The 60,948-nt window shown below is 49.8% G+C and overlaps 4 protein-coding genes across 9 annotated transcripts; 1 reads left to right on the top strand and 3 right to left on the bottom strand.

The window, feature by feature from the left end:
• Positions 1 to 238: 238 nt before the first annotated feature.
• Positions 239 to 5,419, bottom strand: IFI35 (interferon induced protein 35). 3 transcript variants are annotated; one of them, XM_059726815.1, is made up of 10 exons: positions 5,342 to 5,419; positions 4,723 to 4,754; positions 4,298 to 4,390; positions 3,958 to 4,116; positions 3,502 to 3,618; positions 2,803 to 2,956; positions 2,302 to 2,408; positions 1,761 to 1,950; positions 1,334 to 1,440; positions 239 to 609 (listed from the first exon to the last, which is right to left on the bottom strand). In XM_059726815.1, the coding sequence occupies exons 2-10, from the start codon at positions 4,738 to 4,740 to the stop codon at positions 418 to 420; spliced, it is 1,137 nt and encodes a 378-aa protein (XP_059582798.1). In that variant the 5' UTR covers positions 4,741 to 4,754; positions 5,342 to 5,419; the 3' UTR covers positions 239 to 417. The 3 variants fall into 3 exon arrangements, with proteins under 3 accessions (XP_059582798.1, XP_006266424.3, XP_059582799.1); XM_006266362.4 differs by having other exon boundaries at positions 5,347 to 5,419; XM_059726816.1 differs by having other exon boundaries at positions 5,337 to 5,407.
• Positions 5,420 to 7,357: 1,938 nt separating this feature from the next.
• RPL27 (ribosomal protein L27) lies at positions 7,358 to 10,708 on the bottom strand. Its single transcript, XM_006266361.3, has 5 exons — positions 10,603 to 10,708; positions 10,263 to 10,345; positions 9,434 to 9,603; positions 8,603 to 8,713; positions 7,358 to 7,446 (listed from the first exon to the last, which is right to left on the bottom strand). Exons 2-5 carry the CDS (start codon positions 10,341 to 10,343, stop codon positions 7,398 to 7,400), a joined length of 411 nt encoding a protein of 136 aa, XP_006266423.1. The 5' UTR covers positions 10,344 to 10,345; positions 10,603 to 10,708; the 3' UTR covers positions 7,358 to 7,397.
• Positions 10,709 to 12,000: 1,292 nt separating this feature from the next.
• Positions 12,001 to 27,453, bottom strand: RUNDC1 (RUN domain containing 1). The gene is made up of 5 exons (XM_019500237.2): positions 27,002 to 27,453; positions 23,708 to 23,866; positions 22,367 to 22,565; positions 21,935 to 22,048; positions 12,001 to 21,049 (listed from the first exon to the last, which is right to left on the bottom strand). Exons 1-5 carry the CDS (start codon positions 27,359 to 27,361, stop codon positions 20,184 to 20,186), a joined length of 1,698 nt encoding a protein of 565 aa, XP_019355782.2. The 5' UTR covers positions 27,362 to 27,453; the 3' UTR covers positions 12,001 to 20,183.
• Positions 27,454 to 43,256: 15,803 nt separating this feature from the next.
• On the top strand, positions 43,257 to 60,052 carry PTGES3L (prostaglandin E synthase 3 like). 4 transcript variants are annotated; one of them, XM_059726814.1, is made up of 17 exons: positions 43,257 to 43,349; positions 45,597 to 45,710; positions 45,870 to 45,936; positions 47,010 to 47,108; positions 47,891 to 47,980; positions 50,558 to 50,614; positions 52,578 to 52,697; positions 52,790 to 52,949; positions 54,043 to 54,100; positions 54,368 to 54,524; positions 54,655 to 54,771; positions 56,656 to 56,786; positions 57,231 to 57,297; positions 57,504 to 57,595; positions 58,593 to 58,647; positions 59,528 to 59,622; positions 59,822 to 60,052. In XM_059726814.1, exons 1-17 carry the CDS (start codon positions 43,342 to 43,344, stop codon positions 59,955 to 59,957), a joined length of 1,623 nt encoding a protein of 540 aa, XP_059582797.1. In that variant the 5' UTR covers positions 43,257 to 43,341; the 3' UTR covers positions 59,958 to 60,052. The 4 variants fall into 4 exon arrangements, 3 of the variants coding, with proteins under 3 accessions (XP_059582797.1, XP_014464718.1, XP_014464717.1); XM_014609231.3 differs by lacking the exons at positions 43,257 to 43,349; positions 45,597 to 45,710; positions 45,870 to 45,936; ... (1 more) ...; positions 47,891 to 47,980; positions 50,558 to 50,614 and adding exons at positions 51,635 to 51,740; positions 52,015 to 52,500; XR_009461949.1 differs by lacking the exons at positions 52,578 to 52,697; positions 52,790 to 52,949; positions 54,043 to 54,100; ... (6 more) ...; positions 59,528 to 59,622; positions 59,822 to 60,052 and adding exons at positions 51,370 to 51,740; positions 52,015 to 52,228.
• The last annotated feature ends 896 nt before the right edge of the window (positions 60,053 to 60,948 follow it).

The raw sequence follows: 60,948 nt of genomic DNA, 5'->3' as shown, positions 1-60,948 counted from the left end.
TTGATAACCACTGCTCGAAAGGGCTACTCTACCCTGTCTTCGGCCTAACATCCTAATGATGGCCAAGGCTCCACTCACCTCCACTGCTTGGCAGGGCCTTTCCACTGCACAGCTCCAAAAGCAGAAAGACCTAAAATAGGTTCTTGCTCCAGTTCTCTCTTGCAAGGTCCTTATCTCTTAGTAGTAGTCAAATCTAGAACAGAGGATGTAGGGGCCAATAAAGAGTCAGACCCGAGACTGCAGACAAAAAACCTAAATAACTGCTCCAACACTTTAATTCCACACAAAGCAGACCACGATGCTCCATTATAAGGTTTGATTCATTGGTAAAGCCCTTCAGAGAAGAGTCTGCCCTTTCAGACCCAGTCCTCAATCCTGAATGCCAACCATGCTCTGGTTATTGACTGCGGAGGAGTATCATTCCGTGTCTTCCTCAAAGATGGCTAGCCCATGCTTGCCTGCTGGGACATAGCTAATGGCATCCACCTCACCCCCGCCCTGGCTTGGCTTCTGGAAGTGAATCTCCAAAGCATCCTGCATGGCCTCCTCATCTAAAACATCTGGAATCCCCGACAGGAGCACAGTCCTGTTGCAGATGGATGGACGGAACTAGAGGAAAGAGAAGATGAGTGAACCTGCCAAAGCCCTTGAACACCCGTTGGTTCTTGCTGTCACTGTCTCACTGTGCAGGTGCCTGAGCTGTGGGAAGGGCAGCTGCAGGGAGGGGAGAAAGGAGCCCCTTTCTGGCTAGAGTCGAATGTCACATTCAGATCTCAGCTCTAGAATCAGGGCAGGGCAAGGATGAAAAACAGCAGGGCAGTGATGAGATAAGGCAGCCCACACTAACGTGCAAACCCTCAGCCCACTGACTGCAGGACCCAGGGGCATGACAAGTACTTCATAAAGCCCCTCTACCTGGTCTGGCTCTGCTGAGACAGTGCCAGCTGCCTCTGCCTACACCTCAGCTAGGTCCCTCCTTTCCCCCTGGGAGGAGTAGTGCAGCCCTGGTGCATCTAGCTGGGCTTAAATTTCCCCCCACAGGGACTTATGGGAATGCAGAAGGAAGCTTTCCTAGTAGGGTTCTCTGTTGCCAACTCTCAGCCTCTCCCCATTTTGGCCTTGCTGGGGCACCCAGGCCTGGGGAGCACATAATGCTGTACAGGGTGGGTTGGGGCTCATCGGGAGGGCAATGGATAGGAGTACAATGAGATTTTTCAGTGCAGTGGGGGCTGGACAAAGGTACACTGGGGTGTAGGGCATTTTGGGAGCAAGCAGAAACAACCATGTAGGGTTCATATAAGGGGTGAGAGAACACTGGGGCTCCCATACCTACCTGCAGGTCTGCGATCGCTCCACTCACATAAGGTGTCACTCTGACTTCATGTATCGTCTTCCCAAATTGGATCTGGAAGTGCCCTTTCTTTATCAGCTCCTCCACCACTGCAGAGGGAGAGCAGAGACCTGAGCACCAGCTACCTTCATCTTTGCTGTGTGCTTGGAGGATGTGGATTCAATCAGGTACTAGCACAGGCATCTACAACTGTATGGAGAGCCCGTGAGAGCCAGAACAGCCCCTGGGAGCTGGAGCTGCCCAGTCTGCCCCATCCTCCTCCTCCTCCCTCTCTGCTGCTCTCACGGACACAGAAAGGAGTTCATTCCACTCCAGCCCTATAGGAGAGCAGCTGGAATGGCAGCTGACAGGGGGCTTGGGTCTCATCCCTCCATGCTGATGGCCCAGTGCTCAAGGTGTCCACACACACCTCCATCATACATGAAGGACAGCACCACGTGCCTCGTGTCGCTCAAGAACTCCCTCCATTCCACTTCACCGCCCCCGTTTTTCTTCTTGCTGAAAAAGAGCTCCAGCTTGTCCAGCAGCTGCTCCTCCGACAGATCCAGGCTGGGCAGGTTAGATACTAGAATGCGCCTGCTGTTCCTCTTCATCTCAATCTGCAGAGCCAGTGTAGGGCAGTTATGGCTGTAGCCACGGCAGTGGGACCACAGCTCCCAGGACACTGCAGGGTTTTGCAGGGGTGGTAGTGACAGTGAAGCTACATGCCTATGCCTTAGACCTGGGTACCCACCAACACCCTATTGGGAAAGCTTCAGACTAATGATATCCCTAGTTATCTTAGTAACAGACACTGCTCACTCAGCAGTCAGGTATATGCCCACGGCAGGGACAGAGACACTGCCTGGCCCTACAGTGAGTGTGTGTTGCGGAGGGGCAAGTTCTTCTTTGGGAGACAGGAGTCCTAATGGAGGGTGTGATAGGCAGGCTGTTTGGGGAACAGGCCTCACCTCCAAAAATGATGGCAACAGCAGCTCTACTGGCCCTGCCCACACTCGCACCCGGCATTCATCCAGCTCCACCTCATGTTCCTGCTTTTGCATGATCCTGCGGGCAACTGTGGACAGAAAGAAACCCATCAGGTCTGCAGGGGGTGATGGACTGCTCTGGAACAGAAGAGGGAACCCAGAGCAGGACATGGCACCAGCCAGATGGACAGAGAGAGGCAAGGCTGTCAGGCGTGGTCTTGACTCTCTAGTTTGATGGTGACAGCAAAAAGGTAGCAGGGCTCTGCAATACTGATGAGGCAACTCCAGGCTCCTATGTGAAGAGCCGATATGCCAGGGCCCCAACCCCAGGCCCAGGGCCCTCTGGAGAAGGAAGCCTAAATAGACACTGTTCCATGTAACCCATGCACTGCATATAGCCATGAAGGTCTCTTGAGTATGAGGCTGTGCACTGATCAGAGGTAGGCTGCCTGGCTGGGGCTGCAATGCTGCTCTCACTCTTACCTTCTGGGTTCTCAAAGGTGATGAGTGCTGAGCCCCCAGGCAGTGGGTACTGGATCAACAGAGTCATTGCCAGTGAATTTGTGTCCTCCCTAGTCATGTGTCCTTTGAACACCATCTTCCGCTCCAGCAGGGAGGGCAGCACCTGGGGCAAAGCCTGCAGGGCAAAACAGGAGACGGTTGTGGCCCATCGTGGGCCACCAGTCCAAAGCAAGGGCATGGGGCTCAGTGGCTCGCCCCACAGAACTGCTGCTAGGGACTCGGTAATTCCCAGAGCCCCAAAAGCTGCAGCCTTTGTTCTGGTGTCCTATCCACACTTGCCAGTTAAGCAGGGTCAATGATTGAATGGTAATGTAGGAAATATTCAGGGAGTGTGCAGGTGACCCCAAAGGGATACCCAGGCCCCAAAGGTGGGAGTGATCCTTACGCTGCACATACTGTGCTGTTGAATGCAGCTTTTTCAGCCGAGATGCAAAAATGAAGTCCTGAATGAACTGTTTGTATTTACTGAAAACCCTTGGCTGGGCCCAGCATCTACTCTAGTAAAACCCCAGCTCTAAGTATTCAGAGGCTTCTGTGGCCCTTCAAAGAGAGCTGGAGCCCAAACTGACCTGTTCTGTCACAAAGCCCAGCCAGACCTTGGGGATAACTGCCAGCTGCAGATGGGGTAAGTGGGAAACCTGGCTGAATGCTCCTCAGTACCTTTTCTTGCTCATTGTAGGCATCTCTCCTCTTCTCCAGCTCTTTCAGTTCTTCTTCCAGCTTCTGCTTCAGTTGCAGCAGTTGGTACCTTTCCTCCTTTGCTAAATGCATCTTTGTCTTTGGGAAGAAAGGAACAGCTCAGCAGCAGCAGAGGGGACACTACTGAGAAGCAGGGCAGCATTGCCAATGCATTCCCCATGACTCCAGCCTCCCCACTGCTCTCCTGATGCCTCTTGCTCCTGAGGGACAGACCCCTGCTTTCTACGCTTGCAGCCTTAGCACATTTCTGAACAAGGACAACTCATTGTACCAGAATGTGGTATGGTTCTGTGATAATTAGACAGACTAAAAGCATCACAGAAGTGTGAGGTCTACTGACCCATAGTGTGGTCCAGTCACCACTCACACCCTCAGCAGAGCCTGTCTAATAGCAAAAGTCTATTCCATGAACCAAACCTGGTAGGAAGCTGCCAGCTCACTACTCAGAAGTGTGTCTTTCTCAAGTTTCTCACGAAGGTGTTCTGCTTCTTTTTCGAATTCTTGAATTTTCTGCTCAGAAGCTTCCTTTGCTGCTTTCAGGTCTGCTCCGTCTTGTTCCAGGGCAAAACAGCGGTCCTGGAAAAGGCACCACAAAGCATGGTTAGCGCTGCCCCCTGCCCCACCATTGTGGAAAGCAGTTGAGCAAACTTTTTGCCCAGGAAACTCCAGTGTATAAAATATGACTGTATAAAATACACTGTATATGAGAGTGTATAAAATATGACACTGACTTCCCACAGGGGGGGCAGGGACGCACCTTGTACTTCTCAATCTCCTTCTGGATACATTCAGGTGTCATTGTCAGAAAGATGTTCTCCAGTGAGTCTTCATCCGGCAGCTGGACAAAGGACTTTTAAAGATCAAGAAAAGTTAGTGACCCTGCAGGCTTCCCTATCAACCCCAGCCCTACACAACACAGCACAGAGCACTTCATGAAAAATGTACAGAGATGTGTGGGAGCTTTCCTGTGAAACTCAGACATTCAGCTTACCTTGCAGGGGTCTCTGGCTCTGTGTTCTTGCCCAAAATTTGAGAGAGCTCCTTGATATCAACTCCCCAGTATGCTTCCACCCACAGCCACTCCCCCTGGGAAATGTTCCTGCCAGGACAACTTCCACTTTTGCTTTTGAAAAAAAAAGCAGGTGGCAGCAAGGGCCCATAGAGTGCCTGTTTAGTGATTACCTCCTCCAAATCCGTCATTGTGATGCTCGCACCTGCGGAGGGAAAGCACCAGGATGTCAGAACTGGGCACCAAAACCACCTCTCTGCCCTCCCCCTGGGCAAGGCTCGGCAGCACCAGACACGGCCAGCTGTGCTGGGGGGACTCGGGTAGAAACCCCGTGTCCTGCAGCCCATCACTACAGCATCAAAGGGTGGGGAAGGTGCGATGCAGGGAGCTGGAGCCCTGGACATGGGTCTGAGTTTGAGTGCTTGGCCTGAGATCACCCTGCTCACTGGCCATGGATACAAGGTGCCCAGTACCCTGGGGAGCAACAAGGAAAAGCAAGGGAAGACGGAGCCCTAAATGTCAGAGAGGGGCAAGGGAGCCAGGCAGCAGCTCCAATAGAGGTGGGGAGCCAACCAGGCAGGAAAACTTTCCTAGTGTACCCAGTAGCTGGGCCACAAAGGGACCAGGAAGGAAGGGGACCCGCCTGGAGGGGAGGGCAGGGCAGGGCAGGGGCACGGTTTACACTTCCTAGCTCCACCTCCCGGGGCCCGGCGCAGGGAGCAGCCAGCCCTCGCGGGGCGCAGGCCACAAGCCCCACCCCGACACCCTCATTGCCGGACCCCCTCACCTCACCTCACCTCCCGGCCCGGCCCGGCTCCGCTTTCACTTTCGTTTCTGCCGCGGCAGCTTTGCCACACGCCCCGCCCCGGGAGGGGAGGAGAGGAAAGGCCGGCCTAGCCCGCTGCGGGCGGGACGGCTCGGAGCCCCGTGAGCCCGGCCCCCTTCCCGCCGCCGGGGCAGGGACACCTCCCGGCGCCCGCCCTGCACTCACGGGCTGCACCCTGAGACAGCGGGCACCAGGCTGCCGGCAGCTCCACAGCCCCTGCCCCTCCCTCAGGGGCAAGCCGTCCGGAGCGGTGCAGGGCCGCGCGGCTTTAGGGACCCGCGCCCCTCAACGAGAGTCTCTTGAAGACAGCAGCTTTTAAGGCATCCTTGCCTTCCCCAGAAGGGCCCTCCCTCGAGTGCCACTGTTCTCAGTGGTGGCAGAACAAGGAGCCAGGAGGCAGTCAAACACTGGAGCAGGTTACCCAGAGAGGTGGCAGAAGCTCCATCTGCGGAGGTCTGGCTACAGAGCTTTGGCTGGGATGACCTAGTTGGGGCTGGTCCTGCTTGAAGCAGGGGTGGACTAGATGTGACCTCCTGAGATCCCTTTCAACACTTTCTATGACTCTATGATCCATTTACTTTTCCAGTTGCACCATGGATGTGGATGACTGGTGCCTCCTGAGGCTGGGGGGCAGTTTGTGAGTGGCAGAGTTGGCAGTGAGGTGGCAAGCGGTGACCACCTGCAGAAGCCACTGTTGTTGTCAGCCAATCTAGGGGGGGAGGGGGGGGTCTCCCTACCAGTTGCCTAGGAGCTGCACAAAACAGCAGTTTCATTTCAAGTTGCCTTTCACCATTTCAAAGGGACATTTCATTTTGAAGCACTGTTCCATTTTGTTTAGTTGAAATTGTTTCACTGTTTTGACATTTCATCCATAGGCTATAATGGGGAATCATGAAAATGTGTAAAACATTGTCATTTCTTGCCTGATTTGGATGCAAATTGTTGGGATAGTAGCCCCTTCTGAGGACATGAAGCCTGCCAAGTTTCAAGGAGAGAAGTGTAGAGGCATCTGGGAAATTACACCTCAAACTATTCAAAGCAAAACTCGTGGCACTTGCTGGCAGCAGCAGTCTCCTCTCAGCCGGCTTGTGGATCCAGGGACCCACACCCCCGGGAGGGCTGCAGGGCTATGCTGAACTCCTCCCAGGGGTGTCAACTGCCAGCTGTGCACCAGATGAGGCAGCTACCACTGCTACCTGGGACCAGCATTAAAGCCAAGTAAGCCTGGCTCTGAAATGTTTCAAAACGTTTTGAGTGCCCTCATTTTGTTTCAAAGCCGTGTTTCATTTTGATTTTGCTGTTTCAAGCTCTAAATGCAGCTGAACAGCTTCGAAACAAAACACCTGGTGAAATTTCACACAGCCCTGCTGCACACATCTGCTTCATTTACAATTCAGAGGTCAATAATTTACTACTTTCTCCCTGATCTTTAAGCAACGCCCATGATTTAAGATTCTAAATTTATCTCCTGCTCCCCAGAGAAAGGTCAGCTGCATGTAGGTGGAGACTATTTAGATAGGACAAGGTTGCCCCCACAAGAGGAACAAACTTACAAGTGATCAAGAACATTTACAGTAACAGCTACACTTGCTTTGAACAAGTTACACAAATTTTCCAGAAAACCAAAACCAGCAAAAAGAAGCATCAAGACTTTATTCTTTTTCTTCTTTTTGCCCATGTAAAATACCTTTGTTTGCTGGAACCACCTTTCCATTTTTACCTTACTTTCTCAGAATCTCCCTCAAGTGACCCTGCTTTTGGAAACCTAAAGCCACTTCCTTTTTCCATCAACACTGCATGGGAAGAGCAGGGAATACTCTGAAGTGTCCTGGGGTAGTATTCAGTTCCATTTAATAGCCAATAAACCCTCCCAGCTAGAGGGCTAATTACTCTCTCAGCTTTTGGTTTGAAGCATAAAGCAAGGGAAGTTTCCATACAGACAAGTGCTCAGTAGACTGAAGACATCTTACAAGGCAACAAAATGGTTTTTAATAAACATTTATTGATGCAGCCATTCAAAATTTAGAATCGTAGCTTCTGGAAAAACCACTTATTCTTGCCTGTCTTGTATCTGAAAGAGAGAAGCAATCCACACATCAGGTAACACTTTACTCCAACAAACTGTCACGAGCAAGCCATACCCCATCCCTCTGCTTTGGGAGGTGGCTTAAAATGGGTGGCTTTACCCTTTGCCTGCTGCAGTTGCACCCTTTTATGAGAGTCTGTCCTTATATGCAATGCACCAGGAGCCCACAGCAGAGCTCCTAGTAGTCCCACACTCCTGACTTCACAACATAGTCCTCATGGGCAGTTCCTCAAGCAACATGAAAATGCCACACCCCACAGACACCATCTTAATCAAGTGGGGGAGTAGCTCTGTTAAAGTACAATATTCAATATTTGTCTCCTAACGTTAATAAAAAATTGCAGGCCTGAGTTAACCTGTTGTCAACAAGATGTTCCCAACTAGAAAACCACCACAGGAAGTACCCAGAGCTAGAAGCACCATGGCTGAGAGCACCAACCCTCAGCAGTTTCTGGACTGTTTCTTTTTCCAACTTGGAGCTCATATATAGGTCACTCAGAAGAACAATGAACTATGGAGTGCCAACTGCTGCCAGCACAGCCTGGGCACCCTGAATTTACATATACAAAGGGAAATCCAGCCAAATGAACCAGAATGTGATGAGTCAATTGTCAGCAAAAAGCAACAGCCCCTTTATGATTCCACTTACTCCTCACCCTATGCTGGGTCTAGGTCACCCATATGAGCACAGGTTCTTCCAAAAGTGCAGTATTCAAATCCTATCAACACAGTACTTTCCATCATAGAGCACTTTGCAATCCTTAGGGATCCGCAAGCCCTAGAGAGAGTTCAACTCCCATGCGTATGGGGAATGGGAATGACACTGGACACTAGGATCAAAGTGAAAAATAACAATGACTCAAATGAAAGTGGCACAATTTAGGTGAGGAATGGAAGGGTACAAGTGTATGATTTGGGGTGCAGCCAGCATGCTGGCATTATATCACCATTAAACTGTACTAAACTCTACATGCTCTTTGCGTCTTCCAGCCAATACTTATCAAGCCTAACATTTCATCTGAAAATAAGCAAAAAGCCCTGGCTGCAGGCTTATGTCTGCCTGAATCACTCAACAATGTCAAAAGAATGACTACTCTATGTTAAAGTCACCTGGAGGCAAAGAAAGAAGCTTCCAACTCACCTTTCCTCAAATTTCACCTTGGCTTCACGTCGTGCTTTACGTTTCAGCGCAGGGTCCCGGAACACATCCTTATTGACAACAGTTTTGTCCAGAGGAATATCAACGGAATACCTGAACAAGGCAAGAGTAAGCCATGAAACATCCAAGACACGCTGATGCCCACATACCAGGCAGAGAAGTAGTGTGCAAATAACCAAATGAAAACTAGATAACAGTGGCAATTAAAATAAATCCAAGGACTTGGGCTGGTGTCATGCCACTCCAGAGATCCTGAGGCCATAGGCCCCAATATGCATCTCTGAGTACAGTGAATACTTCTGTTCTGCCTAACACTCCACATTTAGCAGGAAACAGCAACAGAGAAGGGAAAGAATACAACAGCATTATGTAGTTCTGCTCCAATCCATGAATTTCCCTCCAATAGGAATTTCAAATCTCCTTTGCAGCTCACAGAAGGAAAACTGTCCCCCTTTCAGCCAAAGAAGCTCAAATATAAACAACTACCGGAAGAGTTGAAGATGAGCACAGTGGCTGAGCTATTCTTGCAAGAGACGGCACTGGTCTAAATCCCAATGAGAAAGAAATCGGGATATCATTAACATTTCACTGCAGCTTTGGAATCCCAGATACTATTCGTAGCTGGCTACAAATCATTTTCCAACACAAAGTCATTTTCTAGCACCAAACATTCAGCCACACTGACACACAACTCAGGAAGAAGCCCAGGTTTCTGGGTTTTACCAACAAGAAAAGTAATTTTTGCTATGATGAAGGAAGCCAATGTACTTGTTCTATCAGGAACAGCCCAGTAAGCTCTTTCTGCCAGCTCACCTGGTGGGCATGAGGTGGTTGTAGTTGTACACCTTCACAAAAGATTTGATCTTGGATCTCTTTGCTATCTTTTTCTTGCCCATTGCAGTGGTTACCTTCCGTGGATACCGATCAATACCAGCCACGAGGGCATGACTGTAGGGTCTGTCTGAAGTGCCATCATCGATATTCTGAATGAAGCAGATGCATAAACAAGAGTTCAGGATTCTAGGAGTTCATCAGTCAAATACTAAAGCAGACAACGCAACAGAAAATGTATTATACAAATAGGTAAGACTGCGAGCAGAAGAGCTCACAATATTCCAGAAACATTCATGTTTCTCTTCTGCAAGCAAGCAACCCCCATTAAATCTTTTACCATCAATTAACAGCATAAGGCCCTGCCAAAGAACATTAGCTCTGAGAAATAAACATTTCTGTTCTCAGCCTTTCATAAGGCTACATAAAGCTACCATATTTCCAGAAGGTCTTAGTTAAAGAAGGCAGATATATCATCATCACCTCCACGACCTGCATCATACAAACATGGTCTAAGCCTCATAAAGCTTGTTTAAAATATGTAAGAACCGGGGCCCAGAGACACTGATTTACACACACCCAGAGCAACAGAACCAAGCAGCAAGAGCTAGATCTCACTGGCACCCCCAGCACCACGTACCTCTAATGGGAGGGAGGCCGACACAGGCAGCACAGAAGCAGCTCTTAGCAACAGCAGCAGGTGCACTATAATCCTTCAAACCCGTGCCTGTGTCATGCCACTGCCACGGGGCAGAAGCAGCGGCCCAGGTGCGGGCCCCCCCGTTCCCAGCAGCACCCACAACAATGTTACCTTCACGATGACGGCTTTGCGCCCCGAATAGCGCCCGGCCAGGACCAGCACCACCTTCCCCGGCTTCATAAACTTCCCCATCTCTGCCAGGGAGACAGACACAGAGAGGTTTCAGGGGCGGCGGGAGCCCGCCCCGCAGGCCCCTCCCCGCACGGCGCAGCCCGCCCTGGTCCTCCCAGCCCTGGCCAGGGACAGCGGGCTGCAGCCACAAGCGGCCGGGCCCCCCCGCCCCAAGCAAGGACACTAACCCTCCGCGAGCGAGCGAGCGCCCGCCCGCCCACTCCCCCCGGGGCCCGGCGCCGGCGGATGGCGGCGGATCCTCCCGCTCGCTCTTACGTACCGACACTCCGGCTGCGATGGCTCCCCAACCGGAAAAGGAAGGAACGAGAGGCCCGGTGCCTTTCACCCGGCTTCCGGTGACGTAGCCCGCTTCCTGCCTGCGCATGCGCGGAGAGCGAGGGTTGGGCTGCCTAGAGCGGGGACGCTCTGGTACTTGCTGCGCTCGGTTCCGCCGGCCCAGTGGCGTCCCGCAGCCCCGCTCGCCCGGAGGAGGAAGCGGCTTCTTCCTCCGCCTCCGCCATCTGGTACGAGCTTTCCCGGGCTACAGCTCACTTCATCCGCTGACAGACTAAACATACGCTTTGGTCGCAACGGATACAGAAAACAGACGCGTTGGCGAGTCCAGGGTGCTCAGCCTGCAGCCCAAACCGGGCCCGCGGAGCCGGGACATCTAGCCTACAGGGGTTGCCCAGAGGATGGGAAACTTGGCAGTGGGAAGCTGTGGAAAGCACCACGACTGGCTCCAGCCTCCTCCAGACCGTTCCAGCGAAGGGGGATCAGGGCCGGGCTGCCCCCCCAGCAAGTCCAGATCTGGCCAGGCTGCTCCCCTTACTGCCCCACTCTGTATGGCTGGACCAGGGCCACTCCAGACTGGGGCTGTGCTGCTCCCCACACCTCCCCCCAGCACCTGTGCCGAGATTAGGGCTGCTTTGCCCCACCCCTTCCACTACACTTTGGGATGAGGACTGGGATTGGGGCTGATTGACACCAGGCTGCAACCCACACATCTGGACTGGAGGCACTCCTCCACCTGCCTCTCCTCTCATCCATCCAGTTTGGGCCTACTGTGTCCCACCCCACGCAGACAGGCTGGTCAGGCCCAGTGGTAGGATCTGGCCCATGAAGGAACCTGGCTGGCACTGCTTATCTGGTCTGCAGAGCAAACAGTTTGGGCACCACTGGGTTAGTCCACCCTATTTTCTGCTTGACTCCAGGCTAACACTGTCTGAAGTAGTAGCAGCTGCAGAAAAAATTTCCATTAACCTACTGCTCTAAAGTAGGGCTCTAAATTAGCAGCAACCAGAAGGGCTTCAGGGAGGGGGCTTTTAATAAGAGAACATACCATCTTGTCCTGGGTAGGGAGGCATCAGCTTCTGCTGCTTAAGCTAATACCCCAGCCCATTCCCCTACAGAAACCCAATAGCAGTGCTATGGCACCAGCATGTGTGGCCTCACTGCAGGAGATTAGCATGAGCCTTCATATCACCTCCCTTCCCCTACCACAGCTCCAGAGCTGTGTTCAGCACCCAGCTAAGGATTTACCACCCTCCCCCATCCTCAGCTCCAGCTCTCATCAACTCTTCCCCACCCCAGCCCCCCTTAACATGTCTTTCCTGGACCTTACCCCACATTGTCATCGCCTCCTGCCAGCACTAGAGAAGTCTATACAGACAAGACCTCAATTCAGCCAACAGTGTTTAATGGACACTACATTATTTTATACATGTTATCCATACACTAAAAGTGGCCAGGCAGTGCGTCTCAAACGCTCAGTGCCAAATGACCATCCAGGCAGTGGAAGCTCCGGGTCACAGTCACAGATAGTATTACAAATACAATAGTGGGATTTGCAGAACTGCAAGGCCTCAGGATCTCGCATTCTTGGGTTCCGCAAGTCTACATTACTCCCTGCATCAGGTTCTGGGACAAGGGTCGGCAACCCCTGGCACATGAGACAGTTTTACTTGCCACACCAGATCTGGCCCAGGCTCTGGGCAGCTGCCACCTGCCAGAGCCTGGGTTGGTCACAGCAGGTGGTGAAGCTGCAAGTTCTGCTGTGAGCAGCTGGGGCTCTATAGCAAGCAGCTGCTGTCCAGAGTCTGGGCCAGATGTGGCAAGCAGCTGGGAGGCTGCAACCGATGCACCGAGATCTGGAGCCCCAGCCCAGCTCTGTGGTCAGTGGTGGCTTCACACATGCCTCAGGGCACACTGCAAGTAAGGGTGGGGCAGCGCAGCCGCTCCCCTGCTACCCACCCCGAGTTGTGTGTCCATCTTCCACCAGCAATGTGCCAGGCCAAGGCTCCACAGACCTCAGTGCAGCAGTTTGCAGCCTCCCCACTGCCTGCTGACCAGAGACCAGGTCACCTGTGGCAGGCAGATGGAAGGCTGGAAGCTGCCACATCAAGGTCTGCAGAGTCCTAGCTTGGCTCATTGCTGGTGGCGGGTATATGTGCACCTCCAGGCAGACAGCAAGGGAGAGGCCACAGCTGCACTGCCCCAGCCTTTCCCTGTAGCATGCTCTGGGGTGTGCATGCAGCTACCACTGGCCATGGAGCTGGGCCAGGGCTCTGGACCCCAGTGCAGCTGTTTGCAGTCTGCCTGCTGTGAGCAGCCCAGACTCCATGGCCAGTAGTGGGTGCACAAGCACCTTGGGATATACCGCAGGGAAGGGGCTGAGGCAGCACAACTGTGGCCCCTTCCCTGATGTCCAGCCAGAGGCATGCATGCACATACCACCAGCAACAGGGATCGGGCCCTTTGTGGCTCCCCAAACATCTGGCCCTGGCACACCAAACCGAGGCATGGGTCAAGTTTGGGGTATGTTGGGCTGTGCCAAAGGAAGTGATCTGGGTTGCTATGGCCAGCGGTGGCCCCTGGGAGGGAGCTTGAGCCACTCTCCGTGCTGCAGCCTCCAGTCTAGTGACAGCATGGCAGTGGGGCAGGGTGCTGCAGGCTGCCTGGATGCATAGCTGCCTCTGTGATCTTTCTTGGTGTTTTCTCAGTGATTCAGGAAGCAATGTTGGGGCTCCCAGCTCCACTCCCAACCTGCAAAAAGCAGCACCTATGAGCTAGGGAATGAGTGTTCTAGACTTGGCATCTTCCTCACTTTGTTTTCATTACGCTACTGGAACAGGGCTTAGCCTCCTGTTTCCAGCATCTTCACTTACTTGGAATAAAGAATGCATGTGTCAAACTACCAGAGGGAGCAGCTCTGCACTTTCATTGACAATTCAGGGCCAGAAAGAAGGAGGCTACAGCAAACAAACAATTCATCAAATAAAATACAAGTAGGTCATACAAGATACGTGAACCACTGTGATTTTCAGGATTAGCTACCACTATTCTCCACAAATACCTTCATCCTAGCACACATGTACACAACCAAAAATCAAACACTAGGAGATAAATAGCTAATTGATACAAAACAATTTTTCCTGAAGAAGCACTATAAACAAAAAGGAAGAGGGAATTGAACAAAGACAAGCTTTTTATAACCATTTAAAAGGCCTTTCTAGCATTCAAACACTTCACACATTTGGACAGTTGCAGATCAGCCAGTAGTAACAAACTTGACAAAACTGTGCATAGATTTCAGACTAAAAGCCACAGAAGTATGGGAACATTCAATGGAAATAATTTTTAAATGAAAACCTACTTCTAGATCATAATTCCATAATTTGCTCTCCAAGAAAGTAAAGGGTCAAATTTGTGTGGCTTGTTCAGAGAGAAATGTTTTATACCCTTGCACACAATGTTTTGATGATGCATACCTTATCACGTCTCAGAAAATGAGGTGGAAGCTATTTTGCGTAAATGAAAACCAGCAGCTGTGATTCTAAGTAAACTATTTCTGCACATATGACTATCAATAAAAACACACAGAAGATTGTATTACTAACTACTGATTTTTACGTAAAGGAAACCACTCCCTCTTTATAGCAGTTGATAAATCTTCACTCTGCTGCAACCATGCATAAACTATGAGAATACATTTGGGGAGTGAGAAGGGAGGCAGAGTCTAGTTCTACTGAAGTTAACAGCACATTTGTCATGGACTTCCCACAGCAGACAGGCCCCCCCATATTCAATGGCCCAAGTCTGTTTTCAGCCTATGTAATTCTAGGTTTCTTCATCAAGGACAAGAACAACTTCAGTGATTATATAGAAAAAAAGTTCAGGATAACAAGCCTGATGCATCAAACTAGTGTGTACACAACAGAAAGAAACTGGCAAGGGGTGGGGGAAGGGAGAGAATAAAGGAATTACCTTGATAGCATCTTTTTAGCTACTAAGTATACAACTGGATATTGTCAATCCCTTCCTATTTTCCCTTGGTTTGAGAGCAGAATATTCCTCTTTTTGCCGGGAAGTCAAAATGAGACATTACAGCTTCAAATACAAAGCGACTACCTGAAGTTCAGGACACAGCTGCTTCAAGTACAAAATAGACCAGTGTTCCTCAACCCGTGAGTTACGACCCAAAAGTGGGTCGCAACAATATACAAAAAGGTCTCAAACAAACTTTAAAATTGGATTCTCATTTAAAGGAGAAAAATGTGGGAAACTTACCCTTACAGGCTGCTTGGAGCCCCCTGTCCCCACATGCTGGAGGGTCAGGGTGGGGGGCAGTGGATTGGGAGTGAGGGACCAGGGGGGTATTTTCTACTTAAACTATGTACTGGGTGAGGACTGGCCATCAATGTTTACAAATGGGTCCTGGTATAAAAAGGCTGAGAACCACTGAAATAGACCACCCCAAGCTCTACCCTCAGCATTTTTTTTGTTTTGGATGATAGGAATGACTTCTCATATGCAGTCTAAAAGCCAAGTGATTAAGTCCCCTCAAAAACACCGACTAATTTGAGCGCAGAATTAGCTATACCAAAGGTAATTTAACCCTCAGATAAACAGAAAGCGCTGTTATGCAGCAGCATAATCACCAAACATAATCAGCAATTGTACTGTGAATATTAAAATTCTACACCTATCATAATTTTGTAAAAAGCAATGTGAACAAGTATTCCTGCATCATATAGGCCACTTAGCTCAAGGTAACTGAAAAAAATATTAATTGTTTATGTGGGCTAAAGCAATTGATACATCTGCTATGAAGCCCTGCACTAATAGTGTACTAGGCATTCAGCCAAGGCTTCAAGGAGGAGTTCAGATGCTTATACAAAATACCTGAATGCTTGATCCTGTCACCATAGAACCTGAAGAACATCCCTGTATTTGTGTGGATTTCTGTAGCCACTAATCCTACAAGAACAGCAGCAATCAAGTCTTAGAGCAAAAATTACTCCCAGACCTCTTAATATCCAACTATGGAATAATATCTGACCATGGAACCCTTACTGAGGAAATATCTGGTTTCACTGAATCCATCCTAAAACCTTGTCACCCAAAGAGCAAGTTTTGTCCAAGACACAACAAACTTTCTACGAAAACTTAAAAACATAAACCACCTTCACAGCAAAACCCTCCTAGCCACCATGGATGTTACCAGCTTATATACCAACATCTCACACCAGGATAGCATCCAAGCCTGCCTTACATATCTACAAGAGCAAGATTACAACTCAGAGTACAGACCCAAAGATATTACTGAATGTATAAACTTCATTCTCTCACATAACTTCACTTTCAATAACCAATACTCCCTCCAGACCATGGGTACAGCTATGGGCACCAAAATGGCCCCACAATAAGCCAACCTTTTTATGGGCTACCTGGAAGAAGAATTCCTCAAGAACTGCACCAAACCTATGCTACACCTAAAATATATAGATAACATCTTTATCATTTGGACTGAAAACCTGGAATCTCCAACTGATTTCCATCACAAATATAATAATCATCACCTCTCCATCAGACTGTCTCTGGAATACTCCAGCACCAACATTTCCTTTTTAGACACTACGGTCAATATCCAGAATGGTGAAATACAAACCACCATATACAACACATGGACAAACATACATATCTACACAGACCCAGCAGTCACCTTAAATACACCAAGAAAGCTGTAATATACAGCTCAGCCCTCTGATACCACCAAGTTTGCACTGACGAAAGCACTCTCAATTGTCACTCCACAGATCTCAAAAGGGCTTTCACTCAACAAGGACACTCCTCCAGAGACACAGATCGAACTTTTGAAAGAACCACCCAGATACCATGTGAAGAATTGATGAAGTACAAAAAGAAAATCCCCAAGAATTGCACACTATTAGTTATGACATGCCACCTTCCCCTGCAACCTATACAGAAAATCCTCCATTACAACCCATGCTAGAAGACCCAATTCTTAAAAATATCTTTCCAGAACCACCTATCCTAGCTTTCAAACAGGCACTGAACCTTGCCAACCCATCACCAGAAGCAAACTTCCTATGACCCAAAGCACACTGAATGGGTCTAGACCAAGGTGGGCAAAATATGGCTTGTGGAAGGACTTTGTCCAACCCACGGTGGGTCTCTCAGCTCCTCCTGACCCAGGTGCTGTCCAGCTTATGGCATATCCGACCACCCCCTCCCTGGACATGCTGTGGGGTCAGGGTGGCTCCACAGCTAAACTGCCTTTCTAGGCAGCCCAGGTAGCAGCGGCTACTGGCTGCTGCCGTTGTTGACCCCAGCCCCATGGTACTGACTGGCCCCAACCACAGCCTGCCTTGTACCCACTCCAGACTTGGCCCAGCACAGCAGACCAACTCTGGACTAACTGGAACTCATGTGCACAGTCCTGACCCCAGCCTGCCCTGCACCTGCTCCAAACTCACCTGCCTATTCTGAGCAGCAGCCACAGCAGCAGTGGTCGGACAGAAACAGACACTTGCCTTCACTGCTGCTGGGCTCTTCTTGCTGCAGCTGCCCAGAGCTTGCACCAGGGCTGATCTGCAGCACCTCTGCACTGGTACTGCTGCCCCACTGAGTGGCCCAGAGACAGCAGTGACAGTGGCAGCGAGAAGCTACAGGACAGCCCAGATGTGGACTCTGGGTAGCTGCAGCAAAAAGGGCCCAGCAGTGGTGAGGGGGAGGGCTTGCTTTTGCCCACATCAAGCAGCAGCTTGTGCCCAGCCACTGCCTCTGCTCAGCATGGGCAGGTGGTCTAAACTAGGCGCAGCGCGGGCTGGATTCAGAGCTGTAACTGCGGGTTCCAGCTCGTCCGCCCCAGCCAGAGAGAGTCTGGAGCAGGTGTGGGGCAGGCTGGGGCTGTGCATTGTTGGCAGTAGCCAGGAGCATCAAAGCACATGGTCTCTGGGCTGTTGCGAGGCAGTATGCCCCTACAGCCTGTTCTCCCCCTTCCCACATTCTACTATAGTTGTCAAAAGGCTCTGCTTTAGGTAAAGTGAGGTATTAGTGGAGCCACATTGTTACTGTAAGCAATGCTTTTGCTGGTCTTTCAACATCATTGGGTGGTGGTAACTGATGTCATTTGGTCAATTTGGGTAAACTGAGTGACCCAAATTTGAGTAAACTGGTGACATACCTCCAGGCAGCTGCAACAAAAAGGGCCTGGCAGCAGTGAGAGGAAGGAGCCACTCCCCACCCTGACCTTTGTAGAGCAGCAGCAGCTTGTGCCCGGCCACTGGCTCAGCGTGGGTGGATGGTCCACAGCAGGCACAGGATGGGCTGGGGTCAGGGCTGTGCACACAGATTCCAGCTGGTCTGTCGGGTCCAGAGCGGGCACAGGGTAGACCAGGGTTGGGGCTGTGCGCTGTTGGCAGTGGCTGGGAGGAGCTGCAGGGCATACAGGCTCTGAGCTGTTGCTTGGGGGGGGAATTCCTGGATCTTAAACCTGAGGACTGTCTGCATTACATTTCTGCAGGTGCCAGGTGTAAGACAATTGGTTTCCGAAAACCACGTCTTACAATGTTTCGACTTAACTCGGAACTGATTTTCCCATAGGAAACAATGTTATAAATGGGGGTTGGCTCCTGAACCAAGGCCCAATACCCTATTTTCACCAAAAATAATCCAGAATTTTGTACTCCATCAATTATAGATAAGTAATATAGCTACATCAATGTATTTATATTGTAAATAGCAATCATATTGATTTGGAAGGACTTCTTTGAGGAGACTTTACTGGATATGTTTTGAAGGGCTCTTGGTTGGACTTTTTGAAGGGTTCTTGGCTGGAGTCATCTCAGGAGACTTGGCTGCAGGTTTTTCTGGAGTCTTGTCTGCTTTCTTAAAGGAAGTGTCCAATGAAGTTTGGACAGATGTTCTCCAGGGAGATAAGTGACGCAGCAAACTTGTTCACTGGTGTCAGATCAAGTGTTGTAAAGTTGAAACTGGCGTCAGAAAGTTGAAACAGTGTCAATTTATAAGTGTTGTAAGTGCAGAACATTGCAACTCAAAACGCTGTAAATTGAGGACTGCCTGTACATCTCATCCAGTGCATTAAATGCCCAGATGGAAGCTACATAAAAGAAACCAAACAACTGCATACCAGAATGAACACACACCAAGAATCTGTAAAAGACAAAAATACCCAACTATCTGTGGGTGCACATTTCTCATAAGATAGCCACTCTTTCTCCAATACTCAAACAGAATTTACAAAGCACTTTTCATAGACAAGCCTATGAACTTCACTTCGTAAATCTACTGGATACAAAAAATAATGGACTAAATGTAGACATTGGATTTATGGCACATTATAACCTGCCTGCCACCCAATAACCCCAAGTAAACTCTCTATATTTTCCCAGCTGCATTTTATCATCTGTTGGCATTCCCTTTCTGTTGCCCAACCCCCTCCCCTCTGATCTTCTCAGCTATGCACCTGCATTTTTACAGACTTGCATTTTGAGTACTGGCTTAAGCTTCTATTCAGATCCTAGAGAGAAGACCAGCAGGCTCTCCCTATGCCTGAAGGGCACCTGTGCCTGAAAGCTTGCAAAGAACAATTTTTCCAACTATTCAGTTTGTCTAATAAAAGATATCACATTTACCCAAGTAACCATGTCGGCCCAGACCTCTTATACATTTAATCGATACTATACATAAATAGAGGAGATGGGATGTCAGTCCAGGTTGCATCAAGTGCAACAAGGTATTTGTTAAAACTATTTCACTACCTCCTTCCCCCTGCACTGAATAGCAAAATGCTAAAAATGGTATCTTTTAGTCCAGGGGTTGTCAACCAGGGGTAAGTGTACCCCCAGGGGTACATGAGAAGGCCCTAGGGGGTACATGCTGGCTGGTGGGGATGGAATGCCACTATGCACCATCCCGTACTGCTGTGCAGGCACCGCCCGGCAGGACATGGGAGGTGGGGGAAGCTTGCACGCGATGGTTGCCCCTACTCCACATCTGGCCACGTGCCACGCTCCCCATCCCCGCCCTGTGTTGCCACCAGGGGTACACTACTCTGCATCCAGCCACCGGGGGTACACTGATCCAAAAAGGTTGAAAACTCCCGCTTTAGTCTAAAAATTGTGAGGGCTCACTGTGCAGGTGCTGCATACGTGTTGCTTCTGGAAAAAAAAAGGAAACTGCTCCTATGTACTGGCTATATAATCAGGCTCTTGTTTATTACATTTCAGGCAGCTCCTCACTTCTAGCACATGATAGTGGTAGGGCCTCTGCAAATGGCTGTAGCAGCTTCACTGACTTAACAGCTGCATGAGCATAGGTCTGAGGGGTTGGTTGCTCAACCTAAAAGCCTGCAGCATTTCCTCACAAGCATTCGAGCAGTGAAGGTTTCCAGTGTTGAGACATTCAAGTACTTGAGACACTCAAGTAAAATTTAAGATCATCCTCAAATGAACCAAGCTTGGTCTTAAGAAAAAGCTCCTTGAGATCAATAGCTGCCTACTAAGAGGAGGTGGGGGCTGATCTGCAAAGGACATGTCAAAAAGCATCTTTGATGTTTTTCAGCTGCCGGACAGCCAAATCCACAGGGAGGTTGAACTTTGAGTTGCTCAGGCGACTGAGAATATTGAGTGCACTCTCAAAGCCTGTGTTGGCCATGTAGCTCCAGGGCTGGTAGTGAGACTGTATCAGAACCCCAGATTTGCAGATGAGGTTCACCCAGGACACCAGGCGCTGCTCATTTAAAGCCATACACACCAAGGCCTTCAGTTCAGAGTCTGCACTGCGTTTGAAGGGATCATGTTCCGTGAGAACAGTGTGAATAGCCGTCAGCAGGCTCTGCTTGGGGGTCACAGCAACACCTCCTGTCACAGGCAGGGCAAAGGACTGGGAGAGTTTGCGAGCTGGGGACTCCACAAAGGCGCGACCATTCTTGGTATTGTAATACTTAACAAAGAGCTCCCATGGGTGCATGGTCTGTGGTGATGAGGTAAAGGCAGGAATCAAACACGCAATGGGTGCCAACACCAAGCTCATCCCTTGAGAAGAAGCATAGAGCCCATGAGCCATAAGGTCTCGTAAAGCAATGGTCAGCTCCTTCCGCACAGCCAAAGTCAGCTCATCTCGCCCTCCTAAGGGAACATCCTGCATGCTGGAGTAGCTGACAACATGGTTCTGCTGCTGGTGCTTCAATATCAACTGCTTCACTTTGTCTACAGACAGCTCCAGTCTCTTAATTAAAGGGGAATAGTCTTTATTAGCTTGGTCCTTCTGCCAGAGGGTGCGGGGTATCTGACCTGTAGCACAACCAAACTGACTGACAGCAAATATCTGCAGCACAGCAAGCATGCGCCGCATGAGATGCAGACCTGTTTCTCTCATCTTTCTGGCATCCTCTGGGTGCACTGGTCAGTTAGAGGGGGAAAAAAAAAAAAAGAAAGTGCTGTCATTAGAGAATCTGATTTCTCTCTGTTTGCATATCTACAGGGAGCTGAACCACCCACACCTACTTTACTACTGGGCTTCTACTCCAGGGCTTCTGGCTGGGTAAATGATTCTGCTTTGTTCAAGCAAGCTAGAACTTTACAGTGCTTATACAATCTGGAGAACACAGCATCAAACTGTGCCCCATTCTCAAACTGCAATGTCGGTCTTAAATCACATGGCAGAGAAGAATCCCTACTAGGACTGCTCACCAAACAAGCACCAGTGGCCAAAGACCCCTCAAGGTAGAGGGATCTGGTCAGGATAAAAGGGCACTGCAGATTCTATAGTATCAGGTGAGCAATGTCAAGGTGACAGGAGCTTTCTGTGAGAGATTTCTAGTTATTTTCAAGGACTGAGTAGTCTCAGGGTTAGCCGGCTTGCTTACCCCAGAACCTGAGATCCAATAAAGTTCATGTCATAAGTTCCAGTAAGTTTTTCAATACATGAGTTTCAATAAGTGGTTAAATCCCAATCTCAAAGGACTTAACTCCACCCAGCCAGTGGTCTCTGCTGAGGACTCCTGAACCTGAACAGTAGTTGTAGTGCAGACCAAGGCTGCAGCACGAGAGAAGACTGCACAGCACCCGCTTGCATTGTGTACTGCTGGCTTGTTATCAAAAGACCCTCATTTCCATGAGTACCCCACTGAGAAAGCATTTTAACATTTTGTCTGGGTCAGTGAAAAGGAAGGGAAACCATAACTAACAGGGGAAAGCAGCCAGCTGTCACCTGAATAGCCATAAAAAAAAAACCAAAACCCCCAAAACAAACCCATAGGAGTCTAAAGTCTATAAAATGCTTACCTCTGTTATTCCCAGGAGGCAGCCTGCTATTTGGTTTATAGGAGCTACTTGCAGGTGTCTTGCCTGAGCATTCACAGTGTCCATCTTCTAGCATGCCAGGACTTCCAACTTCATCTAAAACGAAGAATCCGCTACAGCTGGTTATTTTGCCCCTCTACATCTGCTGTAAGATTTAAGCTACATATCCTAAGCTACAGACGTTATGATTGCCGTATACCACTTTGTGCAGAGGGGACCGGCCTGCCTGTCAAGTGTCCTAGGTTCTCCCTGTGCGGTCTCCTCTCACACAGAGGTCTGGGGTGCTCTGTGTGACCTAGAAGTCCAGATTCTGTTGCAATTAGGTCTATTGTACTCCTCCTCCCCACCTCAAGCCAAGCTGTGCCCCGATATGGGGCAATTCATTCACTTGCCCATGCAAAACATGCCACTGACCCTGAATGAAGTTGATGAACATCTCAAGGTCCCGTATTTGCGTCTTAAGCTGTTCCACTAGTTGCTCCTTCACCCTTGCTGGATTGACAATCTGTGCAATAGCAGCATCCACCCGGTGACGCAGCTCATCCGGGGACAATGATGCAATATCCTCATTCAGGTTCATATCCAACTTCTTTATCAACTCATCTATAATCACCTGCAAATCACAGCAGGCAGTGAACTGCACAGTCTCACCATGCATCCTGGGGAACCAGAATGCTGTGTTCACACACTCACTCACTTCTTTGGGGAGGGGAAGAGGGAAGGGGGAGATTATTCCAGTCTATGCTATAATGACTAACCATACAATAAACTCTGGTTAATTTGCCCACAGGATACTGTATTGTCTGGGTGTGCAAAACACCCCCCCCCCCAGTACAAAGTTATGGAAAAATTCTATAACAAAATGTGACAATGCAGTAGGCCACCAGGGAGGCCCTGCCCTGATAGCACCTGCTAGAAAAGGCTGCATCCACAAGATAGGGAGGCTGGCAGGGAGTAAGAGAACACAAAAATGGGAATGGCCTGTGGGTCCTGATCCTACAAACGTAGCTTTCCCCAGACCACGAGAAAGAGAGAAGGGACCACAATACAGCATTTCCAAAGGGATGTGATGGTGATCTGCAGGGGTCAGTCTGGAACGGACAAAGGGAAGGTGGGTCTTCCACCCCTTCTTCCTGAGACAATGTAACAGCATGATAGGACTCACCCCCTCTAATGCACTGGAGGCACTTGACATGTAGAGGTGGATAATGTTACACACACCCCTTCCCCTCACTTTTTCCTAGCTGAACCTGCCATTTCGCATTGGTATCTTGAGGTTCTGTTGTACCCAGGGGCTGACTACCAAGACAAGATTAGAGTCATCTTCAAACTACTAGTACCCAATTTCAATTATTTTTGTTCTGCAACTTCAATGTATAAAGTTGCATCTTACTTTTAGACCTCTTCTTTACAGAAATAACTGTTTTATACATTGGAAAATACAGTTATTTCCTGCTATGGGTTAATTAACTGTTGTTCTGATTCTCCACCAACACCGACCTGCAGCTGCAGTTATCATCTAATAATTGCCACCACTGGACAATTCACCATTATCTGCATTCCCTTTGGAGTGGCAAATTAATGGGTATACGGTACATACAAGTAGTCCCTATAGATTACATACAAGCATGCAGAAAAACTAATGCATCCACAACAGTTGTTTTATAGTTGGCAAGTTAAGGGCTGGCCACATCAGAGGCTCATGCATGCCAAGGAGAAAAGATTGGCATGGGCAGAAAGAGTTAGAGGACTTACCCGCTGTCTTTCCATGACCACAGACTGTGGCAGTGAATCATAACTGCCCTCTTGATAAGCAAAGGTCTCCAAGTCATCCAACTGCGTCTTGAGCTGCAGAATCAGCTCTCGCTGCTTTTCCTTTTGAACTTCAATTCTCTCCTGCTTCTCCCGCTCGCTCTGAAACAAGTTGATTGGAAAATAAATTGATCAACATGCCCAGCACTGCAGGATCCAGGAGATGGGCATGCAACTACCACATGCCATCCCTGACACAAAGCTGTACATGTACTCTGTAAGAAGAATATACAACCCTTATCCTATTAGTATACAAATAAGTGCCTCCACAGGCCTATGCCCCAATCTCATCAAGCAGGACCCTAAGAAAACAGGGAACTATTTTGTAAGCAGCTGCATAATAGTTAGCATCACAGCTTAAGAGTAAGTTCTTCTTGTATTTATATGGAGGTTCATGCAAATTATTCTTCTGGCCTAGGCTCCAGGAGGACACAAGAACCGGGTAGTACTTTTGGATGCAACTGCATAAATATTGTGCATGTCTTGCAGTCACAGGCCATTTCCGGTTTCAACACTAAATTTTTCTTACAATGTATTACAACCATGGCATTTTATGCAGGTATAACCTAGGGGGGGAGGGTTTCAGCAATATGTTTTCTGACTAATATGCTAAAATGATACTTTAAAAAAATATCACCCCAAAGATCGATTTAAGTGTCACTTACCAGCCCCTGCACGTGAAAAGCATAGAAATAAAAAGGATAAGCACTCAATTACATTCCAAATTCTTTTCTTCCAAACAGAGTAGCAAACATCTTATTTTTCTTTATTCAACTAAATCTCATTATTCTGCAGATATTTAAGACCCTTATGGACTATATGCAAAGCAGATTAGAATCCAGACTGCAAGCCCCATCCTCTGCTTCTACATAAATACCAAAGATATTAAGTTCCCAAGAAAGTTCTGGACTATGCTGCTGCTTCTTTGACTTTGCAAGCTGCACTAAAGCCAAAGATGTGAAGGGGAGAAGTGAGCCCAGACCCAGTGTTTGTGAAGCTCTAAGTTGAACTGCAGTCCTCAGCACTGCCATTCTACAGGAAACTGACACTGGCCAAAAGCTCCGTCTGCAAAGCTGAAGCATGAATGAGAGCCTAGTAACACTGCCCTCTTTTTTTTTTTTTTTTAAATCTGCCAGGCAGAGCCAGAACAAACAAGTTACATGTGCAGGTACTTCGCTGTTGAGGGCTGCAAGCCTAGCCTGCAGCTTCTGCAGGTATAATAGTTCCTAAGCACATTCTTGTAATCATGTTAAAAAGAAACCCCCCTCTGGATTTCCAAAGTTCATAAGCAGCAACAGCACTCCCACCAGGCCTCCTATCTGTTGTCCTTTTCTCCCCTGTGATTTTGTCACTTTTACAAAGCTACCCCATTAGCTAGCAGAACCTGCTGAAAGCCTCTACTGTTTCAGCTGCATGGGACCTGGACAGGGCCAGCAGCCTGAGGCAGATCAAGGCGTATCTTGCTGTGGCACTCCCTCTTCATTGTGCTTGTGGAAAGGGTGCAGAAGAGGGTGGGACTGTAAATACCATTTATCTGCACAGATTTCAGATCAGATGAGGAAGGGAAACTTCTACTGTTTTGATTCTAATGGAAGAGAGCTATGATGCTTACAGCTAGTATACAGGTTACAGTAAAAGACCAGTCCTCTGGAAAGACCAAACATATAAATGAACTAATCAAGCCAGAGCAATTCAGACAGATGTGATAGCTTGGCCATCTACTCTACTACGCTAGGAAAATGCTGGCATCTCAAACAACATACAGTGGACAAATCCCCAGCATAAAGAGCCAGATCAGGAAGAAAACAGTGAAAAAATATATCCAAGTTCCACCAATAACCCAGGAAACAATGCATTGACTGTCATTATCATTATTAACCACTAGACTAAATGTGACAAGAAATATTAGGAATTTACTTCAGAGTACAAATATGAAAAATTTGGCTGAACTCTAACCCCTCTAGGATGGGGATTCAAATACAGAATAATGGAACCTGGACCATGAGGAGTCATACTAAGAGCCTAGACTTATCTGACACTAAGCCTGGAGAGAATTCAGTGTTCAGGCTGTAGCTCAATCTTTATTTGCACTCACTTAAAAGCTACACATTCACAATATGAGCCCATCCGTGCATTCACAAGGATATGCAAGTGAACACAGAAGTGCACAGTCCAACAGCACTATGCAACTTACAAGGGTGGTGTGTGGTCATCTCACTTTCTACTGCTCAGCATACTGTACCGACCAACTTTAAGCATCAATTCCTTACATTAAGATCGTCTGCACTATGAAACAGTGAGGTTTAACAACAACCTGTGCAGGTAAATCCAAGCACCATCACAATTAGGACTGACCTAGCGCTTTCACCCGAGCACAAACGTAGTCCAGAGCATGGACTTTAACCTGGTTATAACAGTCTCAGAAGACTGGTGTGATTAGAGTCCTTAGTGACACAATTTGGAGAAGAAAATTAAAATTTTGGAGCAAGCAGTTAGTGACTGCCTAAAACAGACAAGTATTCAAGGATGCATAGCAGGAAGAAGAATGGAAAGGGCAAAAATGGCATAGATAAGACGGAGGATGGGCGTGGGGAATCAAATCAGGCAATAAAATCAACAGGAAACAGAAAACTGGGAAGATCTATTTCTATTACAAAGATGTCATAGACAGGAGCCCTCACGGCAGGGCTACGCGTATATCTGGGGGCTGCCCTGACAGAGGCGCAGGGGCTCTCACGACAGAAGCACAGAACATCTGCAAGGACCGGAGCTTTTCATAAGGAGCTGGACCAAGCAGACAGCAGAGTTCGTGACCACCAGACAGGGACTGGGAGCACTGCCCTGCTTCTCCCAGCCAAGAACACTTGCTGTTGCCGGTGGGGCTAATCAGCTGCAAGTGACAGAAAAAAAGACGATGGGGATACATCAGGCCCTGGGAGTAATGAAGCAGTGAGAGGCAAACACCAGCCAGGTGTCCCCGGGAAAGGCACTGCCAGGACAAGTTAAGAGGCCTGTGGGTGCCACACCACAGGGCACAGTGGCCACAGCAGCACCTCTGCTGGCACTAGACAGGGACGAAGCCAGCAAGCGGCGCTGGCACAGGCGGGCTGGGCTCCGAGGGTGCAAGGTGAACGCAGACCCAGGCCGCTGGGGGACGCCGCCAGGGCCCAGCTCGCGCAGGGGCGGGGGCATCACGGCCACGGTCGAGCCCAGCCTGCGCTCCTGCCCTGCACTCACCGGCGCGTCCCCGAGCCCTTGCGCGGGCGGCGCGGGGCAGCCGCGGAAGGCGAAGTCCTCGAGCTCGCGAAGGAGACGCTGCTGCTCGGCGGGGCCCGCCCGCGCCACCTGACGTAGCCGGAACTGCACCTGCGCGAAGTGCGAGGCCAGCGCCAGCAGGGCCGCGTGCAGGCGGCGCCGCTCAGCCCGCAGCCGCGGCAGCGAGCGCGGGGAGCCGCCGGGCGAGCCCGGCCCCGTGCCCGCGCCCGGCCCGGCGCTGCCCGCCTCCTCCTCCGCCTCCTCCTCGTCCGCGCCCGCCTCCGACACGGCGCCCACCGGGGCCCAGCGCTCGCCGGGGCCCAGCGCCGCCTCCGCCTCCATGGCCCGGCCCGGCACCGCTGCCCTAGTGCTGCCTCCCCGGCACCGCCGCCATCTTCCCGGAAGCGCCACGCCGGCCCCGCCCCCCGGCTGACGTGCTTCGTGGGCGGGGCTCGCAGCCCGCTGGGCGAGCCCTGAAAGGAGAGCCACTTCCGACCCCCTCTCCACGCGAGACCTAACACTCCCGCCCTCCCCTCCACCTCCCCTCCGGCCGCGGGACCCGCCCCCCTCTTTTCCATACCGGCCCCGCCTAGTGTCCCCGCCCCACAACTCTATTGGTTAGCACGCCTGCCACTCGGTGCTCTCTCCCAATCCGCTTCCCAGTCCTTTTCGGGGGCGGGCTGCGGGGGTGCCCCCGCCCGCCCCTGGCGTCAAGGGGGAGGAGTCGAGGTCGGGGGCGGGGCGGGGCCGTGCCCGGGGCTGGCGACACCCGTGGCTTGCTGAAGTCGGTGTCTTTATTCTGTGTCTTTATTATCATGATGATCTTTCCTTGTCTGAGCTAGGGGTTCTGTTTTGTTGGCCATTTCATGCTTTCTTTTGGGGTTTCATGCCTACTTTCTTAACGCTTTCCTTCTGCTCCATGCTGGAAGCAAACTATAGACGTGAGTTTGTAAAGCGGGACCCTGGACAGAGAGTGCCATGTTCCAACTGCAGGTTGCACTGACGATCTGGTCACATCCGTTGTAGAGATCTGTTTCACAGTTGGTGCAGATTGGCACCTTTTAGACCATCTGATGCAGAGAGGCACAAGCTTCCATGGGTAACAACCTGCTTCATCAGATGCTAGGTCAGGGGTTGGCAACATTTTTTGGCCAAAGTGCCAAAAACACCCCAACCTCAATCCACAAACACCCCAGTCTCAACCCATGCCTCAACTTGGCATGCCAGAGGCGGAGGGCGGGGAGCTGCAAGGGTCCTTGGTGCTGGCAGTTGGGGCTGTGCAAAATTTCAGCAGCTGTTTCCTTTCAGAGGCGTTTCAACGCCCAAAAGACTGAATCCAAAACAAAATGGAAAGCTCCAAAATGTCTCTGAAACTAAACAAAATCTTCCGAAACGTTTCAGATGTTTTGGAGGTGGGCTTGCAGGGAAACAGAAACTCGGAAGAGGGAGGGGGAAGAAAGGTGGGGGAAGGACTGCTCTGACATTGACATCTGTAGGTGGCCAGTGTCTGTGATCTGTCCCTGAGGTCCCTTCCAATCCCAGTGCTCTGGGGGCAGGATGGAGAAACAGCATATAAGGCTCTGTGTGAAGGCTTTCTCTGCCTTTTGTCAGCTGTCTGTCTGGAAGCAACAGTGTGTGAAAGGTACTGGCTGGCTGCAGTGACTGGCTTCCTAGTCAGTCGCTTGCAGGTCTCTCTTTTTGGAAAGGATTGGATACACCTTTCCAATATATCACAGAAAGAAGATATAGTAAGATAGAAGAAGATATAGTTAAGGCATAGAAGATATAGTAAGATAGAAGAAGATATAGTAAACACATAGAAGTTATAGTAAACAAATAGTTTCCCTTTTCAACTTCCCTTTCATGACTGCCTAGGGTAAAAAATGGTAAAGCAGATGACTTGCTCCATAAAGGAGAATATGAGGTGGACCAAGCAATTATCAGCCTGAGCCCTGAATACATCTTGAAGCCACACAACGTTGTAGGTTTGGGCCTAGCAGCGGACTTGATGTCTGTAATTCATGTCGCTCCCATCACTAGATTGCCACCTTCAGAGGAAGCCCTCCTGAACAAAGAGGAAATGAAAACTTGAGGAGGGATTACCTTCAACCAGAGAAACATATATCTACCCCTCAGGGTCTGCACATACAGTGAGTCTTCAATCCTGCTCCAATGCCCCTTGGGCTGGTCACCCAGGAGTCTCAAGGACAATACCATCCTGTTACTTCTGGTGGCCCTGCTTGAAAACCATGGTTCAGAATTTTGTAACCTGTGATACGTGTGCTTTGGTCAAATGTCACCCCCCAGAAACCCTCTAGATAAGTCCAGCCCCAAGACCTCTCCCCACCCCCCACATCAACCCTGGGCTGTCATTCTCATGGACTTTGTAGTAGAGCTGCTTGAATTTAATGGGTTTACCTCTATGATGATGGTAGTAGACCATTTCACAAAAATGGCACACATTTCCTGCAAGGGGTTGCCCACTGCCAAAGAGACAGCACAGCTTTGGGTCATCCATGTAGTCTGGCTCCATGGGCTCCCTGAACAGGTAATATCAGACAGGGGATCTTGGTTCACCTCCCTGTTTTTGAGAGAGGCATTGTGCCTAGGTGGGATACTGTACAATAGGGTTGTGCAAAACAGTAGCATTCCGTTTCGACCAGCGTTTCAATGGAACAGTGTTCCACTTCGAATTTTGTTTCAATTCAAAACAACTGTCCCGTTCCCTTCCGGCAAAACGGCAAAACTGTTTTGATGTTTTGCCCATAGGGTATAATGGGGAAAATTGAGACAGCCTATAACTTTGTCATTTCTGACCTGCTGTGGATGAAACTTGCAGGAATGGTAGCTTCTTCTGAGGGCATGAAGCCTGCCAAGTGTCAAGGAGATAGGTCCAGGGGGGTCAGAGAAACTGCACCCCAAAGTGTTGAAAGCAAAACTTGTTTCACATGTATGTGTTAGGCCACAGTGGGGTCAAAACTGCAGGCATGCTAGCCCCTGCTGAGGCCACAAAGCCTGTTACGTTTCAAGGAGATAGGTGAAGGGAAGTTTGGGGAAACTACACCTCAAAATCTTGAAAGCAAAACTCATGTCAAGTGTATGTGTTAAGCCACAGCGGGGTCAAAACTGCAGCTAGTTGAGGAAAACTAGGAGTAATGGTCACAGTCTGGACACCCTAGTTGTGAAGTAGTTTTTCCTAATGTTGAGCCTGAAACAAGCCTGAAACGATCTTCCAGGAGTTTGTGACCATTACTCCTAGTTTTCCCTAAGGGTGCCCTGGTGAACAGTTGCTCACCGAGCCCTAGATGTACGCTTCTGATGCAGTGGTAAGCTGCTACCAAGTCCCCTCTCAGCCTTCTCTTTTTCAGGCTGAAGAGTCCCAGGTCCCTCAGCCTTTCCTCATATGGTTTGCCATGCAAGTCTCTGATCATATGGGCAGCCCTTCTCTGGACTCTCTCAAGCTTTACCACGTCCTTGTTAAAGCGTGCAGCCCAGAACTGGACACAGTACTCCAGCTGCTGTCTCACCAGTGCTGAGTAGAGCCAAGTGGAGCAGAAGAATCACTTCTTTGCAATGGTTTTGCTGGAGATGCATGAATTGATGCATGCCAGGGTATTGTTGGCCCTGCTAGCTACAGCATCGTGCTACCGGCTCATGTTCATACTGTGGTCAATTATTACCCCCAGGTCTGTGGTGGCAAGTGATGGGGGATCTTCAGTCCTGCTGCCTGATGAGAGGCAGCAATTGCACAAGCACCCATGTCACGAGTTTTGCCTGTCAGCAGCTAGGGGAGCAGGGCCCCAGAACCTCCCTGCACCTATCTCCTTAACAGCTGGGAGGCTTTGTGGCTGCAGCAGGGCCTAGTAGCCAGGCCTGCAGTAGTTTCCCCCTCCCTGTGCCCCAAGACAGACACAGTTGCACAAGCACCCATGACATGAGTTTTGCCTGTCAGCAGCCAGAGGTGCAGGGCCCCAGAACCCAGAACCCCTGCACCTAGCTCCTTGACAGCTGGCAGGTTTCGTGGCCTCAGCAGGAGCTACCATCCCTGCAGCTTTCACCCTGCTGCGCCTTGTCGGGGCCCAGGGCAGCCGGCCAGCAGCTCTCCCTGACTCCCACCCAGGCAGATAAGGGTCCGGGGCCTTAGAAGGCTGTCAGGCGGGTACTTGTGATGCTTGGAGTGGAATTAATTAGGCGGACGCTTATCGGTTGCAAAGCAAGATTATTTACTCACGCCGTCAAGGTGGTGAATAGTGGAGGTCAGAGATACTTGGTTAGTTACAGCTTAAAGTTCGAAGGTCGTATGTCGGTCTGCATAAGAGTTCGTTGATCAGGCAGATAAACGGAGAAAAAATTGAGCCGGCAGGTCGTTGATTTACGTCTGATAAGGTCGAGACGGGGGAGACTGACAAGCGATCAATTTGTCAGTTATTCTCACACATACATTCAGAGGTTTTTTCAGGTGTGTGTGCGGAGGTCTCCCGTTCTTCACGGAAGTCAAGACGGGTTTTATTTGTGTAATAGCCAATTGCTTTTCGCCACGTCATAAATTTAATTAGAATCCCCAATTATCTAGCGGTCTTCGCTAGGGTGTTATCTCACAGGGTTACTCCCTGTTTTCTCTGACCAGTTATAATGATTTATGTACAGCACAGAAGGCTAAGTTTCATTTCATGTTAGTGTCGCAGTTATAAATTTCTTTTTGACATGCGCAGCAAAAAAAAAAGCGGTTACTATCATTATTGTTAACCCTTAGTTAACCCAGTGCAGAAAAAAACTGTTTTGAATGGTTTTACTTGTTTGTGACATGGGCACTACTTAATTGGGTTGTGACACGCCTTAACACACACGGTGTCACCCATGTCACAAATTTTGCTTGTCCACAGCTTGAGGTGCAGTTTCCCCTAAACCCCTGCACCTGTCTCCTTGAAACTTGGCAGGCTTTGTGGCCTCAGCAGGGGCTAGCGTGCCTGCAGTTTTAACCCTGCTGTGGCCTAACACATACATATGAAACAAGCTTTGCTTTCAAGATTTTGGGGTGTAGCTTCTCCAACCCCCCTGCACCTATCTCCTTGACATTTGGCAGACTTCATGCCCTCAGAAGAGGCTACCATTCCTGCAAGTTTCATCCATAGCAGGTCAGAAATTACAAAGTTATAGGCTGTTTCAACTTTCCCCATTATAGTCTGTGGGAGAAACAGCTGCGAAACGGCGAAACATTTCGACTTGCCTCATTTTGTTTCAAGGCTGTTTCCACCATATCTGTTCCATTTAGATTTTGCTGCTACTGTACAATCCCATTTGTCTTCCGCATATCACCGCCAATCCAATGGCCAGACTACGAGTATCCTGAAGCAATACCTCTGTTGCTACAACAGTTACTACCAGGATAACTGGTCCTCCTTATGCCATCTGCAGTTCATTTACTACAACACTGACCATTTCTACTGGCTGGAGTCTATCTGCAAATTATGGTTTCCACCCTCAGCTCCACATCCAGCTAACCTCGATGTCTCCCAACCCTGCAATCTCTGAATGGGTGCAACACATTTGCTGGATACAGGAGGATTTAGAGAAACAAATAAGCCAAGCCAAAGAAATCGATATGCAGTTTGCTGAAGCTATATATAGAAAACTTCCTTCTGCAAAGAGCCCAAATGCTGCCATCTCCTGTCTGCATTTGGAGAATGAGGAATATATGGTTCAGGAAATCTTGGGACTCAAAATTCAAGCGTGGCTGGCTATGGTTCTTGGTGGATTGGGAAGAGTACCATCTAGAACAGTGGTTCTCAACCTTTTTTGTACCAGGACCCATTTGTAAACATTGACGGCCAGTTCATTTTTAAAGTTTGCTTGTGGCCCTTTCATATATTCTTGCAACTCACTTTTGAGTCATGACCTGGGGGTTAAGAAACACTGGTCTAGAAGACCACATCTGAGAGCTATTAGAGAACATACACCCCAGCACTACTCCAGGCTTTTCATAAGTAGTACCCAGGAAAACTGTGGTCAGGCCACCTGGAGATCAGGCATGAGGGAGTGGGAAAGGGAGGGAAGTGAGATGCCAGGATCTGGTTGTGAACCCCCAACCCCAGCTAGGCCACAGCTCATGAAAGAAGGCAGACTGGCAAGAAAAGGGGCCGCACAAGCACAGGGCCCTTCCACCACTGGCCCCAGATTGGCCTGGGGCTCCTGGCCCCGGATTGGATGCTCCTTCCTCTGTAAGGCTTCCTGTTTCCTGGGAAAGCTGTCTGAACAAGAAGTCTCCTGCTGCCCTTGGGCCATCCCATTGTTCCCTTGCCTCTGTGCCCTGCTTCTAGATCTGACCACCTACTGCTGACCCTGCTTAGATTTCGACCTCTGCCTCTGCCTCATGTCTGGGATTGTTGGAATTTAGCTTGCTCCCTGATTTTGCGCTGCCTGGTGTTTTGGCCCCAGCATGAACTCTGAACTTCTGGCTTGGACCTTGGCTACCCCTCAGACCTTGGGCTAACAGCATGTGCAAATCACCAATCAGACCACCTACACTGCAGTGCATGACACTGCTCCTCAAAAATCCTGCTACAAAATTCTTTTTCATTCGCATTCATCCTTTGTGAATGTTTGTGGCCTCTGTTCATGGGCCAGAAGGCTTATAATAAGACACAAGAGGCAGAACTCAGAGAAAAACACTAGTCGGGGACTCAAAAGATCCAGGTTCAGACTGCGATATAGACTTCTTTTGTGTCCTTGAGCAAGTCACTTAAGGCTACAGCCTCCAAAATAGTTATGCGTGTAATTGATTACAGGGGGAGCTAGGGATCTAAGTACCTTTGAGGATCTGAGCCTAAAGGCACCATAAGCTAGAAAGTTCTGTCAGGCCAATCATGTTGGGTTTTAGGATGATGTATTTTCATAAGAGAGCTTCAAACTACCAGATGTTCTGGAGAAGCCACCAAACACAGCTTATCACATAGCTTTCAAGTACCATATGCCAGAACAGCCCTAGATAGAAGAAGCCCAGCCTAGATTCCAATGGAAGTTAATGGTGTTCCACATGAGTCCACAGTCGTGTCATACTGGGGCTGTATCATCCCAGTTCTGGCTGCCAGTATTACAGCACCGTTACCATAGTAAAACTGGCAAAATCCTTCATGTAGGAGCTGCAGCTGATGCAGCAGGAATCTTTCTGGACAGTATAAAGGCATTTACACCCACAGGTTTTTGTCAGTGCAGCTACAAGAGCAAAGTTTTCTAGTGCATATGAGGCCTTAGTCTTTCCATGCCTTAGTTCCACATTTTTCAAAAGGGGGCAACACCTCTATCCTTGCCACGTGTCTTGTCTATTTAGACTGGTAAGCCCTTCACCTCAAGAACTATGTCTCCCTACACCCATCTCCAGCACCTCACCTAAATTGAGTGCCATATCAGGAGAGGTCACTAGGATCGAATGCAAGGCATGTAGTAAGATGAATGAGAGGTCAAAGCAATAAGAGTGCAAATACAAGACCATTTGCGCACTCATGGTCGATCTCCAGCTGCCTTGCAGCCAGTACTCACAGCTTTATAACAGACCCGAGTCTGAAAGAAGGAAGAGGAAGAGACTGCAATTATCCCATGCTTAGCAGCACCAGCAAGATGTGGAGCATATGTTCAAAACAACCAAATGAAAACCATCTCATGGAATACTGAAATGTGGAGGACTTCCCTGCTTTCAGAATTTTGCATCACACACTAACAGTTAAGCAAGCTCAAATGGTTAGATATCACCAGCATCCTAATTCTGATGACTTCATAGTTGCCCTGTCTCAGGATCTGGAATTCTGTGGTATCATGATTGCTTCCTCCCAAGTTACCCATCATCTTCACATCCTCCACCAGATCTTCCCTATTGGTCAGGACAAGATCCAAGATAGATGATCTAGTTGTAATCTCAACTTGCTGAAACAGAAAGTTATCCTCCACATAAATTAGGAACTAGTTTTACATTTTAGATGAGTTGCAATACTAAAGTTTTGACTTCTTAGAGTTATCAGGGGCCCTTTTACACTGCATTGAAAAGGGAGGGAGGGTTTCTCTATAGCCCTAGTTGGGCTTCCTGTTCACCTGAAGCTCCAACCATCATTGGCTCAGCTTTCATTTTGCTGAAGACACTTTTTGGCATTAGGTCTAACCCCTTGCAGCCACAGCTACCAAAGGAGCCCAGGTCCCAATGTCTGGGAGTATTAAGCAAAGCACCAAGAGAAGGTCTGCAGTTTTCTGATATGTGTATCATGCAGAGTACAGGCTACATGGGAGCCAAAGAATAGAGCAGCATGGGTATGGAATGAACAAATGCCAAATTCATGCTGTTTAAACCTTCAGCATTGACCTTTGACATCTTTCCATGTAAACAGATCTAGACAGAGATAAGCAGCTGCCAATATTTACATAGGTTACATTTTTTCTGCTTATGCCTCAGGCGAGAAGTTCCCATCAAGATTGGCTTTCTTATTGTAGTTTCTTATATAAGTCCCTTGACTTGCACTTACCTTCAGGAAGGTTTATGATTACCTTTTGAAATCAGGCCTTACAGAGGTGGTTAGCCATGTTAGCCTGAAGTCATGCAGAAGGTAGGGCAGGATGGCAGCATGTTAGAGCACTGGTTCAGAGAGGCAGCTTTTGTGGGCTACTACCTGTAACAGGGGTCAGCAACCCTCGGCGCATGCCCCAGAGCATGGCACATGAGGCCATTTTGCTCGGCATGCCACAGCCGGCCCAGGCTCTGGGAAGGGCTGCTGGCCATGGAGCCTGGGCTGCTTGCAGCAGGTGGCCAGGAGGCTGCAAGCCCTGCTGCAAGCAGCCTGGGCTCCATGGCAGGCAACAGCTGCCCAGAGCCTGGGCCAGCTGTGGCAAGCAGCCAGGAGACTGCAAACAGCCACACCAGGCTCCGGAGCCCTAGCTGGACTCTGTGGCAACAACAGCTGCACACGCACCTCCAGGTGGACAGCGTGGGAGGGGCCAGGGTTGCACTGCCCCTGGCCCTTTCCCAGCTGTGCGTTCTGGTGTGTGCCTTGACGGAGCCCAGTGTAGCTTGTTGCAGCCTTTCAGCTGCCACAGCTGGCCCAGCTCTGGGCAGCTACAGCAGGTTTCAGGCAACTTGCAAACAGCTGCACCAGGGTCTGTAGCACCAGCACCAGCCCTGTAGCAGCAGCAGGTGCATGCACACCTCAGGCTGCACGGCAAGCAAAGGGCCTGGGGCAGCACATCCCCAGCCCCTGCACTGCTGTCTGCCTGGAAGCGCACCTGCGCCCGCTGCCAGTAGGGTTGTGCAAAATGGCTGCTTCGTTTCAGTTTTGACTGTTTCGGAGTACAGTGATTCATTTTGGTGTTTCAGATTGCTGTTCCATTTGCTTCTCTGCAACTCTTTGGTTGATCCAGCCGGCTCCCGGGCCACTCCCCTCTGCCCCCACACTCCCAGTCGGCACCATGCTCATTCTCCCGTGCCCGGTTTCTTTCCCCATCCTCATCTGGGCTCTCTCCCCCTCCTTCTTCCTCCCAGGTTTTTCTAGCTTCATGGAGCAACTGCTCCAGAAGCATGGCTCTCCCTTTTCCTTTATTGGTTCCTGCCAGTGCTCAGTTCTTACGGTCACAAACTCTCTCTCTTTAGCACACATCCAAAAGCGCTAACACTGAGTGGTGCCCTGCAGCACTCTTGAAAGGATCTCAAGCCACCCCAGTATGCCACAGGACTCTGGTTGAAAATCACTGGTTTAGAGTCAAGTTTCTAATTGCCCCTGGTTTGGTTTGAAAGAACAGGCTTCATAATTTCTTGCCCTCCCACTGTACTCTGTAGGTTTCAAGTATTTTATAAACAGTAACTAAAAGATAAAAAATGGAACTTACAGAATCGAGCCATCAAAACTAAAAAATACACCAGGTGGAGAGTAGAGCACAGAGCCTCCCTCTGTCATCTGTGATGCATTAAAAGAAACTTCCACCTAATCATTTTGTTTTTGGTAGCAGGTTGCTGGGTATCAGTGATAAATCACCTTCTATTTACTTCTGCATTTGAAATCAGGAGGGTGACAGGAGTATGCAAGACAAATACAGCTCCCATGGCCCATGCTTCCTTCGTAGGTAGAATTAATCAGGACTCCAGGTTAAAGGACTAAAATGGGACTCAAGGAAAGAGTTTTCATTTTAAAGTTCAGCTTCATTAAGACTCAGATCACAGCCAGCTGTCTTTTGGAAATGGCAATGGGAGATTTTGCTGTAGGAGTTTTTCTTGAGCAAAGCTTTACAGAAGCAGCAAACCTGCTCCCCTTGGTAATTTTAATTTATATGGTAATGGATGAAGATGTCCCAGTGGGAGCAGATGTCACAGATGATGAAGGAAAAAAACATCATTTAGACCTGCAGGTTCACCAGCTTGCATATTGTTCTCAGACTTATTGTGGAAATACTGTGAGAAAGTAAATGTCCCAGCCAGGAGGAGAATGAATATGAATTGGTGCATGATCTGTTTATGAATGATCACCATAGCACCCTTTAAATACAAATGTATACACCTCTGCAACAGGGGAGGTCCATGAGATAAGGAATCAGGCACAGAACTGAAGTGATTTGCTTAACACTGAACAGCCAGACAGTGAGCAGCCAGAAACAGAACCATGGCCAATATTCTCAGCTTGGACACCCATACCTAGGGGTCTCATTTTCCAAGGTGCTAAGCACCCCCAGCTTCCAAAGACTCAGTAGGAGTTGGGGTCTTTATCTCTCTCTGAAAGTCCAACCAGCTGCCTAGACAACTAAATTTACTAATCCAATCTAAGTCTGAAGCACTCCAGAAATCAGCTGGAGTCATGAATTCCTGTCTCCTGCCCTAGCCACAAGGCCATGTTGACTTTACAAAAATGCATAGTGGAACAATAAAACCACACCAGGTTGTGACCCAAAGCACACTATCTAAGAGAGGGGTCAGAACCATCCGTCACACAGAGCACAGGCTGACCTCCCCCCCTCCCGGGAAAACTGGCACTATGCTCAATCAGTAGTTAGCAGGCATCCTAGTGGTTCCCCTGTGGTTCTTGGTTCATATGCTACATATGTAGAAAGACTTAGCATTGCTGTGGTTTCCATCAGGGCCAATTTCCATATATAAGGTGGAACAGGTAGTTGGGTTAAGACAGTGTAATACAGAGGCAGAAAATAACAGCAACAGTGTATCTGGTGTAGCAGAAAGCCCCCTTTTCCTCTTGCCTGCATTTGCTCTCCCCTCTTTGGATATGTTTCTCTTTTTCTACCTTTTCTTCCTTCCTCTCTCTTTCACTTTAAGATAAGGAATTGTATTTTAAAATTTGTATGTGTGCATTTTGTATCTCCCCTTGTAGTTTGGTATTTTTATCTATTTGTGTGCCATGGCATTTGTAACTTATATTTTATACTCCTCACCTTTCAACTTTCAACTGAATATGTTATACATTGTAACAATGTTAACAAGGGCAGGAATCAAACTGTCATCCTTTGTATCAGTCTTGCCTCTGAAAGAGTGAGTGAATCAGTGATTGAATGTGTAACATAGTAGCAGGCAGCAATTATCACCTGGAAGCTGCAGATCGACCACTCCCAGAGCCCTATTCTAAATTCATCAACGGACTCCCAAACCTGCACGTACATGCGGACAACCCCTGGGGCTGACAGATGCCGTCCAGTAGCCACCGAGGGGGGGAGGGAAGTCCCACGAGGGTCAATGACCCCTGGATTGGGCAAACCAGAAAGCTGGGGAGTCACCAAAGTCTGCCAAGGACAGATAAAAGGCAGTGAAAAGTGACCCTCAGTGGCGCCCTCTTGATCTCCAACTCGACCAGACCTGTCCAGCCAGAAGGACCAGCCGGCGACCCCCTTCTGGAAGATAACACCACACTGAAAGAAGCCTCAACGACAGACTCCAGCGCTTGTAGGATAGGTATACCTGACTCTGTAGCCTGCTACTCTGTGTGTGTATGTGTGTGCATGTGTGCACGTGTGTGTGTGGACCAGCCCCAAGGTTTATGATTACAGTGTTTCAATCCGCCTAATAAACTAGAATTTTAAGGATCCCGAGTTGGACATTTGTAGCCAACAGTGGGCGATGCTAAACTAGCAGGGAGGGGACTGTGGCTGCTCTGTCCTAGCAGCAGAAGCTCTGGGGCCACATCTGCCTCCCCTCCTAGGCATCAGGGCCCAGATCCTCACTGGTGTTTAGGTACCAAAGTCCTGTTTAAATCAAGGAGAGTGAGGCATCTACAAACCTTGGAGGATCTGGACCAGAGTTGCTACCTCACTTGAGCAAATCACTAGTCAATTTGTCCAGTGTCCAACCTCTGAGAATGGTAAACACACAAAGCTCTAGCAGAAGCCAGCATTCGAGGAGACTAATGTGAGTTAGATTCTGTGTTGTTACCTATGCTATTGTTAATCACTATGGATATCCTGTGCTACAGTTACTCAGTCACTTCTGCCTCAGTTGTCTCTCTGAGGTAAGCAAACAAGCAGATCCCTATTCCCTAGACTCTAAAACAAGGAGAAAAATGGGCATACACAAGCAGTACAATCATATAAGTAGTCTCCTCTCCTTCCACGGCATTTGTTTTTCCACTCTATCAACTGTATGTATCCCAGTCACGGCCATGGTCAGGAGATCATTATGTGAAGGCTTTTAGATCCTTTAGGGTTCTCTTATATGAGTCAAACAACCAAAAGCAGGGATTAAGTCTGATTAGTGCAGAGGACTCCACCTTGCCTCGTTACACTTCTGCTGTCTCCATCTGCTGAACTTGTGTCAGCATGTTTTCTTTTGTGTGTGCTGTACTGCAGATGTGCTTGGCAGGGCCCTACAATGACTCTGTAATGTCTCAAGTCACTTTGTGTAAAACAAATTATTGTCCTGTAGCTTTGGGCCATGGTTCTTTGTTATCAAAGTAATTGATGGCTCAGAAATTACTTGTATTTGCCCATGTATTTGTAGACAATATGAATCTGGGACAGCCAATAATTCTGGACCAACTACTGTTACCTAGATTACAGGTAACCTTGCAGGTTGGCTACTGATAAAAGAGGCAGAAACAGATTTATACCCTGACCTTTTATTTGCTTGCACTTCAGAACACAAAAAAATTCCCCATTTATCCCAAAGTCTATCTGGTCACCTGTGACAGCACAACATGGATTTTCACCTGTACTGGATACGGAGACTCAAGAGGTGGGAGGAATGTGTCATGCAGATTAGTGGCAGGTCTTCTTGGTTTTGCTGAGTTCTCCCAGTTTCCCTCTAGCCTATACCCTGTATTTATAGATGGCTTATTTAAAATATTCTCTGATTGGTTTTATTTATATTTATTTGTTTCACTGAAACCTTTGGGACTGGACTGTACCAGATCTCTTGTGGACTTGGAAGGTGTCAATTAGTAGAGATTTATATCCTTGGGAAAGGAAAAGGGAGGTTTTCTTATTTCCTTTCCTTCCCCATTGTGGAATGCTGTTCAACACTGTCCTGTTTCTTCTTTACCTTAGTTTATGATCTTCTCTGGCAAGACTGTTTTGTTTTTACAACTTATCTAAGTATCTTGACAAAAAATATATCTATTATAGCAAAATAGCATCTAATACATTGGGTTACATCAGTCACTACAACTATTTGAAAATAAAGCTATGATATAGTATATTTGGATTATTTAATGTATGGTCTACCTTAAAATGTCTCCTTTCAGGCCTTGTGTTTTGTTTAATTGCACCTTATTACTGGTTTAGTTAAGACATGCTGATGACTTCCTTTACTTGGCCGACCAAGCTAGTTGTCACATCTACAAAGGTTCATGCTGTGGTCACACAGAAACAAACTTTGGGGCCTTCTGCTTAGCCACACTTCTGCAGCTTGGCCTAGGCCCCTTGAAAATGGCTAAGGCTAGCAACAATCATCAGGGCCCTAAAATGTCTCTGCAATGTCCTGCTTCTCTCTGTGTCAAATAATTATTCTCCTGTAGCTTTGGGCCATAGCTATTTGATACAAAGTATTGATGGCTCAGAAATCACTTGTGTTTGCCCATTAATTTGTAGACAGTATGGATCTGGGACAGGCAATAATTCTGGACCAACTACTGCTTGTATGCAAGCCTCTCCTTTTAGCAATCAATCAGTCTCTGTTAAAAGCACACTGCATACCTACAGTTAGTGTGCGCCCATTGCTTTAAAAAGGTAGATTGCACTCATTACAAATAGAAATGTTTCCACAAGAAAGGAAGCACACAGGGACAAATATGTTCACAAGCACCCTTGCCGGTTTTGCAAAAGGCAAGCAGTTAGTTCTCAACAAACAAGCCCTCTGCACTTTCTGTGCACCACCTTAACACAGGGCAGGGAGGTGGCTGCCATGCAGATCTGTCCTGCTGTTCTGGAAAAGATCATATCAGAGTATGTCCAATACCTGCTGGAACTGGCCTTCTACAGTGTGCAACTCTAGTCATGGTCATTTAGTGTGGTGGGGACATAAGCTTATGTAGCCCACTGGGTTAAGATCTACAGCAACATCTCTTGTTTTCTTGAATGCCTATTAATACTGCCTGCAGATGGGATGGGGCCTGCAGGTGGGTGGGGAGCAGCATCCAGGAGCGGGATGGGCAGGCGGGGCCATGGCCATGGCTGGGATCAGGATCAGGATCATGGGGCAGTGACAGCATGGGGATGGGTCCCAGGGCAGAGCCACAATCCGCTGCCCACATGCCCCTGCAACGGGTGCTGGCTCCACAGGCAGGGGCCTGCTGGGAGCGGATCGTGGCCCTGCCCCAGGCTCCAGCTATCATGGCCCCGCAATTCCAATCCCAGCCTTGGCCTCGGCTTGGCCTGGCACTTCCCACTCCTGGATGCCGCTCCCTGCCTGCCTGCAGCCCCATCCCATGCGTCTGGCCATGCAGCCTGCCTGTGCAAGGTTCTGCCCAGTCTTCAAGGAGACCCCAGAATCACCACCTGTGACAGCACAGGGCTGGGGCCTGGGGCAGAGATGAGATCTGTATCCTTCATGCCATCAGATCCAGTGGCCATCACAGGGGCACGTGGGGAACAGATTGTGGCTCTGCCCTGGGTCCCAGCCCCATGCTGTCATCATCCAGCAGTCCCAATTCCAGCCCCAGCCCCACCTGCCTGCCCCACTCCCGGATATTTAGGGAGTTTGGGTGAGCTGTTGGGGGGCAGAGGGGTGCTGACAACTCACCAAAACTCCCTAAGTGGCCCTCTGGCACAAATAATTGCCCACCCCTATCCTAGACCATCCCTGATCAATGCTTGTCCAACCTCTTCTTGCACACCTCCAATGATGGAGATTGCACAGCTTCCCTAGGCAGTCTATTCCATTACCTCCCTGCTCTAACTGTGAAGAAATGTTTCCCTATATCCAGTCTACTCTGCCGTAACTTCAAGCCAATGATCTGCACTCACTCTCTGCAGCAATAGGAAACGTTTTTTTCCCTCTTCTTTATGGTGACCCTTCAGATATTTGAAGATTTCTATCATGTTTCTCCTCTTAAGTGCCTTTCCTGCAAGCTGAACATGCCTTTTTTCCTTCAGTCTTTCCTCGTATGACTTGCCTTCCAAGCCCTTTATCAGTTTGGTCGCCTGCCAAAACAGAGAGCCTAAAACTGCCAAGTAAAGAGCAGAGACACTATCAGATCCTGTGTCTGGCACCTAATGCTTCTTTACTTCTCCATGTGTCTCTCTTCCTTCCCACATGCTTTTCCACCTGGGAAAACAGTGAAGTGCAGTGGCTCTGGTGGGTTTTTTGCGTTCACACGCTTGGCTCCCTACCTGGAGACGTTTCCCTTACACTGTAGGGGCGGGCAATTATTTTGGGCAGAGGGCCGCTTACTCAGTTTTGGCAAGCCATCGAGGGCTGCATGACTGGCAGCCAGGGGCAGATAAATATTAATTGTCTACATTTTTAGGGGCCCCGCAGAATGGATTTTGCCCACCCCTGCCTTACAGCGAGCCCAGGCTCCTGGCGGACAAAGCCGGTCTTCTACAGGCCGGGGATCATCCGCGGAGCAGCGTTGCCATCTACTGCCAAAATGCCAGCAGGGGCTGGGAAGCCGCTGTCACGGAAAGCTGGCGGGGCACTGCCCATCCTTCCGTCCAGCGCCCGCTCCTCCTCCTGACCCCCGCCCCACTCGCTGGGGCGCCTTCTCCCCCTTGCCCTCCCCCTGTGGTGCAGAGCCGCAGGCAAACATCTTCCCTCCGGGACGCCTGCCCGGCGCTGACTGGCGCTGACAGGTGGGCGGGCGCTGCCCGCTGGGCCCAGAATAGCGGCGGGCCGGCGCCGCCCCGCAGCCAGCCCGGCCATGGCGAGGTGAGTGCAGGCGGCCGCGCACCCCGGCCCCCGCCCCGGAGCTCTCTGCGTTGAGGCCCCGGGACCCCCCCTCCCCCAGCCGGGCCTTCGCCCCCTCCCCGGGCGCCCGGAGCCCCAGCCAGCGCCACTGCTGCGCCCCCCCTCCCGGCTCCTTGCAGCCCCGCGACGGGACCCGCAGAGGCCTGGAAAATGTGCGCGTTGGAAACTCCCGCGAGGGTGGCCATCCTAGAGGACAGTCCGGTTTTCTGCTAATCTGTCCTTTGTTAATACGAAACCCTGCGCCTTTATGTGCTGTGTTTTTCTCTTCAAGTAGGGTGGCCATCATAGAGGACGGTCCGGTTGTCCTCTGTTGACACGCGACACCCGACGCCTTAGTGTCCTCTGTTTTTTCTCTTGGAAAAATAATCTTAATTGCCAGGCTTGACTTGGGTGTCTGGCAATATAAGCAAACATCCCGTATCATTGGAAAATAGAGACTGCCGTTTCTAAAATGGGGTTTCCCTTCCCCCTGAAACATGTCTGCTCCATCCAGAAACAAAACTGTACAGGTTTTGTGACCACAAAACTCTCGGAGAGAAAAATAGAGGACGTAAAGGTGTCCGGTTTCATATTGACAGAGGACAGAGTAGCCAACAACCAGAATGCCCCCTATGATGGCCACTCTAGCTCCAGCCTTGCCAGGCAAGTGCGCTGCCCAGCACGGGGCCCTGCCTGGCCACCAGCACACCAAGCCGGAGCAGTCTCTGGCACAGCCCCAGCAGGACCCGTGGGAATCGTCACCGCCCTTTAGCAAGACTCCATTGTGACATGTGCCAACCGCCCTGCAGTCATCTGGCCCTGGCTGTGACCCTAGCCCTGGCTCTGGCCCTGCTGAGGAGGCTCAGGAAACTGCCATGGGAACGTGGGAATTTGCCTACCCAAGCATCAGCTCTGATTATTTACAGCTCTCCTGCTTTCAGGAAACAGCTGGAAAGGTGGAAAGAGAGATGAAGTTGGGTTTTGGTTTGCTGAAGAGGGTACATAGCAAGGGGCCAATCCTGAGTCTGTCCTGGAATATTGCAGAGGTCTCTTTTTGGGGCTGGACTTTGTGACTTAGCAAGGCAGGATAGATTTGCACCTTATAGATTAGCTAAACCAGAGATGCAGAAGCTTGTGTAAGTAACAGCTTGCTTCATCAGATGCTATGACAAAGACAGTCCCTTCATAGCTTCTAGTGAAGTTAGCTGTTGCTTATGAAAGCTCATGCATTTCTGCTGTAGTTAGTCAGAGAGAGGTAATGGATTTGTTCTGAATCAGTACAAAACCCTGCAAATTACACTGCAGCCTGGAGCAGCACTGGTAGAGCTCTCTACCCTTCTGCTTGGTGAGCAAGGTAGCTTTCCAGCTGTGAGTGTTTTCTTCATAATTACCACCCACAGTGGCCTCTGCCTGGGTACCCTAAAACCGTGGTTCTCAACCTTTTTTTGTACCAGGACCCATTTGTAAACATTGATGGCCAATCCTGACCCAGTGCCCCTCACTCCTGACCCATTGCCCCCCACCCCCGCACCCAGCCCCCAGTGTGTGGGGTAGGTGGTGTGTTTGGGGCATGGGAGTCTCAAGCAGCCCCTTGCAGGCTTGAACTCTGCCAGCCCGCAAGGGAAAAGCTGTGGTTTCCCAAGGTTTTTTCCTTTAAAGTAGAATCCATTTTTAAAGTGTGTTGATCCATTTTTAAAGTTTGTTCACAACCCTTTCACATATTCTTGTGGCCCACTTTTGAGTCGCAACCCACAAGTTGAGAAATGCTGCTCTAAAGCACTCTGGTAGGTGTTGCGACTATACTCCAGTGAGCAGTTATGCTTAGTAAGGGACACTGCAGCCTTGCAGGACAAGCAATGTGATTACTTCACTTCCAGAATCATGGGCCCTGTGCTTCCAAGAGCTGCTTTAGATTATGGACCTAGCAGAAGCTCTAGCCACATCCTTTTACCAGGATAAAACCATATTTTCTGGTTTAATTTGCTGAATCTATGCCTGTTTCCTGCATGCCTGGAACACAGTCTCTTTTCCCATCTCTTTCCCTCTCTTTGTTCCTGCCTGGCAATCTGCTGGTCTAGATAGGTATAATGGAGACGACTTATCTCTGTTTTGATGATCCTGCTTTATATGCAGCTTATTCCTTTGGGATACAGTGGGCCAAAATGTGTGAAAGAAGGTGTTACTCTGCCTGTTGGAATTCATCCCTTCTTAATAGTCTTGTTTCTCAAGGCAACCTGCCAAAACACTGTGGTATGACCGCCCTCGGTATGTTTTTCTGGAGTTCTGCGTGGAAGACAGCATTGATGTCAAAGTCGACATCCAGGACTATTGGGTGATATTCAGGTGAGGTGCCCACTCTGCTGCAGGCCCTGCATCAAGTGCTCAGTGACCAGCCCAAACCCCGAGCCATGCAGGCCAGCATGAAGAATTGATCCCCTTGCAGAGCATCACTATCGTGGCCCACACCCCATTCTGAGCCAGACTGTGCTTGTGTTTTGGCAGCTGCAAAAATGTGGATGGTGTGGAGTTCTACAACAAAATTGACTTCTATGCCAGAGTGAATTCCAAGGTGAGATCCTGTTCCAGAATCAAGACCCCTACCCTGTATGTGCAGGTCCTTCAGGCCTTGTGCCTTCCAACAGATGGGGCTTATGACAGCCCAAAGTGGGTCTGTTTGGGGTGGGTTGTAGTTTGCATTTACTGTTGCAGTTGTGGGTTGTAGTTTGCAAGGCTGTTGCATCCCAGCACTCAGGCAAAGAGGCAATCCCTGACACCCATCCTTCCCAAATTGTTCAGTGCTTGGGGCTTGAGCTGCAGACCTGGTGAAGGGTTCCCTTACTGTTACTATGCCATTAATCTTACCCAGCCTTTCCCAGAATACACATCAGTGTTTTGTTGTGGCCTGTGGTCACTGAGGATGGTACCAAGGACTCTTGGACCATGTAATGAATCAGAGGACCCCAAAACACTGAGCTGCATGGAGGAAATGATTTGTACTGGCAGGGTTTTGCCAGGAACGCCCTGTCCTTCTAGGTTTCTCCCCAGAGGCTACAGCTCCCATGCTTTGGAAGGGAATTCCTTTCAGAGTTGTACCTCAATTCAAGCAAGCACTACCAGGGAAGGATGAGCCTGCATGTTTCAGACTCCAGTACAAACAAGTGAAGTCTGCACCTGTCAGCTGGGAGCATCACATCTTGCCAGCCTATATAGAGGCTGGTGTAGTAGATGACATAGCATAAAATCATGCCATGGGTTTTTGGAGCAGACTGGAAGCCAAACATGGCTTGTGTAGCCCTAGAATGCTACTGCAGTTGTGCTGTCCCCAGAGATGTAAGGCGGGGTTCAAAAAAGGACTCTTGCTCTGCCCCTGACTTGCTGTGCAACCTTGGAAAAGGTACTCCCCTTTCCATGCCTGTTTCTGATTCATAAAATGAAAGCGCTGGGAAATAATGAGTTAATGGGACACTGTAGTGATGGTATAGTTGGTATAGTTGTTTGTTGGGAAGGAACAAGTAATAGCCCTGGTTGTATGCAAAGAAGAAGGTGGATTAATGATGACCTCTGGGCTTTCCCTCGCATCCCAGAATGCCCCTGAGTTCATGCAGCCATTTCAGGCAAGGCATCTGATCTGTTCCTTGTCAGGACTCACAGAATAAGCGCTCTGGTCGGTCCATCACCTGCTTCATGAGGAAGTGGAAGGAGAAGGTGGCATGGCCACGCCTCACCAAGGAGAACATCAAGGTGGGTTTGCTCCTTGGCAGATGCATGCCCAAACAGCTGGGTCACTTGTTTCCTCTGGGGTTATGTTTCCCCTGTTGTAAGCTCCCCTGTCCCCTGAGTGCTATACTCAGCACAGTGAACATTGCCAGGGTGGGTAGAAGAGTAACTTCAGCTATTCTGTGGCATGGCAGACTAGGATTTCTGCCCGTTAGTGCTGGCAAGAGATGCCAGCTCTCTGGCTCCTAGAGACTGAGATTCTATGACTGGTGCACTTATAACATCAAGAGCCCAAGCATCTCCCACTCTCTGCCTGCCTCAGCCCCAACTAAAGACAGTCCCTCACTCTTGAAAGAAGAGTTCAGAGTCCTGATTCTCTGGGAAGGGCTCATCTGTTGTATATGTCTACAGTGCTCATCATGATAGGGCTCTGATGCTTGATGGCTCGGGCTTCTATGCATTGCAGCAGTACAGATAACAAGATACAGTACAAGAATAATCATGGTCTCCATGCTGGCACTGCTGAACAGCCCTAGTTTATAGCAATGACTTTTGAGCACTACTGGCCTGGGCCAAATCGCACAAGTGCCTTTGGCGTGGAAAGACTCTATATCCTTCTCTCAAGCCCAGTCCTATGACTTTGGGACAGGAGGAAAGCCAGTGCCCTTGGCAGGCAAATGCACCCCCCTACCCATTCCTCTGAGCAAAATAGTTCCCCACCAAGACAAAGCTCTCCATTTCACTCTTGCCATGTTCATTGCTATGCCACCCTCAAAGTTGATACACTTTCTTCTGCTTGCTTGCAGCCAGCCTGGCTATTTGTGGACTTCGATAACTGGAGGGACTGGGAAGGAGATGAGGAGGTGGAGAAGGTCATGGTTGAGGAGTATGCAGAGGTGAGTCTCATATTACCAAGATTGTTTGGACCTGAACAGTAAGGTGCAGCCTCACAAGTGCCACCCAGGACCCAAGACCTCACTCCGAGCCTCTACTGTCCCTGGAGTCACAGTGTCTGGCTGTGACCCCCTCACACATGCTCTCAGCCCTGCTCTTCCTCCACCAGGACTTGTGTCCCTGAAGCAGATAAAATTCCCTGCCTCTCCCCACTCTCAGCATCCCCTCCCCTTTGATGCTCAGTGGCAACCCCCCCTCCCCACCCCACCCAGCAGGATTTTCAGCAGGATTTTCCCCAGGGCACTAATTGTGGTAATTATCCCACTAGGTTCAGGAAGAGGGGACCCACCCACTGCTACCACTGTCACTGACCCAAGGGTTGAGGAGGCCCCAGAGCTGCTTCTGCCTTGCTCCAACTGTGGGGGCGGGACTATGGGAAACATCTGTGTGGGGTACTGGGCTTGGTTAGGGAAAGTGGGGGTCAATGGATTTCCCTATTCCTGCACCTGCTCCCTGCCCAGTAACCATAAAGCAAACTTATCCCTGCCAAGTACTGCACTACCTTGCCTTATAAACTTGCTGCTAGCTAGAGAGGGAAATTAAGAGAGATCTCAATGGGGGTATTTGTGGATGGCTCAGTATCTCCACTAGCTGGTTCTAAGCAGAAAAGCACTTTGAAATGTTGTTGCAGGCAGAACTGGAGAGATGAGGCATGGGGCCTTGGCCATAACAAGAAATAGTTTTTAATCAGTAGGCGGTGTTAGCTCTTGGGAAGAGGAACCAGGCAACAAGAGCAGTAGGAGATGTACTGCTCTCTACCTACATCTTTATATAGCCCCATTACGATCTGAGCATTTCATAGATGTTGATGCATGTGGTCTCATCTCACTGGGTACATCTACATATGCTATTAACGTGCTGAAAGCTTACCACGCAGTAAGCTTTCCCTGAGAGCACCTCTATGTATGTGCCAGCCAGGAGCATGTCAGTACAAGGCTACTTCTGCCCTGCTATGCGTCCATACGGCTGCCAAGGGGAGCTCTAGGTTTCCCCAGCTGGCAGGCGATCAGGACTAGGCTGGTACAGGGCATGATGGGGGAGCTACTTATGATTAAATGCTCCTGGGCAGGGATCTACATGTGCAGGGACTCGGAAGTAGATTTGCTGCTCCTAGCCCTGCATCAGCCCCCTGCAGTAGCCAGGGGGACCTCTAGGCTCCCCCTGGGTAGTAGCCCAGGGGCTGGCAGGGAGCATAGGGCCAAGAGACAGCTGTCTCCCGGCAGGGGCTGGGACATTGCTCCCTGCCCCCAGGGGTCTGCCTGCTGCCTGTGGCAGGGACAGTGTCCCCCTGCCCCAGCACCATGGAGCTCCTGGCCCCAGCTCCCTGTTCAGCTCCCTGGGGGCAGAGGACTTGAAAAGAGCTGCAGGGGAGGGGCAGGTCCCAGCCCCCTGCCCCGATCTGCCAGTGGGGCAGCTAGCAGTGAGCTCCAGGCTGGGTAAGGATTCCACATCCAGCCAGGGGCTCCCTGCTAACTGCCCCACCCAAACAGGGCATGAGGCTGGGACCTGCCCCTGACTTAGACAGTTCCCAGCCCCGCTCCATGATTATGGATTAGGGGGGAAGGGGCTGGAGAGCCTGTTCCCTGCCCAGCTCTGATCCTGGATAGGGAACAGGCTTCCCAGCCCCAGCCAGCAGGGACCTTCCAGCGTTATCTGATCAGGAGCAGGGGCTGGGAGATCTTTATCAGTCAGGCACCAGAAGAGATGGGTGCTCCAAGTTCATTCCTGGGGTTGGGGCTGCCACCACCCCAACCACTGCTGCTTGACTAGGCATAGGCCACCATGTGCTCCATATCCCAGGAGTGGGACCAGTGCTGGAGCCAGAGCCACAACTGAGAGTAAATAGGGTAAACAGGAGTGGGGGTAGTGGTTGGGGGGAGCAAGTGGTGAGGGGTCAGGCATCAAGGGGAAAGGGATGAGGGGGTCAAACCATTTGACTCCCTTACTGCCTGCCCCTCTGACAGTTCTTTCCTCACTGTAGCAGTGTAGCCCTAGAATGGACAAATTTAAGATGACTTTCCAATAATTAGATTCTAGACATGGAAAATTATAACACATTTATCATTTTTCCATGTATGGAACCTAATTATGGGGAGGTCATCTTAAATTCAAAGTTGTCTTGGATTCAGGTCAGTGTGGTACTCGATCTGTCTTGGGATTCAGGTAAATATGGTATTAACCAAGTACTTGCCCATCACAGCAGCAGCAAGGTATTGGCAATGCCCTCATCTCCCCTGCCTTTTACCTATGTACATAATAGGACATAGTTGGTGTTTCAAGTATCGTTTCTTGTAGCTGCATGTGAGGGCTTGAAATGATTTTTGGAGTGAATTCCTTTGGTTACCAATTGCCTGTAAACATATGGTATGGGACTTGGTGGCCCAGGAGACTCAGTGTGTTCCCTTAAGGTATAATCTCATGGGGGCTGGAAGGTACTACCAGGGGAAAGAGACTCCATCCCTCTCACCTTCAGCCTGGTTTTTATTCTTTATTCTCATGACCGTTTGTTTCCCATCCAGCTCCTGCAGAAGGTCACACATAAAGACCCTCCCCCTACAATGGATGACCTTGATGATGTAAGTACCTCTGAGGCACTATGTTATGGTTGGCAAGAACTCTTTCCCTCTGGCTCTCTCTTTCCTCCCAGTGCCCAAGCCTGGTTTTGAACAGCTCCATCTCAGCATGGAGTGAGCAGGCCAAATGTTTATGAGGCTAAAATTTCTCTGACCTTAAACCCATGTTCTAATGCCAGCAGTGATAAACACGTCTGCCAGCACAACCCTTGTTGCCTGGTGCAGTGAACAGGAGGGGCACAGGCAGTACCTTAACTCCTGCTGCAGGGGCATGGGCGGGCAGGCTTCGTCATGCTTCCTGAGCCTGAGCAGGTGGCAGGTCCACTTAGGGTGGCACCCTGCTAGTGCCAGTGGCCCATGTCTGATGCTACAGAGGAAAGTTAAAACCATCACTTATGCACCTGACCAGACAGGCAGTGCTGCTCAGTGGGGCAGGATGGAGGGAAGTCCTTTCTGATCTGGCAGCCATTAGTTTGCACCCTGAAGCAAATGACTGAAGTCTGTCCTTTACAGCTTCTTTTCATGCTTCAGCTCCAACATACATTTGAGGGTCTTGCAAAAATTGGAGAGCTTCAGCATTTCTCACTTGTCTGAGTGTCAACATGCCATATAAATATTCTTTTGCTCCATTCTGTAGTAAGGAAAACATTTTCTCTTGTATTTCTGTCTTTTCAGGATGACATTTAAAAGCACAGATGGTGTTGGTAAGAACTGCCCTGAAAAATCTAGCTAGCCAATGCATTTCTATTACCTGGCAGGACATGTGCATGGAGACCTGCAGCTGGGGAATAGGATCAACATATGCATCAGCCCTCACTCTGCTGGCAGTGCCCTCTGGGCTGGAACTGTGCCCAAACGATATCTGTTTTGGAGGACTTTTGAAGTGCCAGCAAGGACTTTCTGCAGCTGTAACTTTCCACAGTGCAAGAGACTACAAAGCTGAAGGAAGGCTAGACAAAGCCTTGGCTGGGATGATCTGGTTGGGGATAGTCCTGCTGTGAGCAGGGGGTTAGACTAGATGTGACCTCCTGCAGTCCCTTCCAACCCTCACTTTCTGCGATTCTCAGGCCAACACTGGGGTTGTCTTACGACCTGGCCGCTGGCATGGCATCATTAGGAGGTGCCCTCGGTAAGCAGGAAGCTATGCACACTCATGCTTTTGGCCCAGCAGATCTGGGGCAGCTCACTGGGTCCCTGCAAGTGCTGACAATGCCCCCTCTGTCCCAGCATCTGCCACGGGCTCTGCTACGGGGCCTGCCCACGTCCCCTGCTGTCATCCTGAGGACCAGAGCCCCCAGCAGCCCTGGCTCCTGCCCTCAGCCCCCACCCGAGGGCTCACTTGTCTCTTGACCCTTGAGGGCGGTGGAGCTGCGCGTTGCCTGACAGCCCTGCTTTTCCCACAGGACGGCAGCACCAGCCGCGACTGGCCCGACGCGAGGGAGGCGAGCTGCGACTGGCACTCACCGAGGGGAAGCTGGAAAAGCCCCGCGGGGCCCTGCGCACTCGCCCCAGCCCGACCCGTCTACTCCCGAGGGCACAGCTGCTCGAACCGGCCCCTGCAGCCTCCGCCTTCCGGCCCCGCGGCGGCGACGCGAATAAAGGAGCGCTGAGCCCGCAGCCGCGTCTATCCTTGGGTTGTGGGGGCGGGGCGGCATCCAGCAGCCGCGCACGCGCAGGCAGAGCTGAAGTAGAAGGGTCCCCGCGCGAACGTGGGGGCGGAGCCTCAGGACCCGCCCACTGGCAGCGTCGCGGTCGCTGCTGGGGAATTATGACCCTTTTCGCTTCCCGTCCCGTCCCTCCCGCTGGTGGCTGGCGCTAGCGGCGGAGACTGGCCAGCTCGTGCCGCCGCCATGGTGTTCCAGTGCCAGCGGGACAGCTGGGCCCGGCAGGTGCGAGCGCGGCCCCCTCCCCCGCCTGCGCGCGGCCCGACCCGCCACTGACCACCCCCTCCCCCCTTGCGTTGCAGTTCCGCACCCGGGTGCTGTGGTGCCGCCCCGCCGAGCTGCCGCGGGAGCGCGAGGCGCCGCTGTCCGGCTTCTACGTGGGGCTGCAGGACACCATCCTCTTCCCCGAGGGCGGCGGCCAGGTACCGCCTCCGCGCCGCGGGGCTGTGGGGACGGGCGGGAGGGCAGGGGCCGGCGCGGGGCGCAGCGCTGGTCACTGCCCTCTTCTCCGCAGCCGGACGACCGGGGCCTCATCGAGGACATCCCCGTGCTGCGAGTGACCCGGCAGGGCGCCGAGGCACTGCACTTCATCCAGACGCCGCTGGAGCCGGGCAGTGAGGTGTTGCTGTCGCTGGACTGGGACAGGAGGTTCGACCACATGCAGCAGCACTCGGGTGAGCGCTCGCCCCCGGGCAAGGCAAGCGAGACAAGCTGACCTGCCCGTGTTGGTGGCGGGGGCTGCACCCAGGGGTCTGTCACAAAACATAACTTTGCTGCGTCTTCCTCTGGGATCAGCGCCTCCAAATAGCCCTCGGGCACGTTACAGCCAGACCTTGGGAGAGGTTTATAACCGTCCACCACATTTCAGAGACCTGGATTCCCTGTGCTCCCCTCAGCTGCCTGGGCAATAGCGGCTCTGCCCAACACGGTCCCAGCACAGTTGTGAATATCCCCGCATCTGTTTCATACAGGGTTGGCCAGTGCTTTGTTGGGCCCCTTTGGCAGGAGGGATCAGTTTGCCGAGTTCCCTGCGTGGTTCTTTTTGGACCTGTTTTAGGGTAGTGACGTTTTCTTTTGTATTATTATATAAAGCATACAGATATCAACAAAACTGCAACAGTCCAATACACAAAAGTCATCACTTGTGATACAATATATATATATACACAGTTGGTACAGCAAAGATACAGTCGACATGCAAATACACAGTTGAATAAACATTCAAAAACAACCATTGACATTGTGGTACAACACATGCACATTTGCATAAACATTAGGATAGTGAATAAAGTTCTTTGGGTGAATCTGATATCTTTTATTTGACCAACTTAAATAGCTGGGGAAAAAAATGTAGCAAGCTTTCTGGTTTAAAAACCCTTCGTCAGGCTGAGGAAGTCTCTGCAGTTGGTGTGTGCTCTTCCTGGATGGAATGAATAGTAAAGAATGTGAACGATAAATATAGTAAAGGATAGTAAATGTCTTTCAAATGAGGGTCACAAGCAAGCATAATATTTATGGACTCAGAGCAGAAATGTGTAGTCTGCTTTGAGCTCCTCCGAACTAGCTGCCATATTCTGTGGTTCTCGGGGCTGACTGGGTGAGCTGTGCCTTGTGTGTGTGCTTCTAGGCAGTGAGCATACCTCTGCACACATGTGCTCTTGTGCGTTTGCAAAGGCCAAGGAGAACATAACACAAGAAACAAACATTTTAATTGAATTCCTTACCACCTGCATGCAGTAAAACTCAGAGCCATTGCTTCTTTTCCAGGGCAGCACCTCATCACTGCCATTGCAGATCTGATGTTTGGATTCAAAACCACCTCATGGTGAGCTGGGAAGTAATTCCTTTTAACCTCATTCCCAAAGCTTGTTTGTTTCTGCCATTATGCTGAGCCCTAGCCATCCCGTTCAGCACAGAGGGCCTGCAATGGGCAGCCAAGCTGGGGACAATCTGTGCAAAGTGAGAGGGAAGGGCTTAGTGCACTGAAACTCAGTTTCTGCGTCATTCTCCTGCATGGCACTTGGTGCTGAGCAAGAAGCTTCCAGCTGTTATGTTTGTGGGCAGGCATGATTGATGTTTGCTGTCCCTGCAGGGAGCTGGGCCGTCAGCGAAGTGTCATAGAACTGGACACACCCTCGATGACAAAGGAGCAGGTGGTGGCTTTAGAGGAGAATGTGAATGAGAAGATACGGGCCCATATTCCCGTGACGGTGAAGGAGTTCTCTGATGGTGACCCAGAGGTAGAGATGGTGAGTGGCGCTTGAAGCTGCTGGCTAAAATCTATTCCAGAGCTGCATAGGGCAGAGGCAGTGTCCTGCCTCATCTCTTGTTTGTCCCGAAGAGTTCTCGTTGCTATGCGTACCTTTCTTCTCTTGGTAGGTGAGAACCCGTGGTTTGCCAGATGACCACACAGGGCCAGTGCGAATTGTGAGCATTGAGGATGTAGATGACAACATGTGCTGTGGAACTCATGTTTCTAACTTAAGCCAATTACAGGTAAGAGCTCCCCAGGTTCTGTCCCTTTGCCCAATACACAGAATTCCGGGGACAGAAAGATCAAGGGTCTACCTATGCATTTTCCTAGTTAGTAGGAGAAGCCTAACTGAGCATCAGAGGGCATAGGGGAACAGCCATGCAACCTCTGTCCAGGCCCCAGTCCTTTGTCTTTTCCATGTAGGACTTGGGTATTCTGTGTGCCAGCAAAAGAATCTTCCAAACTGCTGACACCCTAGCTAGCAGGAGGTCTGTTTCCAGTGGGCTGGAAAGTCATGAAGTTCTGTGGCATTTTTGTGGTTTGCCATGAATGAGGAATCCTCTACTTGGCTCGTGGAGAAATAGGTGAAGATAAACATTTTAGAGCTGTCTAGCCATTTTTGTGCTTATGGTCCTTTGAGGGAACAGTTTGAGATAAATAACTCTTGTTTTCCAGTTTGCACAGGTACTTTGCTACTGCTGTGAAATTATTAGATATTATTATGGCCCTAAGAAAATCATGGGTTTCTTGTCAAAAGTTCATGGCATGGTTGCGGGTAGAGTATAATTTTTCACGGAATATTCAGAATACTACCATTGATCTTGGCAATTGGGTCCTGATAGTTCTGTGAGTGTACCGTGAAAAAAGGAACTACCTGCTCACATGCAGCAGGCTGGCACATAGCCATAGGCAGCAGAAGGCTGGGGCTAATAGGGCTTAGCCCCCTCGAACATGGGGCAGTGCAGAGGGCCATGGGGCAGCCCAGGTGCGGGCTCTGGGAGGCTGCAAGGGAAGGGTGTGCACAGACAGACACAGAGCCTGCATGCAGCCAGGATTGCAGCCAAATGGTATGCAGAGCACTGTCCACCACAGCAGGTAGGGAGGGGGGGGCGCAAATTGAGGCCCCCACAGGGAGGGAGGGAGGGAGTGAGGCAGGGGCTGGGGTGAGTGGGGCCCCGAGCCAGGTCGTGGGATGCCTGGAGCCCGGGTGGCTTGTCCAGGGGCATGGTGGGGGGTTTCTGCCACTGCACGCACCTCTGGAGAGGCCCGGGGACCATGTGCCTCCCTGGATCTGTGTGGGGCAGAGACGGGCTGCCCACTGTGGGCTGGGCTCTGTGCCCTGTACTACCCCTTCCCTGGAAGCTGGCTCCAGGAGATAGTAGTGGCAGGTACATGACGTTGCGCCTCTCCCAGGGCAGGGACAGTGGGGCACAGAGCCCAGTCCACCTCTGCCCCATGCACAGATCTGGGGGGCATGTGCCCCCTGGGCCTCTCCCGAGGTGCATGCAGTGATGAGAGCCCCCCCAGACGAGCTACCCAGGCTCCGGGCATCCCATAAGGGGCCCCACTCACTCCTGCCCTACTCCCTCCCTCTCTGGGGGCCTCAATCTGTGCCCCCCCAAATTCCTCCCCCAGCTTACCTGCTGTGGTGAGCAGTGCTCCGCATGCCTTGTGGCTGCGATCCTGGCTGCATGCAGGCTCCGTGTCTGTCTGTGCATGCCAGCCCACACTCGGGCTGCCCTGCAGCCCTCTGCACTGCCCTGCATTTGAGGGGGGCTAAGCCCATTAGCCCTGGCCTTCCACTGCCTATCCTTGCAACCCTTAAAAATCGCCGTGTGGTCTGAATTTTGCGGTTTTCATTCACTCCATGGAATCACGATTTTCTCAGGGCCCTAGATATTAGGGCATACGTGGTTAGTTTAAGCACCACATCCTGCTGCTGGCCCATGGTTTATGAATGTAATTAATCTGTTTCCATTTTCCCTGTGTTTCTTAAGGGTGATGTTAATGTTTCAGGTTTGATGATCTAGTGTAGATGTTCACTTGCATCTTGCTGTATGTCAGTTGCGTGTCTGTAAAACTTTGTAGTACTTCCATGATTAGGATCCTGCTTTTTTCTCTATAAGGTTATTAAGCTGCTTGGCACAGAAAAAGGAAAAAAGAACAAAACAAACTTGGTATTCCTGGCGGGGAATCGAGTACTGAAGTCTGTTGAACGGAGTCATAGCACTGAGAAGACTCTCACTTCACTGCTCAAGTAATAGTACCCTTTCCCTTTTCTCTCCCTCTTTCAGCCTTGCTGATCCTTCTCTCATGAAGAGATGGCACAGGGCCTTAGAGCAGGGATGGCCCACCTATGGCATGTGTGACACGGGCAGCTGCTCTGTGTAGCAAGCAAGTCCTCAGTAAAGGGAGGTGCTGGAATGGAGGCAGAGGGGCTCAAGCATCCTGCCCTGTGGAACAGAGTTGGGGTAGGAGACTGCTGCTGGAGGAGGTGTGATTTGTAGCTGTCCAGAGCAAAGTGAACTCTTCCCTGGCCCTGCAGCTGCTGCAGAGTCCAAGGCGTTGGATCCTGACTTGCTATATAAAATTGCAACAGTCATAGGGTGGCTTATGTTGTGGTCCACGCTGTGGCTCCCATCAATGGAGCTCTTTCTGGATAGTGCATTAACAGCCCTTAAGCTCTGCCTTTCTTTTTCAGGAATGGGCCAGAGGAACATGTGGAAGCTGTGAAGAGGCTGCAGAATTCTGTGAAGATGCTTCAGAAGGTACAGCTGGGCCCTGTAAAACAGACTCTGGCTACTTTTTCAAGGGCTTGTGCCTTCACAGTGAAGTCCGGAAAATCTTCATTAGTTAGAATTGAATCTTAGATTCTTTCTTAATGAACTGGAGGCTATGAATATTGTGGCCTCTACTGCCTTAGGGCACCCATTTCAAACCTTGTCTACAACACAAGAATGTTCTTTCCTTTCAGAACAACTTGAACCTGCTTAGAGACCTAGCTGTTTTGACAGCCCAGAGCTTCAAAAGCAACCCAAACCGTGGCCAGCTGTTTGTATTACATAGGTAAGGCATTATGGATAGGAATGGGCCTGCTGGGTCAGTGGTGCTCTCAACCTTTTGGCCTCATGGGCTAAATGAATGATGCTGGCCTAGTCCATGGGTTGGATTGGACTCTGCATCCCAAGATTGGACCCATGCACCTAGATCCAGACTGCATTGCCCCTGCCTGGCCCTGTGTGCCTGGTTCGGGGACCTAGAACCACATGCCTCTGCCCAGCCCTGTGTGTCTCCTCCACCTGGCCCCACGTGATGGGACTGGGGTCTGTGCTGCCCTGTGTGCTGGTTCTAGTATGCAGGGCCATGGCCTGCAGGACTCCCAATGAGCCAGGTGACAAGGGGCTGAGGACCAGGTCTGGCTTGCTGGCTGAGTGTTAAGCACCCCTGCCCCAGGTTATAAATCCCACTCCCCTGCAGTTGTGGGCGTGCATATAATGTGTGGTAGCTGCATTCCATTCAAAGCTTTTTACCGCAAGTATCAGTCAACACAGCTGCTATGTAAGGGAGAAGATAAATAAGGTAACCAGACTATTAGACAAGCTCTGTCTGGGTCTGCTGAAAGGGCTTGTAATATAACAAGACTGTATTACAGTTGTTTGGATTCTGATGGGTTTGTAGCTGAACAATGCATTTATCTGTCTGATCTGTCTCTGCCCAAAGCATTTCCAGTAAAATTGAAGAGCTCTCTGCTAAACAATAAGCACTTTAAGAATCATAACTCACCGGTTGGAAATGCTGAAGGTTTTGCTTCAGACGTTACTAGTCTGATGTTGAGAAGCCAAAGCTGTGGCTTGCAGGAGCAGTTCATGCAGAATCTGGGTGTTGGTTCTCTGACAGTCTGAAAGCCGCCAGGAGGGAACACACTAAAAATCAGCAAAAGCCATGCCAGGACAGTCACAGCCACTGCTGCTGTCTAGTCAGTTTGGGACTCCTGGGCAGGTTTTCAATGTTGGTTGGATCCTTTATACCATGGAATCTCCAAAATGCTTTTTATTTTCTACAGGAAAGATGGTGACACTGAGTTCATGAACATCATTGCTAATGAGGTTGGGATGGATGTGAGTATTCTGTGTTGCTAGTACCTCAGTCTGGCCTAGGACTCATAGTGTTTGCTACCATATAGGAACCCAACCAGCCCTTACCAGTCCCTGCTAAAGACTCGCACAGAAACAGACTTCTTTATCCATTAAAGATGCTGCTGCACAGGCCAGAGCTGATCATGCTTCCCCCACCCCCCGTGCGCATGACAGCCATGATCTGGTGGACCACCCCTTCCTTGCTGGAAGATGGAAACTCATTTTCCATGATTTCTTTCTGTAGATCTTGTCAGCAGCCAGGTAGAGGTGAACAACATGGAAATATTTCAATGGGCTGAAGGCTTTTGTCACTCTTACACAGGGTGTATCTACATGTTGCTGTATGGTTATGTTGCTACAGCACCATGCTTTAGCACTTCCTTTTGGAAGTGCTAAAGCACGGCATACTACAGGCTGTTACTGTGCCGTGCATGCTGTGGATGGGTAAATTTCCCAGCTACGTCACTATAGTGGCGCACTATACTGGGGTAGCATGTAGCTAGTGATCAGGTGTAGACCTGCATGATTGCCACATTGCCATAGCCTGCCATACAGTGATGTGTAGATGTGCCCACAGAGACCCTATAGCCCATTTGACATGGATCCCATTCTGTCAGTGTTCCCCAACCCCCATAATAAATGTCTGTGCCCCAGAACCAAGTGGGAAGTTGACCTGGAGTGAAAAGCACAAAGCTCTTCTACTCTACTAAGGGATTGAAACCCCCAATGTTACCATCCAATTGCAGCAAAACAAAAATGGCAGTCACTCGTTCGCACATTTAGGACTTGCCTGCTTACTGCTCTAGTGTTAGGGTGCTGAGATGTTGTGGAGCAGAATCATTCTGTTGCCCTCTTTTCACAGGAAACCCTGCTGTTCCTAACTGTGGGAGATGAGAAAGAAGCTGGTCTCTTCCTCCTGGCTGGGCCCATCAAAATCGTTGAGAATTTAGGTCCCAGGTAAATTGTTGTGACCTTCATTAAGTTAGAACTGTTATTAAGGAAGCCAAATTCCTGTCTCAGGTAAAAAAGAAACATTATTTCTGATTATCAGAGAAAGGGCCAAGGTGGCGAGGTATTGACCATTTCCAAACAGATGCAGTTCACAAATTACCACTTGTAGGCTTCCTGGATTTATCGCATTGAATTGTTACTGCAGGGTGGCCGAAATCTTGGAAGGCAAAGGAGCTGGGAAACGGGGCCGCTTCCAAGGCAAGGCAAACAGGATGAGCAGGCGAGCTGAAGCACAGGCCCTGCTCCAGGAATTCATTGACCAGCAAAGCTCAGAAGTATGAAGAACAGGCCTCTCCCCTGGACTATCCTGCCTGGAAGCATAATAGTATGCCACCACTGACACTCCTCTAGAATAATAAAGATATGGGAAGAATGACAGTGTTTCTGTGCTGTTTATCCAACCAGAGTTGGGGAGGAAGCCGCTTCTCTTCTCAGACAAGGGTTAATTTTTCTTGGTTCTGCAAGGGTTTTTTTTTTCTGTGGGGGGCGCAGGTGGTGAGGATTAAGTGAACTTGGCCCTACTAAGAGGTTTGAGAAGTGGGTAGCCAAGCCCTGTCTTTCATCTCTAGCTCAGTAAGTGATGCTACAAACTTTCCCACCTCTAGGAGAAGCTTCCATGTTCTAACACTTTCGGCTAACCTTGTATCATAGATGACTAAGCTGGACTCTGTCCAAGGCCCCCCAGCCCCTACTAACATCCAGGTTTTTCCTGGTGATCCTTGGGCTTTGCCTTATTTCGGTGGTGAACAATACCATCTGTTGCAGAACAGCAGGAGGCTAGGAGTATATTCCAGGTTGTTACAAACAGTTAAAACTCCCCTTTAACCATATGACAGCCTCCTGATGTACTACTTAGAGCAGAGTGCAGAGGGCTGGAGTTTGACACTTGCTAACTGTTAGAGAAAATGAACTGGGATTTTGTTGCCAAGTCCTGGGAAAGAGAATCACTAAGGTCTTGGGTTGGGAATAGGTGGGATGCTGGAATCCACTCCTGATGCTTAAGTAAAGAGCAGGTGGAACCAGAGGCTAAGCACAGCCATCCAGATGAGCCAGATATCTGTTGCTTTGCAGAGACAAAACCTGAAGGAATGTGGGTGAAGGAGATGATTAAAGTCTGTAGCAAAGAAGAATGATGGACCTATACTGGGTATAGCAAGTTGCTCAAACCCTGTCTTGTGCAGGATGTTCATACTGGCTGCTGTTCTTCTCTGATATTCAGAGGCTGCTGCAGGGCCTGGAGAACTTAATCTGTTTGAGCTGAGGCGAGTGTTG

The sequence above is a fragment of the Alligator mississippiensis genome, chromosome 4 (assembly GCF_030867095.1).
Source record: "Alligator mississippiensis isolate rAllMis1 chromosome 4, rAllMis1, whole genome shotgun sequence".
Taxonomy (NCBI): Eukaryota; Metazoa; Chordata; order Crocodylia; family Alligatoridae; genus Alligator; species Alligator mississippiensis.
This window is presented reverse-complemented; position numbering and strand designations above follow the sequence as displayed.

Bases quoted from the DNA above. Each gene is read 5' to 3' on its own strand.
- RUNDC1 (XM_019500237.2), bottom strand. From the start codon at position 27,361: ATGGAGGCGGAGGCGGCGCTGGGCCCCGGCGAGCGCTGGGCCCCGGTG. The intron at 22,049-22,366 runs GTCAGTGGCATG...TCTTCGTTTTAG, and splicing joins GTTCATCAACTTCATTCAGG to ATGAAGTTGGAAGTCCTGGC. The intron at 21,050-21,934 runs GTAAGCATTTTA...CTAACTGACCAG, and splicing joins GCCTCCTGGGAATAACAGAG to TGCACCCAGAGGATGCCAGA.
- PTGES3L (XM_059726814.1), top strand. The intron at 47,981-50,557 runs GTGAGTCTCATA...TTTCCCATCCAG, and splicing joins TGGTTGAGGAGTATGCAGAG to CTCCTGCAGAAGGTCACACA. The intron at 59,623-59,821 runs GTAAATTGTTGT...TTGTTACTGCAG, and splicing joins GTTGAGAATTTAGGTCCCAG to GGTGGCCGAAATCTTGGAAG.
- RPL27 (XM_006266361.3), bottom strand. From the start codon at position 10,343: ATGGGGAAGTTTATGAAGCCGGGGAAGGTGGTGCTGGTCCTGGCCGGG. The intron at 9,604-10,262 runs GTAACATTGTTG...TGCTTCATTCAG, and splicing joins GCAAAGCCGTCATCGTGAAG to AATATCGATGATGGCACTTC. The intron at 7,447-8,602 runs GTGAGTTGGAAG...TCTCTCTTTCAG, and splicing joins AAGGTGAAATTTGAGGAAAG to ATACAAGACAGGCAAGAATA.
- IFI35 (XM_059726815.1), bottom strand. The intron at 4,117-4,297 runs GTGCGTCCCTGC...TGCCTTTTCCAG, and splicing joins AGGAGATTGAGAAGTACAAG to GACCGCTGTTTTGCCCTGGA. The intron at 2,957-3,501 runs GTACTGAGGAGC...TTTGCCCTGCAG, and splicing joins CCTACAATGAGCAAGAAAAG to GCTTTGCCCCAGGTGCTGCC.